The following is a 72,089-nucleotide window of genomic DNA, read 5'->3' on the forward strand; positions in this document are numbered from 1 at the left end:
GTTGTTCGTGTGGATACCAGTAGTTATTTTGTGAAAAAATACAATTTTTTGTGGAAATAAAATAAAATTTATTACAATGAGGCAGGTCATATACGGAGATTGGACAACTTATGGACAGGAGCCCATAAACAATTCGCAGTGTTGTGCACTTCCAAAGGTGCATCAAACTTCAAAAGTGCAAAACATTCTGGTCGTCCTCGGGGTTTGAATGCTCGTGAATGCAGCCGCATTGTACGGAAAGTGAAAGTTAACCCTCAAATTACATCAACTGAAAAAGCTGCTAAAGTCAATTTAGAATTTGGGAAATCAGTTCCCCCTATGACGGTAAGAAGAGTACTCAATGAAGCTGAATATAACGCACGTATTACGAGGCCCAAGCCAATAATTTAGCCAGTTAACTAGAAAAGACGTTTGGAATATGCCTTTGAGTACGGTAGCAAGCCAAATGCTTTTTGGAATGATGTACTCTTTTCTGACGAGATTAAGTTTAACGTTTTCATACAAAAGTATGGAGAAAACCAAATACAGCAATTAAAAAAAAAATAACGGCGGTGGAGGAGTGATGGTATGGGGGTGCATGTCTGCTATGGGCGTGTCGAGCTTGTTTTTATCGACGGAATTATGGACAAAAAAGTTTATATCAACATTTTGAAAGAAAACCTGAAAAAAGTGCTGAAAAGTTGAACTTAACAAGCATGTTGACGTTTCAGCACGACAATGACCCGAAACATACGACGCACGTGCGTATGTGGTTGGCATATAACACTGCACGTGTGCTTCCACACCCACCACAATCCCCGGATCTCAATTCAATTGAGCATTTATTGGAAGAGTTGGATTGACGCGTAAAAAAGCGTGTGATATCTAATAAAGCTCAACTCAAACTAGCATTGATAGAGGAATGGCAAAACATTGGAGAAGAAACGACCACAAATTTAGTGCATTCTATGCCAAGGCGTTTGGATGCTGTTAGTAGTTGTTAATACTAACTTAAATTAATGTTAATTACTCTGTTTAAAGATTTAATATGTGGTGCAAATACTTTTGTGCTGGAAGAATTAGATGTATTGTTATTCAATATAGTTTTCTTTCTTTAAATCTGGACAACTTATTTTAAATTAAACTAACTGCGTTTAATAGTATATGTATATAAGCCATTTCCAAAGCTTAAAAGTGCGGCATTGTATTTCCTTTTGTTTGAGTTTAACTATTTAATATGAACATTTTTTTAATCCGTTTGCGAATTTGTATTTCAAGAGAATTTGCAAGCTATGTTCGTTTCTATTATTTTTTTAAACAATTTTTAATCAGCTATAAAGAATAATTGTATCTTTCATCGAATTTAATTTTGTCATTTTTTATTTTAGATTAAAAAAAATCTATTTGAGCAAAAAGTAGTTGATTTTGCTTGACATAGTTTTAGTTTCTAAAACTCGACTTATCGATAAACTAGAACTCAATTGAGTTCTTACTTATTTCTTCTTCAAGTTCTCAAGCGTTAGAACTCGGATTTAGATCTCAGTTTGATATAGAACTTCGATTTATTGGATCTTCAAATTTGGGGGGACATTATACAGTTGTGTTCATAAAAATAGCAGTGCTGGTCACATTTTATAAGATTGTCAAGTATTTAAATAACGGAAATTCTTACCAAAAAAATTACCATATTGCTTGCATCTAACGGTCTATCGTTTTCATGTTAGAGACTTTTAGCTTGAAGTCATACCCTACTCTTCTCGGTGAACACACATTATTTCAAACTCTCTGGGTATAGAGTGTTCATAAAAATAGCAGTGCTTTTGATTTTATAATTAAAAAGTGTTAAAAATTAAATTTTTTTATTTTTCGTTAAGTGAATATTTTACTATATAAAGTTTTAAGTATTTGCAACATACTAGCATATAAAAAATTAATAAATATTAGCTCAAAAATAAACAATGGGGCGGTCGAGACAACGCACCGAAGAAATTCGTAAAGTTATTCGAAAACTGCGTTTGGAGAGAAAAACCTACCAAAATATTCAAGACATCCTAGGCTGCTCAGCAAAAATAGTCAGTAACGTCTTAAAATGGCAAAATAAACCGAAAACGCGAGTCCCAAAAAAGAAGGCTACTGAAATAACTGACAGAAAAAATTGTTCAGTTAGCAAAACAGAACCCTTCCATAGGCTCTAGGAAAACAATAAATGGACTTCAACTGTCTGTTAGCGCTGTAATATTACGAAGACGTCTTTTATAAGCGAAGTTACCAGCCCAAGTTCACGCAAGGTATCATTCTTGATGAAAAGGTATGTGGCAAAGAGAATGGAGTTTGTTAAAGCGCATAGAGATTGGGCAAAAGTGAAATGGAGGAATGTTCTGTGGAGCGATGAAAGCAAAGTCGTCCTTTTTGGATCCAATGGTCGTCGAGGATATGTGAGAATACCCTAAAATGCAGCATACGATCCACGGTACACTATAAAAACAGTGAAGCATGGTGAAGGAAAAGTTATGATATGGGCTTGATTTTCATATTACGGGGTCAGGCCTATTTATCGCATTGGTGTTATAAGAGATGGAACCGAGTATGTAAAAATTCTCGAGTATGTTATGTTACCCAATGATGAAGAGGAAATGCCGTTGGTTTGGGTATACCCAAAGCATACTTCAAAAAAGGCAAAATCATGGTTTGCGCAGAAGAAGTCATCCGTTATGTAGTAGAATTCGAAAGAATTGTGGGAAGCAGTGCGTGATTCGTGGAACGCAATACCAGTCGAGAGGTGTCATGTTTTAGTGGACTCGATGCCACTTAGATGCGAAGCATCATAAAAAACAATAGTAATGCAACAATGTACTAATTGTACGCTAAAATTATTTGTATACTTTTATATAAGGTATTACAGTTTTTCTTACTTCTTACGTAATAGATTCAGTACTTCGTCGTGCACTGCTATATTTATGAACAGCCATATATTTAAAAAGGGGTTTTTCGCGGTGACAAAGCTAACTGTAAAAAATCGATAATACTTATTTTTTGTTATTAAGAATAAAATATTTTAATTTGTTATTAAAAGTTTAATGAAATATATTATTATATTTTAAATTATGTCGGGAAATAACATTCAATCTAAATTAATCAATATTACTATGGAGAACATGACCAGATAAAAGTGTAGATAAATCTGATTATAGAAGACCGTTTGATATTATGTGCCTCTGATTATTTAATAATATTAAACTTTTAGCAATATTACCCGTTTTTTTGTGGCATTCTATAAATAGTATAGTAAATTTCTCATGAAAAGAAATCGGCAGTTTTCAGATGTATCAAAAAATTGGTACAACTGAAAGAGAACTGTCAGAATAAATAATATTATTTAATAATTAATTGAAGGAGGGGGGTTTGTTCGTAGACTGCTACATTGACATGTGGTGTTGAAGCGAGCTTAAAGTGTGGAGAAGTTGGTTTTACATATAATGCGTTATGGTCTATTTATTTGTGTACAAAAAATATAGTTTTGTTTTAATCAAATTAAGATAAAAATCACATGGAGTAGCATATTCTTATATGTTGCTAAACTATTCAGCATTTCATTGTTTAACACAAATCAAACTATCTCACTTGCACTGCATAAGAAACATCAAAACACCATTAGCATTTTAGAAATTGCTGTTAAATTTAATCATTTTTAAATCTTCTTGTGCAGAGGAAACACTAAAAACATTTATTTAATCCAAACTGAGATAAATTTTTGGTGGAAACATAGCAAAGCTTAATTATCTTTTCTATTGTTTTCCCTTGCAAAATAAGCCCAGTTAGTCCATTTTCATTAACAAACAGATTAATTTTTTTCCCCAATGGATAACACATGCTTCCAAATGTACAACTACTCAACGAACACTGGCATCGAGATACAAATGCAATATCAATCGTACCAACATTTGAAAATGAAATCACATAGGATCCATCCGTAGTAAGATTATACTTTAACTTTTATCGGTAGTATTCATACTACGAATATTGTTTTTGTTATCCGTGTAAAATCCTACTATAAAATTGATTTTTCGTCTCGACAAAAAATGTTTGGCTGAATTTACTGAACATAAGATTTTTTCAATTTTTGTAACGATATTTATTCGAGTAGGATTTTCAGTGCAACACGAATTTAATATGTACAAAGTACATGTGTACAATTATCAAAAAAGAATTATTTTAAATAACACAAATCTTAAACGGAATCCAATAAAAAAATCTTACTTACTTACTTAGGTTCTCATATTTGTTAAGTACGTTTGGAACCCCTTAATCGGCATTGGGCCTCTACTACGCGCACGTGCCATCGTGTACGTTTTCCAGAGATGTGTTTCAGCTCCCTCCAGCTCTTGCCTAGTGACGCTGATTCCGTCTCGACTGTCCTGCGCCATGTGCTTCTCCATCGTCCAGCTCTTCTTCCGTCTTGTGTAAGCGGATTCCACTGCATTGCTTGGCCTGCAATGCAGTCATTCGAAGCGTATGTCCAATCCATTTCCACTTACGTCTTCGTGTTATAGATTCTATAGGTTCCTGGCCTGTCCTTCTATGAAGGACCTCATTTTTTATGCGGTTTGGCCAGAAAATCCTTAGGATGTTACGAAAACATTTATTCACAAATATTTGCAGCTTTCTTATTATGGCTGAAGTAATCTTCCAATCTCCCATAAAGAAGTACAGATTCAACATTTGTCGTAGCTTTATTCTTAAGTTGATAGAGTTATTCCCCCAAATTTTTGACAGCATAGCGAACTCCTCTTGCATTTGCGATGCTGCAGATGACGTCTTGTTCGGTTCCGCCTTCGATGGAGACGATACTTCCAAGGTACTGAAAGCTCTTCACTTTTTCCACCAGTTGCGAGGAAATATTTATTTGAGAGGGTGGTCGGGTTCTGATCTTTTCGTTTTGCTGGGATTAATTTTCAGCCTCTCTACACTTGTTGTCATTCCATTTAGATCCACGATCCTATGAGAGAGTAAGCAAACATCGTCCGCGTAATCTAAGTGCTTTAACTATGATGTCAAAGTCCATTGGATCTCTCCGCTACCTGACAGAGCCGAGCGCAGTACATCGCTTATCACCAACAAAAACAATATTGGCAACAAAATACAGCCCTGTCTGACTCCGCTTCAGGTTTCAAAATCATCTGACAACCTACAATCGTGTAGAACGTGACACTTGGATCCATCATATATTGCTTTAAAAATAGCAATTAGTATTACTGGGCTGCCTCTCCTCCGCAACCGCTCCAACGACAAATGACAGTTTTTTTTTTTTTTAAATTTGTTCGTAAGATGCCAGAATTTTGAGTCAGAACTATCTATGGGGTTCTACAAAAATTGCAAAAAACACGTTGAGATCTAAATTTCCTGGAACTTAAAAATGAATTTAAACCGTGTTCTACATACATACAAGATTAGATGTAAAGAAATGCCCGAGCCCTACATTTTTTAAAATAGTGTTCTATAGATAAACCGAGAATTATTAGATCGAATTTTTACTTTATTTTAGAACATTGTAAAAAAAATTGGCTGTAAGCCTCTTTACAAAATGTATTTATTGAATATCAGAACAAGCTATTTAATGCAGATGATACAAATTAGTATAATTGTTTGATTAAGTATACAAATTATTTATCGTATGGGCTATCCATCCGACGTTGTTTGTTAAAAATCCAAATATCTCTCGCTCTCCTAAAATAACATAAATAGTTAGGATAAAGTCCAATTTAAAGTACTCATAAAAATTGTAAGAACTTTTATTCTAATCGATTCTTTCCATAAAGTCATTATTTAATGAACCCGGAATTTAACATTCTTATTTACAGCAACCTCTTTACAGCAATGTATCGTTAATTACTTAGTGAGTCAGTGCATGATGAGTAAATACATATTTTTACTTCAACAGAATTAATATTTTTGAATAAACACCCCAGAAACTAAATGCTTACAATATTCGATGGATTTAAAATAAATTTCCGCAAAAACACACATTCTAAGAGCAAATATTATATTCCTCGGGTATTTCTTTGGAGTTTGCATAATTTCCAAAAACCCCATTAAATATTTTTCTAATGTTCTTAAAATGTTTAATATTTTGAATGTCTTCAAGTTAAATTTTCAAAATCGAGATTTTTTAACAATCTATTTCTGTGCCATGTCTAAACACATTTGTACTTTCTCGAGCTAAAAATAAACTATAAAGTTGTGGTTTTCAATAATATGATCTTATCTCGCAGCGGAACAGGTTGGTTAATGTACCTACTACATATAGAAACAAAAATATTTAGAAATAAAAATAAAATATAATTACCGTCAAAAAATTAATGTAAATGAATTATATGAGCTTTTTGGTTGATATTTATATTTGTTTTGCTTTTACTGCAGGCGCTAAGTGATCTTATGATTAAATCAGTTACAAAGCATGCTTTCTGACAAGAGGTACACTGAGTGCGATAAATTGAGGAATAAAAGAATGATTTAGTCAAGAAAACACTTCAGCAGCTGACAATATTAAGAGCACTTTCAGGGATGTACGGATGGATAGGCGCTATGCAAACCAAAGGTTTTTTTTATTAATCAGAGGGAGCCGCAATAACGATTTGTTGTTATAAATTGAACTTATATTGCTTTTGAAAATAGACAAATTGTGATGGATACGATAGAACTGTGGTGTAAATCAAAATATAAGTCACCCATTTTTGCTGAGAAGATATTAGAAAACTGTAATGACTATTACCCGTGGTATGATGGTTAGTGCAGTGGACTGGGTCATGATACAATTAATGCTGCATCTGAACTCGTTTCTGATATCCAATGGAATAAATCAAAACAACAATGCACAGGTGCTGTTCTGGTTGATTTGGAAAAGGCCTTTGACACCGTATGGTTAGAGGGTCTTTACCTAAAACTGAGCAGGCTTGGCATAATCAAACCATTTTTGTATAAACTTTATGATATGCTTAACGGTAGAAGGTTTGTTGTCAATAGTGGCAATGTAACATCTACCACAACATTCTTATTTAAAAATGGTCTTCAACAGGGAGCGGTGAATTCGCCGATTCTCTTCAGCATTTACACCCGTGATCTGATAGGTAGTCTTACAAAGGCAATTGCGTACGCCGACGATCTAATTGCGTACAGAACGGCCCGAAAGGGTGAGGTTATTAGAATCATTTTGCGGCGTGATTTCGACAACATTCAGTGACATTGCGACGACTGGAAACTGAAAATAAATGTCCAGAAGTTGGAGACAATTCTGTTCCGGGATCCGTTGGCTAGGGCCACCAGCAATACTTATAAGAACTGGCGCAAGATGGCCATCGTTGATCTTCACGGGCAGCGATTGCGATTAACGAGCAAAAGTGAAGTGAAGTACCTCGGTATCTGGTTAGATCAGTATTTATATTTCGACAGACATATAAATGCTGCTCTGACCAGGGCCAGAGAAGCCTTTGCTCTGGCGAAATGGATGTTTTACAGCACTCGGCTTGGCCCCAGAGTGAATGTAGTTTGCTACATGGCCCTCATACGGCCGATGATCGTTTATGGTTGTCCTGTGTGGTTCAACGTTGCCCCTTCCCAGATGAAGAAGTTTCGGGTGTTCGAACGACAGTGTTTACGACGCTGTACCGGCTTATATCGAACAGCCGAATCTTCTTACCTGCATTACTATTCCAACGAGGTCCTATACAACGGGGCTCGAATCAACAGAATTGACAATTTCGTGATAAAACTCGTTCGAGGTCACAGAGACATTCCTCTTTTAAGATAGATGTGGTCTGATACAGGATAGATTGGCAGTTCCGCTAATCTACCACGTCAGACGACGAACCGGACAGGCGGCTCCTGTACAATCGGGACGTCATGGCACAAGGCGGAGCAGAGCTCCTTTGGTTCAGTAAGGATGTGTCCGAACGGGACCGAACTGATAGGGTGAAGCAGGAGAACCAGTTTTGTTGGCTTGAATCGGCACTTGATATTGGGTAGTCTGTATGTGGTTTTAAGCTTTGGTTGGCTTACATACTTGTTTTTAGTTTTAGGGTTTAGTTTTAAGTAAAATAGGCATAGTTTAAGTTTAATTTTAAGGACCTTATTTTATGTAGTTTTTAAGTAAAAATAAAAAAGATATTGAAATTAGTTTTTTTTTTTATTTAAATAATAAAATGAATTACAGTGGAAAATAGATCTTAGGACCGAAAGGCATTAGAATTAAATATTATTTTTTAACTTAAGAGTGTCCGTATGGGACCAGTAAGTTAGTTTTAAGTTATGGGCAATTAGGCTGGTTTTATGAATTTTTGCCTAGCTTTAAGATAGTTTCAAGGATTAATGAATAAAAAATAATAAAAAAAAAAGTGCATTGGACTCTCATGCCAGAGTTCTTGGGTTCGATTCCTGCTAATTCCATCTAAAGTATTTTCAGAGGTACTACCTCTTGCGAGGAATTGACAAATCCTGCAAGAATAATTCTTGTCATGAAAAGTGCTTTCACAAACTAGCCTTTCGGATTCGGCTTTAAACTGAAGTTCCAGTCTATCCCTGACAGCATTATTTGCAACCAGGAATGGTTTAGAGTTGTAAGACACTAAGCTCTAGTTCTCAACGGACTGCTGCGCCACCCAATTTATTTATTTTTTAATGACTATGGGGATGTAAGTGTCAAGTATTCAAGGCGCTTTACTTTTACCAGAAATTTTGCTAACTCATCCGCCTGGCTTAAAAACTATTTTAACGCCACTGCTCATAAAGCATTATGCGTGCATCTCATTTCAAGAACAAAGTTCTGATAGGCAAAAAAAGGTAATTTCTAAAAAGATTGTCATTGTGATCCATATAACATATGAATATCTATCATTGCAATCTGCGAGTCTGATTCGGAACCTGAGCTGAATTCATAATCGAAAAAAAACAAAATTTGAATTTTCTTACAATGGAACATTCTGTGATGCAATGAAAACAAAGTGCAATAACAAAAATGACTTATATGGGATAAATAGAGGCTAAACAAATTATATCATCAGATCTAAATATATTGCCTTTACATTTAAAAAGGATTGTTTTATTTACTATTCTAAAAATATAAAATTTGTAATTGTATGTACATACATATGTGTAGACAATTTGAATGTATCAGAGTTTTATCGTGAGTTGTAATTTCTAAATCATGTTATTGAAATAGTCATTTTCAAAATGATGTTAATTGGATTATTTTTATAGAATTTTAATAAAATTTTAAAAATAAAGCAGCAAATAAAGTTTTCCTTTTTATCTTACATGCAGCTTTATTTGAGAATACCTCAAGCCACGTGGCATGCTTTCCTTTTATCTCAATAGCGAGTTATTACACTTAACGCCACCTTAAGTTATGACACTAGTTTAGGAGCTTATATTCAATCTGATAAATGATAAGAAGAAGGTTATGTTGGTTTTATTCCGAGTATACGCCTCCTAATACCCGTAGCGTGATGGTTAGTGCGTTGGACTGTCATGCAAGGGGTCTATGCCATCTTAAGTCTTTTCACGGGTACTGCATCTTGCGAGGAATGGACAAATTCTTCAAGAGTAACTCTTGTCATGAAAAAGTGCTTTCTAAAATTAGCCGTTCCAATTCGGCATATAAACTGTAGGTCCCCTCCATTCCTGACAACATTACTCGCACACAGGAATGGTTGAGAGTTGTTAGTCACTAGGATTTACCTGGCAATACTGATAAGTGCAAAAATGTGATCCATCGTTCAAAAGCCCGACCGAAAACCAGATTAAAACTTGCTTAGACGATTAGTGTTCTCGATCCACTTTCGTACATAATTAAAGTCAGAATCTTCCTTATAGAGTTAAGAATAGAAATTTTTCAGTAGTTTTCCGCAAGATTTGAATCTCCTTTCTTGAAAATGGCAAAAATACTCTGCGTTATTGAAGGTTTTTTTGGCACATTAGCATCATTATATAACCTGTTAAAGTACTCCAGAAGATAGTTTTTAAATTGATCAGTGCTGTTTTTTATAACTCGACGGAATCCCGTCTATGGCTGGAGCTTTGTTATTCTAAGAAAGCGATTTTTGCACTATCCCATCTAAAATACCACACTAAACAAGATGTTTTAAAACAAGTGTATTACTCATTGATGGAATCTAGGATACGATATGGTAAACTTGCTTGAGGAAATGCAGCTAAAACTCACATCAAAATTCAAAAACTCATTATAAAAGAAATCAACAACAACTAGTGACAAACGTATGACACACTTTTTAAGCCACTACAAGTTGAAGATATTTTTAAGATCAAAACCATAATAGAATACATTGATGACCACCGATTCAAGCAACCAATTCAACACCAACTCAACACCAGAAGACGGGCACAAGAAATGTTACAGATACCAAGAAACTACAACAACTACGGAAGACGTAAAGTTCAACACACCGTACCGAGTACAATCAACTGACTAACAAGAGAAATTGTCATGATTCAAAACTTTAAAAAACGAAAAAAAAAGAACTTAAAAAAATATTTCATTAATTGTACAAATTAAAATTTGTATATATTGTAATCGATACTTAATCGATACTGCAAAAGTGGATCAACTTATCTTCAGGGACATTTCATCTGCCCATCCTACATCTTAAATTTGACTTTTTGTGAAATTTCGACAAAAAAAACTTATTTTATTTCAAAATAAAATACTTCAGAATGCAGTCATAATTTCGCGGAATAATAAGTTTAACTCAACAAAAATTGCTCCAAAATGAAAACAAACGTCCTGGGAAATTCGAAAATTATTTTAGTTGCATAGCCAGGACCGTAAATCAGTACTACAAAATTGTGCATCGGAGCCCTTCCATAGTTCATAACATAATTTCACGATTTAAAAGGATTCATAATGTGAGCAGAATAATACCAAAAAAAAAGAAGTTGGAGGCGTGAAAAGGTACTTATAAAGCTCAAATCCCTTCTTATCTTCAAAACCTCTAAATATATTCAGTCTTATCACAGGCCCCGTCGTAATAGATTCGTAGTACGAACCGCGAACAAAATATCATTGCTCCGGTCGTACTAAAAAAATTTGCTACGAAATTCGGAGTTGGTGAAAAGTGCACTAGCCCCGAATGAATAGGAAGTTTGGCAGTTTTTCTACGAATAGTTATTTTGATCGGAGTTCAATTGAAACGAAAAAAAAAAAATGTTAGCGTACGAAGATAAATAAAATAAAAATAAAATATATGAAAATAATCATGTTAGTTTTACTATTGTTTTAATGCGAAGGTGTTAACATATATTATTTTTGGAGGACAAATAAAGATATCACAAATAAAATTCAGTTCCAAAGGCTTTATAAAATGCTTCAAGAAAAACCTGAAACTGATCAAGGATTTTCCAAAATCCCTAAGGAGGAAGTGAATTCCTTTTGGGAAGCAGTAAAAACAGAGTTAAATAGCCTACGCCCACCTTCTTTGTAAGGAGTGGAATGTTTAAAATGTTTTACCAACACTTGACAAAATATAAGTTTTGAAATATGCTAAAACCTTGTGTCTTCTTCAAAACTTCGACGCCTTGAGGAAACCAATAAATCGAAAGGATGGGGAACTATTAAACATTAAGTGTCTGATTATGTGTAATTTGTTAAATTATAGAATTGCTTTTGTTTTTAATATCAATTTACTGTTTAGTGGATTAAATTGTAATTTTGGCATGTTTAAAATTAAAACCTGTTAAATTCATATAAAATGGTTATAACGTTTTACACTCTTTTAATTTTATTTTATTAATAGTTTATTTTCATTCCATTCTATATGTACAATTTTAATAATGTTAACAAAAATATTTATTTAGAAAAAAAATAGTAGGTATATTCTATAGTTGAAAACTAGAGGCGAATGAACCATATCAGGGAATTTAAAGCATATCTATAAAACAAATGAATATTTGGGGTACTTTGTTACATAAAAAAAGCAAACAGTTTTTAAAAAACAATAATTATTAAATGAAGTAAAACAAAAATTGAAAAGAAGAGTAAATACAAAGCTAACAAGTTATGCTATACTTAAAAACAGATTTTTGACCATCGAACTGTTCATTTTAAATAGCCATTTTTTAACTGATTTCAAAAATAAATTAGGATATTGAAGTTTTTTAAGTTTCAAAAGGTAATTGATTAAAAAGTTTAGGTGCTGTTGCAGTGTAAAAATTTTGAGAATTGCGTTGTATTACTCATTGGAATATTAACTTAAAATGGAGTATTAATTCTTAAGCTATGTGTATTTCAGTTTCTAAGTAGCTTACTGTATCCATTTCTCAACGAAATAAACTTTAGGAACTTTATATACATAAAGGTTTTTCAAGTGCAAGATACGATGATCTTGAAATAAAGGCCTACTAATTATTAACCTTGATTTCTTACAAATGATTCGGACAATATGTACCTGCGATGTAATTATGGGATCAAGCGTGTTTTGATATGCACCTCCCCAACTAGTTATTCCATATTGTACCTTAGAATGAACTAGCCCAAAATATATTGTTGTTAATAGATTTGTTGTACAAGTTGGTTTTAATAAGAACATATTACGTGTTAAGGACATTGAGTATTTTTTTAATTCCACAGTATGTTGTTTCCAATTTAAATTTTTGTCATTTGTAACTATTAAATATTTAAAACTATTAACGAATTCGATTTCAAAACAATCATCAATTTAAATTTTTGTCAATTGTAAGGTTACTCCTATAAATATTTAAAACTATAAACGAATTCGATTTCAAAACAATCATTGGAACAAGGTATCATATGTTCAAAGCTGGATTTTTCAAAAGAATGTGTAGCTAAGCTAAGTTTCTTACATGTCCCTGAATGGAAGATAACATTACAGTCCAAGATTGTAGCTGTTTTGTTTTAAATTGTAGAATTTTACTTAAAATTACCTCATGCCTATAAAACCATTGTCTTTGTACATTTAAATCTTTTTGTAAAATAGCGATCAATTCAAATAGCGAATTGCTAGCATACGTCAGAGCCATATCATAGCGAACGCTGTTATTTTACTAATTGATGATTGTTTGAAGACAGAGTTTATGTATATCAAAAACAATATTGGGCCTAGCACAGATCCTTGAGGAACACGGTAGTAAGCTCAGTCATCGACTTTGCACTCAGTCATCGACTTTGCACTCGCCAGATCGGGTCACTTGCTTAACAATGTGCTCTGTGTGTTATAAATGCCTAAATCCCATAAATACGAAAATGTACCTATCGTGTGGGATATGCGGTTTACAATCACATAGTGAATGTTGTGTATTATCTAGTGAACTGATACAATCAATCATAGATACAGACGGCATTTTTTATAAGTGCGATAAATGTGTAAATAGTCGAATTGACTTGTGCATACAAAAAATAAATGATCTCTTTGCACTCTTGCAAGAGAGTTTAAGCGTGTTCAGTAAATTTGTTCAACCTTTGGACTCCCAATCCCAATGCATTGATCCAAATGCTAACCTAAATGCAAGCCGGAACATTCGCAGTACTACTCGAATTCAACGTAAGCCTAGGGTGGATGAAGCTCCAAAGCATAAAACTGAAAAAAAAGTCAACAAAAATACTGCTTCATCATCTTCTTTATCTCGTCTTTCGTCTTCAAACAACAAAAGCTCTCCCGCCAACTCTCGCTTTGGTATTGCTGCGGCGAGCACATCTAATACAAAAAATGCAAACAATGCTCGGTTGTCATCAACGTTTCCAAATCTTAATACTCGTAATAATGAATCCATCATTAAGAAGAAGAAAATTAATATGCTTATGGGTGATAACGTTAATGCAGTTGCTGTTCATGCTACTAACAACAATGATGCTGCCGATGGTGTTATTGTTGTTTCTCATGATGATACCGATTGTGTTGTTTTCGTTTCTGAGGCTGAGGTGCATGCCGTTGATGCGCATGTTAATTCTAAAGGTGCCGCAGGTGTTCTATCGTTTGCTGATGTTTTTGATGGTGGTTCTGCTGCTGTTGCTAATATTGCTGATGATGTTGTTGCTGTGGTTCCTGATGCTGCTGATGCGGTTGCCGATCGTGTTGCTGCTGATGATGTTGCTTTGGTTCCCGATGCTGCTGTTGCTGTTGCTGATTATTCTGTTGCCGATTGTGCTGTTGCTGTTTCTGATGTTGTTGTGCATGCCGTTAATGCGCATGTTAATTCTAAAGATGCCGCAGAGGTCATATCTTTTGCTGATGCTGTTAATGGTGGTTTTACTGCCGCTGCTGCTGCTAATACAAATTCAACTTTACCATCTAATCTTGCCTCTGGAAGTAGACTTGCTGCTACAAAAGGTGTCCGTAAAACGAAAAAAGTTATTTCGGGCACAAGCGTACAAAATACGGAATTTGTTGTCTACAACAAGTTGAAATGGTTTCACTTGTCAAAATTTACGCCGTCCACGACGACTGAATCCATTACTAAATACTTATCGACCAACTTGAATGTGAATGAATCCGTTTTTAAATGCTTCAAGCTAATAAAGAAAGGAAATGAAGAAAATCTTAAATTCATTTCATTTAAAATTGGAATTCCTGTAGAATATGTACAATCTGTGTTCAGTTCTTCTTTTTGGCAATATGGAATTAAGATTCGTGAATTTGATTTCATTCCAAAAAACCTGTCAGGGATGGAGAATCAAAGAGCTATCCACTAAGTCAAGCTTCTCCATCAAATGCTGCAAATACTAATTCTTTGAAGATTTATTATCACAATGCCAGTGGAATTCGAACAAAAGTGCCTGCTTTATTTCTTGCGTCAAGTCATGTTGATTATGACATCATTATTATTGTTGAAACATGGCTATGGAGCGGAATTCTAGACACAGAGATATTTGACAACTCATACATGGTCTTCCGAAAGGACCGCTGTAACTCTGCAGAGGATCGTGGAGGTGGTGTAATAGCTGCTGTCCGCTCTTGTATATCGTGCAAAATAGTGACTCTCCCCATCACAGATGTTGAACAAATTTGTTTTTCAATTAATCTTGAGCCAGGTATTTTTATGTACTTTATAATTAGTTATATTCCGCCCAAAAGTAGTATTGAAATTTACGAAAAGCACTTGGCAAATATTGATTATGTGAATAACTTAAGTAACAACTTGCAAAAAATGTGTGTAATTGGCGATTTTAATTTAGGAGATGTAAATTGGTCGTACTCCGTTGCGGATAGTATGCTTATACCTAGTAATTTAAAAAGAGATATTGAAATTTCCTTTATTGATCACTTGTATGCTCTCAATTTATATCAAGTAAATAGAATTGTTAATGATTTATTCAAAATTTTAGATTTAGTATTTATTCATCATGATGAATTTAAGGCATCAGTTAATCAAATAGTTCCTTTATCATTGTTAAACAATTCGATACATCATAAAGAACTATATATTGAATTACAATTTTACAGTTATTTAAGAAAAGTAGATCACAATGTCAATTCATTTCATTTTTCAAAAACCGATTTCATTGGACTCAATAATTACCTTGAAAATGTTGACTGGAATACCGAGTTTCTTAATTTAAACTTAATGAATACTTTTAATCATTTCTTGTGCATCTTAACTAATGCTTTTTATTTATTTGTGCCTTGTAGAACCAAAAAGAATGGATCCAAACCCCCTTGGTATAACAAAAAATTAGCTCATCTTAAAAATCTAAAAAATAAATCTTTCGCCAATTTTAAAAAATCAAATAGTACGGACGACAAAAATATTTTCTGTAAATTTCGTAAAGATTTTATGGTGCTTAGTAAATTCTCACACAGAAATTATATCTTGAATCTGGAGCTTGATTTAAAGAGCGATCCTAAACGTTTCTGGTCGTTTATAAACTCTAAGCGAAAATCTCTTGGAATCCCAAATTCTATGAATTTCAATAGCGATGAATCTACTGATGTTCATAAAACTCTGGAGCTTTTTGCTCAGTTTTTTGAATCGGTGTATTCTAATGTCAATCCAAACTTTCCTCAACCTCCTCGGAACGGCCCTAAGGTTGATATTGGATCTATACATTTGGAATACTCTGATGTTTTAAGCGCACTTAACTCTCTTAAGCCAAATTCGAATCCAGGTGTTGATGGCATCCCTGCCTTAATATTAAAAAGATGTTCTAAGTCTCTTTGTGCACCGTTGCTTACAATTTTTGAACTCTCTTTGTCATCTGGGATATTTTTAGATGAATGGAAATCTTCTTTCCTAATCCCCATTTTTAAATCGGGTTCTAAAAATAATATTGAAAACTATAGGGGGATTTGCAAGTTGTCCGCAATTCCGAAGCTTTTTGAAAGTTTAGTAAAAAACAAACTTGATTTTCTTGTGAAAGAACATATAAATAGTGCTCAACATGGGTTCCTTTCGGGTAGGTCAACCATAACAAACTTGACATGTTTCTCATCGTTTGTTGTTGATGCTATCGAAATTAGAGGTCAAGTTGATGCTATATATACTGATTTCAGCAAAGCTTTTGATTCGGTAAACCACAGCATACTGCTGCTTAAACTAGATGCTTTTGGAATCCATTCAGTCTTACTGAAATGGATTTCTTCATTTCTAACTGGCAGGGTTCAAAAAGTAAAGATTCAGGAATATACTTCAAGATCAATCAAGTGTACGTCTGGTGTTCCTCAGGGTAGTCACCTTGGCCCATTGTTATTTATATTATTCATTGATGATATTGTCAACTATGTCAACTTTAGCAAATGTCTTATATATGCTGATGATCTCAAATTATTTTCAAAAGTAACTTGTGCAGATGACTGTCTCAAGCTGCAAAAGGATCTGGATAATTTATCTCACTGGTGTAACTTAAACGGTTTAAATCTAAATATAAAAAAGTGCTTCATAATTTCCATCTCTCGAAAAATTCTTACTTATGAGTTTATCTATTCTCTTGATTCCAAGCCTCTTCAGAGAACATTAAAAGTGAAAGATTTGGGGGTTCTTTTTGATTCTAAATTTTCATTCTCTCTTCATGTTGATGCGATTGTTGCTAAAGCTAACTCAATGGTAGGGCTCATTAAAAGGAATTCCGTTGATTTTTCCGACCCATACACCCTTGTATCATTATATACTTCCCTGGTCAGGCCAAATCTGGAATACGCGGATGTTATCTGGAATCCTTGTCAACAAAATTTATCTGATAGAATACAGAGAGTTCAGAATCGCTTTACAAGATATGTATTTTACAAAATGCGTTGGAATTTCTATCCTTGTTCCCAAGCTAGGCAAAGCTTTTTAGGATTGCAATCTCTGAGAGCCAGAAGAACAACTCACGATATTGTTTTTGTGCGGGATATTCTTTGCTGCCACATAAGATGTCCAGAATTACTCTCATTTATATGTATATATGCTCCAACGAGGCCTTTGAGGGAAAGATCTCTTCTTTTTGAGACCAGACATAGAACGAACTACGGAAGTAATGAACCAATTTCAAGGTCAATTAGAGAGTTCAATAAAATTTATGATTATGTTGACTTATATCTCTCCAGAGAAAAATTTAAGAATGTATTATACTATTTATTCTTAAGATATTAATTATTTGTTATTTATTGTTAAGTACATTTATAATATTTATTTTTGACTGAAATGTAATCTGTTAAGCTTTAAGCTTGTAGATGAAATAAATAAATAAATAAATAAACAATAAACATCGCTAAATATTCCATCGATTCTAACTCTTTCATGTCTTGCGGATAAATAGGAAGCAAACCAATCGAAGACCTGACCTCTAAATCCAGCTTTATAAATAAACAATGCTAGAACACTCTTATTGTTGTTAAAACTTTCACTCACATCACTGCAAAACTTTGATATGGCATGGTCAGTACCCCTACCTTCACGAAAACCAAATTGGTCGTTGCTGAAAAAAAAAACACCATAAATGATCCTTTATGAGTTTTTCAAAAAGTTTGGAGAAAATAACAAATAAACTAATAACAACCAACAAAATATTTGATGGGTTTGTTAAAGCAAAATAGAACAGGTAAAATTCAAAACAAGCTCGAAAATGTAACCGTTTTTTGCACTTTCTTGACATTTTTATCAATAATGCATTCGGCCCTAGAAGTTGAAAGCTTGGATTTATCATAAGGACAACATCGCAGAAACAGCCAATAAATCAAAAATCTGCTATGTTCAACGCTTGGTATTATTTTCATTATTATTATTATTATTTTTTTATCAGTTTTCAGGACGGCCATAAAGTCAACATTTCAGGGTTATCCATTACTTACGGGACACCCAGTATGTAGAAGGCAATTCGCTTAAGCAGGCAATTGGTTCTACAGTTGTACTGAAAATTAATGTTTTAGTGAAATTGAGTGATTACAAAAATTGTATTTATTTATAAAAATATAATTTTGCAACTTCTTTCATCCAGAGATTCTATTTTGATAAAAAATGCGAATCTAGTAAACAAATGTCTAACTCAATAAACAACTGCTAATCAAGGACTGATTAGGTTTCGTAAGATTACTGTATACAAAATTTAGGAAATTATATTTGACTCAATGATTCATAAGAAAGGGAGCTTGGCCGAGGTGTCTAATTAGAGAGGTATATCCGTTCTAAATGCTTCATATAAAATATTTACGCTGATCTTGCAAAAACGTTTTAATAAATGGATAGAAGACATCAAACTCTTAAAAAAGTTTCAAGCAGGCTTTAGGACAGGTTATTCGAAGGTTGACCACATTTTTACCCTTAAAAGTATCGCAGAAACATTCCTTAATAAGAACAAGAGGCTATATACGTTTTTCGTTGACTTCAAATCTGCATTTGATATGATCGATAGACATGCGCTTATCTACAAGCTTTATAGTACCGGAATGTCATGAAAGTTCGGGAGAGTTATTCAGAATCTATATGCCGATACAATTGCTAAGGTCCATACCATAATGGAGAAGAGTTGTCGAAAGGGTTTAAAACACAATCGGGAGTCAGACAAGGCTGTACATTGAGTCCGAGTCTGTTCGCCTTGTTTATTGAAGATCTCACAGACCTCTTTCCAGGTGGCATAGACTTGGCTGGACAAATAATAAAATCATTGCTGTTTGCGATTTGGCAGCATCACCTGAATCATCGCAGTTAATGATAAACCGGCTCTATCAATATTGTCAGCTTTGGAGTTTAATGGTGAATCTTAATAAGTCCAAAAATTTGAGGTGGCTGTAACTAAGCGAAAGAAAAATGGTCATTGAAGTTGTCACGGAATTCAAATACCTTGGAGTTCACTTAACGAAAAATTTGAGCATGGAAATTCATCTAAGAGAGAAACTAGTTAAAACTAGCAAAAGGTGCAATTAGTGCAACTAGGAAAGGATGTTTTTCTAACAAAATATAGCACATAGCAGCAAGTTCAAGATATTTGAAGCGGTATCTGAGTCTGTCATGTTTTACGCGGCACAAACTTGGGGAACGAAACAATACGAAACAGTTAAGAAACATCTCCGATACTATATAAAGCGAATTTTAAGACTGCTATCAAATACACCCAACTATGTTATTATGTTGGAATCAGGATTATCACCTATGTTCATACGAACCCTAAAAATGCAAGTTGATTACACCTTGAGAGTTATGAAGATGAACAATAATATGCTACCAAATATAGTAGCGCTTCAAGTAATACGAACCAAAACAAGTTGGTGTGCTGATTGGAAAAATTTGACAAGAGAATGTGAAATGGAACTTAACATTTTGTGTTATAACCAGGATGATTTAAAAGCTTTTTTATACCAGCTCATTTCCGCAGTGGATATAAAACAACGAGAGAAATACTTAATTGACGACACTGGATCTATATACAGGCAGCTCTTCTGTCAACTAAATCACAACTTGGAAAAGAGGAATTATTTTAGGGACGATAATAGCATTGTTGAAATTTTAATGATGGTTAAATTAAGAGGTGAAGTTATGCAGCTGAATTGTATACCTCATAGAGATGACTTGCCAATTATACGAGTATGCTCATTGTGCAATTTAAAGGAAAGGGAGGATGTTTTACACTTTGTTTGGAAGATGTCCAGTTCTTAAAGAAATAAAAAGGAATGCTTTTGGTAGCGAAATACTGACGCAAAATCAAGTTATACTCTTGCTTAACAATAAATAAATAAAAAAATTGGGTGGCGCAACAGTCCGTTTGAGAACTAGGGCCTAGTGACTGACAACTCTCAACCATTCCTGTGTACGAGTACTGTTGTCAGGGATGGAAGGGACCTACAGTTGTAAGCCGAATCCGAACGGCAAATATAAGAAAGCACTTTTCATGACAAGAATTACTCCTGGAGAATTTGTCAATTCCTCGCAAGAGGCAGTACACGTGAAAAGAACTTTAGTTGGCATAGGCAGGGATCGAAACCAAGACCTCTCGCATGACAGTTCATCGAACTAACCATCATGCCACGGGTACTTTCTTAACAATATGGAAATTAAAAAATTATATAAATTCTGGGGGCTAGCTCTTCTCTATAGAAGTAAAACTATAAATAAATTTTTTTAAATAAATTGTTGAACTATGTTATCTTTTTTATGATTTGTCAACTAAGCAGACGGCAGTAAAGCCATGCTTTTTCTATTTGACGTAATGTTTATAAATAATTACCACGAAAAAAATGCAAAATTGAAACGCTGATTTTTGGTGGCCCACTTCAAAAACAAACTTAAGTTTTAACCAAAACACTAAGATCTATTAAACATTAACTTTAACCAATAAAGCTAGTCAGAATTGTTTTTATCCAAAAAGAATCTCGGTTAAAATAAATTCCTTAACATCATTTCTTAAAAATAATTTAGTTAATAATTTTTTTTAAAACAAGTAATTTTTACAGTAAATATACATAAACATATATGTAAACAATAGTAGTACGCATTATGATACAACCAGTTTGTTAACTTCAACTAAAAATCAATTATTTTGTATTAGCTGACCTACATATTTTCACAAAAACCCTTTAATATTGACATAAACTTACTCTACAAACAAGCTTATTTGCAGAAGCTAAATAAGCTATGTGAGGTAAATCTAATTCATGTTTATGTTACCATTCCTTTTAGCTAACAATAACAACTTACCTATCTCTATCTCCTCCATCGTGCCATTTCCCTTGCTTGGTCTTGGTCTTAACTGCATTGTAACTTCTAACTTCACTTTGCAAGCTTAACAATAATAATAAAGAAAAAATACAAGAAATGTAATGAATTTTGAATAAAATTTTCTCTCTCTCTCTTCTCTAGGTTTCCTTCCAATCGCCACCAACAACAGTTTAGCAGCCACCACATCGCCCCCGGTTTATTATCGTCTCGTCGCGTCGCTGCCGTTCGTCGTCGTCGTCGTAGTCATCGTCGTCATAGCCATCGACTTAAAGCATCTCGATCGGTTTCTCGAGATCGTCGTCGTTGTCGTCTTAGTTTTAACAATCGACAGACAAAGCAACGCACAAGCTGTTTAGCTCTGGACTGTTCATGGTATTCGAACTCTTAAAACGTCATCATTCAACATTTACTTCACACCGCAGTATATTTTCTTAGAGGATAGCAGCACCTAGCAGCTAGCACCGAGCTCTCGAGCACCGAGGCCGACATCAGCAAAAGAAACAAGCAACATCAAGATCGAGATCGAGACCAAGTGGAAGTGAGCTTGTTGGAAACGACATAAGCTGGCACAACATTAGTTTTGAGTTGGCTACCAACGCGAGCGGGTCTTCTCTAGGCAAACGAGACACGTACATAAAAATATATTATATATTTTGTGTTCCCCTTTTCTTTCGCTATACCTACGTATTTTAAAACTTTTTTTTTATTTATTTTTATTTTTTTTGAAAATTGTCTTCTCAAGATAAATTCATTTAAAAAATGTGTTACACAACATACAAAAAATATATCTTATTATGAAATATTTCTTGTGAATCGAAGGATCTTTCGTATCTGCGAAGCAAAGAGATTGTTCTTATCCTTTAAGGTGCTTTTGTGATTTAAAATTAATGTTCATATAAATGCAATGCAATGTATAAATGCAAAAATCAGTGTCATTATATTATTGAAACAAAATATTAAATCAGTTTATACTAAAATTGAATTGAAAATAAAATAGTGTCCATTTAAAAATAAAAATGTGTATATACAAAGCGTAAAGGATACGTTTGCTTTTCGAATTTTCTTTCGTTTCACAAAAAATATTGAGGACTCATCCAATACAATATGCGGATATACGTTAGCTTCGAAAGATAACTACAAATTTGCGAAAGAGCTTCTTTTTTGTATTTCTTGAGAAAAAAGACTTATGACTTACATTTCGCGATCTCTTCTCTTACAGATATTTTAATCTCTATTTTTAAGGATAATACGAACGAACTGTTAACCACCACCCAGTTTATTAAACAAAAAAGAAAAAGAATAATAATAAAACGTTTCATAAATTAAAGCTTCATGACAAAAAAGGAATAAACTCGAATTATTAATTTTTTTATAATCGCCCCCCTCCACAACAAAACACAAATATCGAACATTTCGTAATATTCTTTTATTTCCTGTTACGGATTAATAGTATTAAATAACCGAATCTCAAAATGATGATGGAGAATGGGCTCTCCATGGAATATGGAGATGGATACATGGAGCAGGAGGAAGAATGGGAACGTGAAGGACTTTTAGATCCTGCGTGGGAGAAGCAACAGAAAAAGGTGAGTCGTCAATTTGATTTGAATTTTTTTTTTCAACATTTTCTTAAAAATCAAAATCTATGGTTTTTTATTTTCTTAAAATAAACTGTGATGTTTTAAAAATGGACGAATGTATTTATAGGACATCTCATCTTGTTTTTCTGAATTTAGTTTGCTCTTGTATATACATATGTACGTACGAGTATGTAGATATATAGTATATGATTTTTTAGATCTACCTCTTTTTTTTCTAGTGTGTGCTAAATTTATAATAAAAATACATTTTTCTTTTCACACACATTTTTGTTCTACTTGAGATTTTTATTTTCTCTCTCTCCCGTTTCTAAAGATAAACATCAAATGAGTATTAATTTCGTCAAGTTTTTCTTTTCAAAAAATAAGAAAATCATCATTTTCTTTTTTAAATGCAACAAAAACAAGTATTAAGTAATAATAATTTAAGCCAACAAATTTCAGTCAAATATTTTATTTTTTTCATCTTAAATTTTATTTTAAAAATAAACTTTTGGCAGAGGGAATATTAATATCGTTAATCGCTATATTATACTATGAGTGTATACAGTAGTGTCTAAATGCTTTTTGCGAAAGACCTAAAAGATGATTAAATGAGGCAGTTGACGAAGAGATATTTTGTTTACTACGTGTGTACCTATTGTAGGATTTGTTAGTTAAATAGAATTGTTGTAATTCAGGATTGTGTAGGAAATTGAGTATGACCTTTGGTTCTTTCGACAGTACTGATGTTCATTTTTTAAATTAATGCCAATTTACCTGCGTTAGGCAATATAAAAGACAGTTACAAATTTTGCTTCGGTAATTGATCACATTTTTTTTAAACTGTTGACGAAGCCGGAACGTCACAGCTTTAATTTTGGCAAAAATTGAAAAGACTTGAAACTTTTGGTTTTATCAATTCAGTAGTTATCCATAAGAGCGCGGGAGATTAGTATTGTAAAACCAGTATTGTTATTTATAATAAAATACGACAGTTCAAAATCTTTCACTTCACGAGATACTCATTTAGCGTCAAAAGGACTGTCGTAAGAGCCTGGGAAGAAGCGAAGTCTTCTATTTGGTTATGACGGTGATAGATTTCTTGCAATTGCTTTAGGATTTTATTATTTGAAAACCCAAATACCTTCACCTTATTAGAAATATGGGAAATAGTAAAAAAAAAACAAAAAATCAAACTCATATACTATAAAATATAAAGAGGCAATCAGAAGGTCCAAACAATCAATTAAATTTATAATTGAGATCGAAGTAGCAGTTATCTCTTAGTAGCGTACAAAAAGTCCACAAAATCCGCCTCTTGGCTTTTGTCCACAAGCACAAGAAGGTGCGAATAATGGGATATGCAAATATGTTCATATTGGAATAAGTATTTTGGAATAATATTAACACGTGACACATTATTTTAGAGTTACTACATCTAGTTTTACATTTAATGAAATAAAAATAATGTCCATATCACTGGAATTAAATTAACTGACAAAAAATCTATATTGAACACAGTGGATAGAATGTACAATTAATTCTTTAAAAAAAAAAACAAAACATTTATTTTTGTTTTTAGCCTAAAAGCTGTAAAAAAAAATTTAAAAACACTTGGGCGTATTGCAATTTTTAGAGTTAATATTTGAATTTAGCTTTATTTCCAAAAAAGTCGAATCTCCTCTCTCTCTAATAACCGACCGATAAGTTCCTATTTTGCAAGGTCATGGAAACGCTCAAGAAATATTTTGAAAATCGAAAGCTTCTAAATGACCAAGAGTACGGTTTTCGCAGCAATATGTCCATTGGTGATCTCATGGTTCATCTCACCGAATAGTGGAGCAAATCTTTACATCATTTTGGAGAAAGTAAAGTTATTGTACTTGATATTTAAAAAGCATTCGATAGGGCTTGGCATCAGGCTATCTTATCGAAAATGCCTGCTTTCGGTTTTCAAAAATCTCTCTTTAATTTTATTAGTAATAACATTTCGGATCGTTCGATACTTGGAGTATCGGATGGGTTCAAGTGTGAAAAATACAAAATACATGCTGGTGTGCCCAAGGATCTCTTCTATCTCCAACACTCTTTCTTATTTTTATTAATGATCTCCTGTCTCCAACTTCTAATCCAATATATTGTTTCGCTGACGATAGTACTCTTAGCTTTTCATATTCGTTTTTAGATTCACATCCCTCTTCTTTGGATGTGGAACTGCAACAAAAAAAAATCCGACCTAAACAGCATTGTACAATGGGGAATAAAAACCCGTGTAGAATTAAATGCTTCAAAAATCCAATGCTATCTTGTCTCGTTAAAGCGAGATATCCTCTGATTTACCAGACCTGCATATGTACGTCCAAAGCTTGAGTATAACTCCCATCTCTGGGCTGGTGCTCCTGCAACTTACTTAAGCATCTTGGACAGTATTGAACGTAGAGCATTTAGATTGATTGGTGATAATACCATTATAGGATCATTTACCTTGCTTGAAAATCGTCGTAAAGTTTCTTGTCTCACCTTTTCTAACCGTTATAGGCATGTTCGTTAGTATACCCTCGAGCCCAACTTTGAAAGTACTGTCAAGTACAGAGATTCGTTGTTTCGCCGTAATACGCGAATGTGGAACGCCTTACCACACTCAGTCTTTCCCAGCCATTGAAATGTTCAAAACCAAAAAATTATTGTGTACTGATAATATAAACAAAATATATGTTTGAACTATGGAAGGAAAGGAAGAAATTTACAGTAGGTACAATTGCCCAGGTCTCCCTGGAGGTTATGAGATATTTGTTTTCAAAATTGTTCAAATAAAAACCATCCTAAAAGAGTTTCAGCAATCAAAAATTAAACTAAAATTTGTAAAACTTTAAATTTTTCGCGTTGACGTACTTTTACAACGGATTAGCGAATTGTGACAATTTTGAGAACAAACTTATTTGTATACTTTAATATTCAAAATCTGTTCACCTGACACATGTTTGTTAAGTACCTAAACGACAAAAAAAGTTACACGATTTATGGAATGGGTCAAATTTTACCCAACACCAGAAGCCGAGCATTTCATTTCCGGTGACGTGACGCTCAAATCTACAGTAAAGTATACATATTCCCATTTCCTCCTTCCCTGAAAAAAACAAACACGCGCTTTGGAGCTGTAAATGTATGTTTAATTGAAATTTCTTTCATTTGCGTTAGCTAATCTTTTATTGATTTTTTTTGTTCGTTTACTTTCTTTGATTATATAATATTTAAACAATCAGAAAAATATTTTATGCATTTCCTTGCGTACACCTATATTTCATAAGATATTGAAAAATAATTGGGTTAAAATTGCCATAAAACTATCAGCAACTTTAATCGGGATATGCTTAAAGTTTATTACTAAAAAATAACTAAAGGAAGTATAGACAATATTAGACATAAGATGTGTTCATCTATGTTTGCATAAGTTATCAGTGCCAATGGAACATTTTTTTAATTTATAAATATTGCTTTTGTAATGTAATCAATTTAAATCTGAATTGAATTTGAATTCAATTCTTTATAGACATGGATGAGATTAAAATTGGATTTTTACAAGTTTGACAGTAAAATAAACTCGCTGCCTCAAACACAGAAAAAAATATAAGTTCTCAGATATTGTTGGCAACATTTCGAAATTTGACATCGAAAACTGAGACTTGTCGATGGGGAATACTATTCTGGATTTTCAATTTGCTAAGATCAAATTTTTCTACATGCCTGGTGCTGGAATATTAAAGAAAACGAGATGACAGCTTGCGTATTTTCAACTCATTCTCATACGTTGATTTTTCTCTTCAATTCTTTTTTATGTTTTAAATTTTCTGAAACTTTCGATACTGTGGGTGGGTCTATCCATGTAGCTGGTATTTCATTGAAAATTCAATTTTATCCTTAGATCCACTAATTTAATCAGAGTCAATTTGAAAAAAAGACTTACCCTTGAATCGAAATTTCAAGAAAGTTGTATGCGTTTTAATTTTTAAATAAAAGTGTCTTTTTTTAAATTGTTCTCGCTAAGATCATACTTGACAATAATGTTTTGTTTACGTACAAATGTTTGTATTCTGCAACACACCTATGTACACATGTAAATATTAATTAAACAACAGCTTTACATACACTATACAAAAAAGCACGTGAATTGATATCAAAATACTAATATTTTAACAAATTGGTGTAATTAAAAATTTCAAAAATAAATACAGGAAGGAATTTAAACAAAAAATCTTAATATTTTTTGATTATTTATGTTAATTGCTTGAATCTAAATAGATTCAAAATAGCAGAAGGCTCTGATAACTCAACAAAGTTTTAAAAAGTTGCCTCCATTCTTGAATAATTGAATATGCAATGTCGAAAAGGGCACATCTCTAATAATTTTAAATGTTCAGGAATTGAAAAAACTGGTTATTTTTCAAACTAGTGCATACATTTTATTTTTTTTTAGCTACATTCCATGATGGTTATAGTAGAATTAATACCAGAGATGTGCTGTTTTCGATATTAATGGGTGTAGACAAGCATTTACGTAACATTGGTATAAGAAACGTATTTGACAAAATATCCGACATGTGCCTTTTTTGAAATTGCATATTCAATTATTTCTAATATATTTTCAACACAATTGAACAAGTCAGAAACCACCACCACAAAGTCAAGTTTTTGCAAATAGAGGGTTGTATTAATCCTTCGAGAGTTGGATAAATCCACAAAAAAGTGAAAATAGTTTCGAAATTACATATTTAAATCAAAGATATATTAATTTAGGTTTTAACAAATAATAGAAATACAATTTTTTTCTATTTTATTTTAAGTTTATACTTAGTCTTTTTGCGAATAGTTGTTTTGAAAGAAACACTTATGCCCAGCCTTGAATTGCTCATATGTAGTGTCCTAATTAAATAAGCCCTTATTTATTTATAAATTAAAAATGATTTGCCAACCTACCAAATTTAACAAAACTCTAACTCGTGAACACCACACTAGTTACTCAAATACCTACCATGTTAAATGTTAGTTTTACTTTAAACAAACCATTTGCCCATTTGTTAATAATGGATATTTAGAAACTTATTTGATTTTAATTTAAATGCCACTTAAATAAATTTTCTATATTGGATATGACCTCCATAAAATTAGCAACAAATAAGATTAAGTTCAATCATCGTAATTTCTGCTATTTGCACTCAAGCGAAACAATTTATGTTGATTTCGTGCTCTACCACAAGATTTCTTTTAATTTTTATATTGTTTTTATTTTGGCAAAATAAATTCTTTGCGGTCAATGAATCAGAAATAGTTATCAGTTGTTCTTTCTGAGGAAGAGTTAGATACTTAAGTTTGTGGCTTTGCTTATATATACTCGTATTGTCCGATATGTTGAAAAGCTCGTTCTTAAATACCGTAATTGAGCGAACATGGGCAACGCTTTTATTTATTGCATAGATAGTAAATAAATAATGTTTTTGATATATTGTACATAAAACTTGAAGCTTCATAACTAAACAGGATGACTTAACTGCATCGCAAATAGAAGGAGTCTTGGAAAGCATAGTTATTTTTATTTATAATGACTTAACTTTCAGGTGCCTTCGCACTAGGTTATTAGATTAGAAGGCCTTACGGCTTCGGCATATAGAAGGCATTTTGACGCGTGTCATACATAGATATGATTTTATTAAGTAACATGGAGCGCGTTGATGGCGTTGACAAAAAATACAACTTCAGTCCTGATTCTAATTTAAATAAAAAGATTCTGTTCATATAAAAATTAGAGTTCGAAATAAACCCTAAACGCGGTGTTGAAATAACCCTAACGCCACCGCTCCGCTTTAATTATGCCGAATTATTTAGTAAATTGACTTCTATAAAATAATCTTGTTAAAAAATAACACAAAAGGATTGTTGAGAAAAAAAACTATATTATTATCAGTAAATATCCAATCTCCACGTTGTTGGTCAACGTCGTTTGTTTCATCAATTTTTCAAACGAACTTGAAGTTTTGGCATCCGTGTCGTCAAGACGTTTCGTTTTACTTCTGAGTAAATTATGAGCAGGTTCGAAGTATGTATCTAAAAAACATAATTATGTATAAAGTAAATTTTAAATTATTCCAATTGATATAACTTTTTTTTGAAAATTGACTGCGAAGTTGGTCAAACAAATTCTTCTTTACTATCAAGTGTAAAAATATCAGCCGAAGCTCTTATGTCGGTCGTCGAAAACTGCCCAACATATGACTTTTAGAAACCAATCATTGACCATAAGATGCTTCTTGATTAGATACATTTTTTTAAATGATTTATGCCTAAAATTATGGACAAATTTGAGTCAAAACAAAAAATGTTGGCACGATTTGGTGGCAACAGAAACTACTTTTATTAACTCTTCAGTGAAACACAATTGTCTGTGTAAAGGAGTTATAAAATCCTTTGAAATAAATTTTATAAATATAATTGTAGCTATATTTATAATTCAATTTACTATACTCACATTAGTTTCTTAATTTTAGGATTTTTATAAATTCTATTAGGTTATCTAGGTTATACAATTAAAGTTTTTAAGGTTCTATGCGTGCCCAAATTATGGATGAAAATGGTACAATAAAAAAAGGTAAAAATGGATGCCAATTTATATGTCGGAGACTTCCGGTATAGTTGCCTTAGCTTGATGATTCTGATGATGAACGTACTGACTACACGCCGATAATTTCATGCAAAAATATGCTATTTTTGTTTGCAGAAATCATGTCACTTTTAATGTATATTTGTCTTTGCACTGCGGCTTTAAGATCTATTGTACTCCTATGATATATCTATTGTAAAGAAATGGATAAAATTGCAATTATAAAATAGGCGCCCATGTTCCGAATTTCGATCTAAATTCATGTACCATGAATTGAAATCACTTTTCAATTTCACGTGAAATGAAATTGCATGTTCTTCAATTCGATCGATTTTGAAATTGCTTCGAACTGTCAGAACTGAAAGATCATCCATTTTTATTTTGTTTATGAAGTAAAATATTTGCCTTTTTAAAGATGGATGCAATATTATTGGCAATATTTGAAAAAAGGAAGCAGTATTCAAGAGAAAAAATAAGAAGACGAATTTTGGGATATCAAATATATTGGATTTACCTGACAGAATGTATGTAAGTGTGTGAAAATTATGTAGAATTGTTCTGATAAAAAAGTAAATTCTTGATTTCCTTCCTTTAAGCTTTCATTGTAATTTTAGATTAATGTTCTAAGGGAAATAAAACCCTCAAACCCTGACAACATTATTTGCCCACAGGAATGGTTTACAGTTACATGTGACTGGGCTCTAGTTCTCAACTGAATATTGTCCCACCTATTTTTTTATTTTACTCTCAATTGAACTTGTTATATTTGCCAACTTTAACTGTCATTGAAACTTTTTATAGACCTTCTACATTTGTTATACTCCATTTTGAGACATTCAAAATGTTACATCAGTTATTTTTGATAGAAAATAAAAGCTTATGACTACGAAATGTGAATTTATATAGTTTTTCGTTAAATTAACAAAAAATATTTTATGATTTTTTTCAACATTAAAATAATATTATAACATAACATATGTAATTAAAATGTTCAATGATGAGTTTCACTGAAAGCTGCCAGACTGGCGCCTTCAATCCCGATTAATAAAGAACAAGGCAAATCAATGACATATACAAAAATACATGGTCAACATAAAATGTCAAAATATATTCGTCCCTGAAAATAAAGACAGTTCTATAAATGTTTTTTTTTTTCTTGTGTGATATTCTCTTATGCAAACATAAAAGAACTTTGAAAGCATAATTTTATTACGAAAACCCAAACGAAGACTTTGGAAGCAATCGAATCGAAATTGTTTTGAAAAATGAGTACCATGTCCAGTCCACACGAAGACAACTGACAGGAAAGAATACTTAAAATTAAACATGTAAATACAAACATACTACTTTCTACCTCAGATGCATATACAGACGCCAACGCGAGAATGTCAAAGTCGTTATTATACAATAATAATGCAATTTTCAACACTTTCCATGAGCTGAATCGAATGTTGGCCTTAATCTTGTTGACAAAAATATTTTTTCCACAAACCTGTGAAAAATAAATGATCTAAAATTGATATTTTTTATTTTCTCAAATTGAGAATATGTTTTATTTTTGAATTTGATGTGACAGAACATGGAATTTTCGTGCAATTAAGCTCAAGTATATAGAGAACATAAAACAAAAACCTAATGTTTTATTTTTTTTATTTATAAACTCAGGGGGATTCAGTCACCTACTTTCGTTCCATTGCCATCATTTTGGCACGCCTTCAGCAGTGTTTCGGTATATGATCAGATCATAGCTTATAGCTTTTAACAACCACCCAACAAAATTCTCCTTTATAGTTTTTAATTTCTCGTCGATATTACAAATCGCGCAAGTCTAGAAGAACATTCTTGGAGAAAGAGACGAATGAATACCTGTTTTCAAAATAAAGAGAATCTATTTGAAAAATAATCTAAATTTAAATATCGCACGCTTTTTGTATACTTTGTGGACTTTCTGACAGTTTAAATATTTTTTTTTTTGGTTTTTCCGAAGCGTAGGAATTATTTCATCAACCCCACCCTAATCAGTTTGTTTCTTTTTTCTTCATATATTTTTATGATATTTGCAAAGAAATAGTCTTCTACCAAAAATTCGATGACCTAAATTTAGAATAGAATTATTTGTGTCATAGTTCTTCAATGTCGAAAAACATGTATGGTATTTGAATTTTTTATAATACTATTTTGCGTATAAAGATCGACCTTCTAATTAGTCTTCGGTTAACCTGCTGCTGATGATGATGGCTTTTCAAAAATAAAAATTAAATCTTAAAATCAAAACAAAAAGTGTTTTCGAACGAAAAACCAAAAAAAAATAAAATTAAAAAAAACAACAACAACTTAAAAAGCGTCAAATTACATTCGCCCCAAAAATGGATAGTCATTTTTAGCTCCTGAGAGAGACTAGACGAAATCACCATCAACCAATACGATCGCATATTGAAAACAATGTATGAACTCACGAGATAGGTGTTAGGTGTTATTTTGAAAGAAATAACGAATGGTTTGCGCATGCGCACAAAAGTGTATGTTTTTTTTTTAAATTTCGCTGTCGATGAATTTCTATTTTATTTTGATTTCGCCGACACTCTGTGGTATCACTTTTGTTTTTGAATCGTTCAGGAACATCCTAAAGATGTAGTGTGTGAATTAAAAAAAAAAACTGATGTTGGTGGCTATTTGGTATAGAAAATGGTCTATAAATAAATAGATTTTGTTATACAGCTTGGTATTTAGAACATAATAAAACAATTACATGTATAAAAAATGATTTGAAGGCTAAAGTTCAAAAAATAATGATATGCATATTTTTAAAAGTAGAATGTCCTCTTTGGTGTTAATACTTATTTATTACATCGAATAACGAAAATGAAGGTGGCAGGCCAGATAGAGCTCAATTATATATATTTTTTTTTTATTATTTTTTAAGGGGACCTGGGAAGAAAAACCCACTCCAATTTGTTTGCTTTTCTTATTTTCTCAGCTATGTATTGTACAAGTCTGTAGATCTTAAAACCTTGTCTCTAATTCTTTTTTAAATTCATTTCATTATTCCACCCTAAAAATGTTCGATTTTAACTTCTTTTTAGCAAATCTTTAAGAATTAGATCTTATCTATTGAAATTATTTACAAAAATAAGACAAAATTTAATAGAATTTATTAATTCCAGATATCGTATTCTAGAATATCTCAAAACTTCTAACATCTAAAAATGTAATTCTTAAGAAAAGTAATTCAGTTTGAATTTGATTTACATGAAAAATCAGATCTAACATTTATTTTACTTTAATATACATTTATATAGTAGTAGTTAGCGCTCTTGATACTCGGGGACCCGTTACATAGCCGTTTTATTTACTTTTATTGTGTTACGTTTATAATTAAAGAAAACTTTTAAACATGATTTGATTATGTAACTTAAACCAATCATTTTTAATATGTTGTAAGTGAAGGTTAAATCTCCATTACCACCTTTCAGAAAGAAGTGACACGCCTTAAAATCTACATTTACATGCAATACTCAAACCAAAATGATGTCCCTCGTTTAGACGACAGGGCCAATTTTTCCAATAGAAGCACTTTAAATTTAATCAATAATTAATTTTTCCCAACCTTCCGAACGAAATGGACATATTTAAGAAATAATCGAAATAATTAACTTAACAACTTGGCTAATAAATGAAATTGCTTTTATTCTTTCTTGTTGATTCTCATAAGAATATATATTTGCCTAAAATATTCATCATTATACTCGTTATACACAAACTAAACTATTGTTTTAATATACTATTTTCCAAATATCTCATATTGTTATTAAAATTAAAACATAAGTAATTCAACTAGTTAAACATTATTATTAAAGAACATACAAATTGCTTAGTCTAAAGAAAATTGTTTTTCTTTTGATGACTATTTTGTGAAAATTGTTCCAGCGTGAGAGTCGGAAAAGGGAGACACACCACCTTAGTGCTGTTTATTATAAAGATAGTTTGGTTATTTTGTATTGTATTGCAATGTACAATTTGGAGAAACATTAATACAAATTTGCGAGCACAGAAGGGGCTCTGCTTAGGTATTTAGTTAGATTTTAAAGTATATTTTTAAATATTATATTCGAGACTAACATTATAAGTTTAATAAATTTTCAATGATGATAAGTAGCAGATGGCGTGAGCAGTATCATGCTTCATGTTGGGAAGGATTAAGGAACGGATCCGGGGAAGGGTTATGGGCTTCTCTGATAGCTTCAGCCTCTGTTGTTCCGCGGGCTGGCGGTTACGTAAAAGGTGTCGAAGCTTTCGTTTGTCGATATACCAAGTGGGGCTTCCGTTATGTACAGCACATCTATGTATCGATTGTCTGGTGTTGAGTTGCCTGTAATTAATTAACAAGCTCGAAAAACCTTACGTTCAAAAACTTCAATCTTCTCTTCATGTAGGTGGGACTTATTGTATACCATATAGGGACAAAGTAGGTTAGAATAGAACGAATAAGTTGTTTGTAAACCAAGAGCTTCGTCCGGGTTTGAAGACCGCCTCTTTTGCGTGAGAGGGGCGTAAGAGAGAAAAAACAACGTTTGCGTTTCGAAGGTTGTATTTAGCGTGTTGGTTGAATTTGAATCTCTCAGAGAAATGGATTCCAATATATTGCACGCTTTGTTTAGGTCTTACTACAGTATTGTCAGGAAGAGTCAAGGATAACAGATTAAATTTTGTTGCTAGACCATTCTTTGAGGCTGTTCTGAAACACGTTAGTTTTGTATTTGTTTTGGAGGGGTTGATCTTAATTCCTCATTGGAGGATTCTAAAGGGAGACTCACTAACGAAATAGTTAATATAAGATGATAATGAGAATCAACGAGAATGCAACTGTGTAAATAAAAATAAAATTTTAAAATCAATCAATTAAGAAATATGTAAAGCAATAATAAAAAATAAATTGTATACTTTCTCTGGATGTTTTGTCTATTTGTGAAGGAATTACACATTGAAAAGTGAAATAGATAAAAGAAAATACAAATTCAAAATCTTATAACATTATTTTGTCGCCATCAATTTGTTATTTCCCTTTGTTATATGCAAGTTAATGATTCATATATACCATACTGATTCATATATACCATACTGATTCAATAGAAGCAATTATCGGGTAACCGATGATTTTTGGGATACCAAGAAACATGACTACGTTTCGAGTACTCATAAGTGTTTTCTCTATTCTTGTTTTATTAGATACTAGCTTTTACCCGCGACTTCGTTTGCATTAGATAGTTTTTTTTGGATAGAAGTATGAAAAAACCTGAGCTGTACTTTTGTGTACGTATGTTTGAATTGTGCTGAGATGAAATGAGACCTTACTTAGTGTGATTGTCATAAGTTAGGTTAGGTTAATGCATTTTAAGAATAAGATAGGTTAGGTTAAGTTAAAGTGGCTGCAGATTCAGAATCCACACACTTACGCCAAAAGAAAAGGCCCATCATGATACGACATGAATCTAGAGAATTGCTTCTTACTAGTCGAACCATTTAGAGCTTTTTATAAAGCGAAGAAGATATTTGATATCCTTTTTAGCTAGTTAACTGGTATTATCAAAAGAGTAGTCTCCCAAATGAAGTTTGCGTCTTAGTGAAAGAGCATGTCAAGTGCAGAGAAGGTGAGAAATTGTTTCCTCTTCTTCCTCGTCCATACAGCTAATGCAGAAAAGAAGATAGGTTACTGCAATACATTTTTATATACGATGTTTTTTGCTTTTCCTTCCTTGACCAAAACGTAAAGATTTTGTGATTTTGAGACTCGTGAGCACGCTACATATAATTGTCCATGGGAAAAATAGTTTTTTTTGTCCAAATTTACAACTGCAATTTTCAGCGTTTGCCCCTGAGCTTTATTTATTGTTATTGCAAATGCTGCTTTCATGTTTATGATAAGTTAAACATATTCAACAACTTATTCAATGTTGTTTTCCCGTAGTACCAATTTTATCCATATATTATTCAAATCTTTGTTAATTTAGAAGTGAAAGCGATCAGATTCCCCGCAAATGTATTTTTTTCCATGGGAATGCGTTGTTTTCCCGAGATCAAAAGTACCTCTTGTCCTTTCTTAAGTCTCAAACAATTTTCTTACCAAATTTCATTTAAATCTGTTCAGTAGTTAAGCGTAAAAGCGATCGGCGCAACTGAATTTTCCCATAAGAAAGCGTCATTTTCCCCGGGGTAAAAAGTACCTATGTCCTTTCTCGGGTATCAAAATATCTCCATACCAAATTTCTTGCAAATAGGTTCAGTAGTTTAGGCGTGATTGAGTAACAGACAGACGGAATCACTTTGGCATTTATAATATTATTATGAATTTACTTAAAAAGTGTGCCAATTTAATTGTTTAAATGCTATGAACTTGATTTAATCTTAAGGAGACATATTTTGACACTTTATCGTTTTATGTCGCTCGCTCTGAACAATAAAAAATATCTGCCTTACTTTCTTGTCTCTTCTTTAACTTAAAAATCAGTTCTTTTCATTATTTAGTTAAATATAAAATAATAGAGATGAGTACTTGGTGAACATTTTTTACCTATTTGGTAAGTTTTAACCTAATTTCTTCACGTGCCACACAATTTTTGCTTTAAAAATGTATTACAAAATTCCTTCGGAAATGAAATTAGATTAAAAAATAGGGGACAATATCCAACTTCGCAAGTTATAACTATATTTTAAGAGAAATGACAAATGAAGGCCCATATTGATTTTACTTGAATTATTTGGAGACCTTACTTAATTTGTTAAACTCATCCATACATACATAAACCTACCCCCAAATTTTGCAAATTCTTTTTACTTTCTTTTGTCATTATATTTCAATAAACTTATTTAAGTCTGACGGAAGGCGAATTGTTTGTAGAAAGCTCATTATAAAATGGTGGATGTAATGTCATCTTTTAGGGGTCTATGGCTGCAAACGGAAAGGAAACTTTAGAATTCATTGAAACAAGTATAGAAAAATTGTTGTTCTGCAAATTCTTCAAAAAATAGGGATCAGAAAAATTGAATTTACTAGAAATATTTTTGAATGTACAAAAATAATATAACCGAATATTGCTTAAATAGGCAAAAGTTAACTAATTTTGATGTTTGGCAGTCCTAAAAAAATTTCTACAAATTTGTCGCATCTAAAAAGGTTTTTAAGGTTTTTTTACAAAAGTTACCAATATTTTTTAATTGTGCAGTTAAGTTTTAACAAACCTCTCCAAAAAATCTATTTAACAGCTGACGCTAAATAGCATCCTCCAGAGAATTCTTGAAAATGTTGGTGGACATTTAGGAGAATATTATACTTTTCTGTTAACTGTGATTCGAACGACTTAAAAAAATAAAATTCCTCAAAACTTTAGATTTCATCGGTGATCTGTAATCCGAAAGCACAAAATATTAACTATTGACTGTTACCTTGATACTCCATTTAAACTAAGCCCCAATTTCGTTTAACCCCTTTTCTTTTAATGATTTCATATAGGAAACTTTCATGCTCCTATTTGAATGAAACTTATACTCAATTAAAGAAAAAAAAAGAAGAAAAGACCAAATCAAATCCTTTTTTAGAAACGTGATTGGTATATAGAAAAGTGCAGTTGAGAAGAACTTGAGACAACTTTATAATCTCGTGTTGATATGTCGATTGTCGAGGTCGTATTACCGGCTTTTTACATTTTTTATTTATTTATCCACTTACTGTGGTCTTTGCTTGATCAGGTTTTTATTTTTATTATAATTTTCCCGTTTTAATTTGAAATAAATAGAGACACAAAACAGTATAGTAGTTGTATGTATTTATAAAGAAAATCACTTACTAAGCAACTTAATGTTAAAGATTATTGTGGAAATACACCTGTGTACATATATATAGATATTTATAAAGCAACTAACAAAGTCAGCTAAGACAAATTAAACAAGAAACAAAACTGTCCAACTAAATGTGTTCTTAGGATTTTCTTAAAGTGAAGTTTGAATGGAATACGGCTATGTTTTACTTGTTTTTGTGAATGCTAGTTTTTCTGCTTTCTTATACAGTACAGTTTACTTGATTATACCTTATGCGCTGATTTTATTGATAATGAGAATGAGAATTGGAAAACCTCATTTATGAAATTTGTCCTGTTAAAGGTTCTGTTATATATTTAAAGTCGATTTTTTCAAAAGTCTTTTAATAAGTTCATACAAAAATGATATTGAAAAGTTTTCAGGTGCTTACTTTACTTTACTTCACTTTAGTTGGCACTTCAGTGCAACGTGCTCCTGGGCCTCAAGTAATAGATCCCGTCAGCTTACTCGATCTCTAGCTTGCTTCTTCAGTCACTCCATGGGAGATGAGCTCTGCTTCTGGTTCCATCAGGCTTAGCGTTTAATATTATACAGTCTGAAGCTTCGATTTGTATTCGCTTTACATTTACTAGCCATCTTTATCGTTGAACACGTAGTTTTTAACCAGTGGAAAGTCCCTTTATAGCTCGTATAGTTCGTTAGGGCCTTATTACTCAATTGCTTACTTATACCAAAGAAACAGCGATTAGCAAGAGTAATTCTACGTTTGATTTCAGCGCTGATGTTATTTGTAGAGTTAACTGCAATACCCAGACAGATACATTAATGTACCCCCTCAAAGTTAGATACAGCAAACGTTCAGCCTAACGAAGGCAAGAACCCCCCCCCCATTCCGACAAGCTAGGAAGTGCTTATGCTAGCATGCCACGCCTTTGTGACCTGAACATCCTTCTTACATGTTGCCAGAATCAGCCTGCTGCACCTGTAAGTAAGGGGTTGTAATGGTGGTAAGGGAAGCAAGGTTTAAAGGCACTCTAACCGCTTATCCGACCATGTGCTATGTGAGTGTGTTTTAAGGATAATAGCACCCCTACCATATCAGGGAATATGAAACTTACTGTCGAGAGTCCTTTTGCCGACAACACCTCGGTTCCGTTACAGGTGGCGCCCAACGTGGGGCCCGATTCGTCTTTCATTATTACTGGTTCGAAGTTTAAATTCTTGTTTCGAAAAAAAAATTTGAGATAATTTTCTATTCTTTTATTACAAAAATTTGACAACATTTATTTGATGATTATTTTTGCATTGATGGCTACGATGAATATCGAAAGTAAATACATCGTTTTGTCCTCGTAAATCACAAGTCCCATTTTGTTCGCTTCAGACTCGATAACGGAAAAGGCACCCGTTACTGCTCGTTTGGTTCTTCCCGTAGAGTCAATGTCATCTGCATATCCAAGACATTGTGTGGATTTTTAAAAGATGGTGTCATTGGTGTTGATTTTGATGTTTTGCATCACTCTCTCAAGAACAATATTAAATCAGGTACAAGACAACGCATCGCTCTGTCTATGCTATGCCAACAAAAACTTAGTGATAAAAGAAAGAAACGTACATAAATAAAATCCATAGTTCATCAAAATGTCCAATAGTTTAAGACTGAGGATTTTTCAAAATAAATTGTTCCCTGTTTTATGGTCTCATCAAACAAAATAAGAAAAAAACACATTTGTCGAATGTCCTTTTCTTCACATAAAATTCATCACTTACTTTTCTGTGTAAAAGTGCTTAGGTAAGATTAGGTTAAAGTAGCTGTCCTTCTCCATGTAGGAGTAGAAGGCCCATTGTGATACCGAATGAATGTTGAGGCTTTCTCCTAAGCTCAATTAAACCACTTTGTGTCCCTCGCGAAACGTGAGATACTGATTATGTTAACATGATTGATATCGTTTGGATAGTTAAAGAAAAATTCTAGCGTTACTTATATGCGATCTGCATAGAGATAGTAAGCATCTTGATAACTTTAAACCCAAAGTAAGCCAGATGTTTGCCTTCTTCATAGCCTCTTGCATAAGCAATAGTTTACATGTAACGATTGGTATGCCAGCATTAGCCAAACGTGCTAGAATGGGTTGTACTGCACCATTTCTGTCGAGTTCATCTGCCATATCTCTATAGCCCGGCACCCAGCAAATGTGAATATTAAACTGTTATGCCATCTTAATAAGAGATGATCGACAGTTATGGACTGTTATAGAGGTTGTAGGGACAGAGTCTAGAGATTTTATAGTGACCTGACTATATGAGAAAGACGTTAATATCACGTTTTCTTTAAGCCAGGACAAGACTTCTTTCATTACCAAGAGTTCCGCCTGGAACACTCTACAATGAATGGGAAGCCGGAATGAGAGACTTAATTTCAGTCAATCAAAGTATACACACCTCCACCAATCCCTTGATTTGTTTTTGATCCATCTATGTAAAAGTGCACTGATTCGTCTTCTAAGAATTTAATGGGCCCTACTCTGTAATGCGTTTCGAAAGCCAATCCGATTCGAATCTGATATTCGATTCATTTATGAATTCGCACTCTGTATAATGTTCGAATCGAATAAAACATTCATCTAGTACTTTTTCTATTTTAGAATAGGTTGCAAAGTCTCGAAGTATTTCTTATGAGATTTTTCAAACCAAGAATACAAAAAATATCAAAACAAATTACAAAGAAGACGAATAAAAAATGAGAATAATGACTTTTTTACACTTCACTGATTTGCAATTGTCAAGTCGATTTTTTTATAGTCATTTCGTTTTTCAAATTTCAAATTGCTTTTGTTTGATATGCTCATTTTTCGCTAATTTGGAATTTGGATTCCCTGTAATGGAATTTATTTGCTTACATTTTGAATAAAATTATTATTTCCTTACTTATATTTTATCTACATATTTCACACAACTTAACACAATTTTCTTTTTGTGTGCTTTAAAAACGATCTTCGAATTACAATTCGTTACCTCTCTTGGTGTAGAAACAAGATTTTCGTTTTCGAACGCTAATGACATTCGAAAACGCATTGACAGGTAGAAAAAAGCCGAATGTGGATTTGTCATTCCTTAAGTACTAGATTTCTTATCCGCATTAGAAATAGAGATTACAAAATATTGGGTTTCGAAAATATTTGCTTTCGAAATACAATACAGAGTAGGGCCCCTGTCCTCCCAAAAAGATTTGCAGTTTTAAAAATGCTTAAAATAGTGCCAACCTTACTTGACACTCATTGCTTTTTTAATTTGTTTTTGTTCTTCTGAATGTGATAGAAGTAGGATTTGAAATAAGATCAATAAAATAATATTCACACAATTGATATTCGCGCAAATATCTTGATTTTTATCTGATGATTGACAAAAAATAATTTGAATTATATTATTGATCACTTAATTCGTTGTTTACTCTTAACCTACATGCATACATATGTGTATACATCGATTTAATACAAATTTATCAAAATAAAATTTAAAAAAAACTGACGTAATATTACCATTCTTATTGAATGAATCTCACCTGGCACCAATCAATGTTGATGATGATGATGAATCATACATCACACCGCGAAGCCTATTGTTAACTAAATGAATCAACTTTTACTTGACATTCAAATGCATTGCCAATTAATTGAACTTAATTTTAAAAGTTCAACGTTTACATTATTAAGCTACAAAGAAAATAACTTGAAGCGTGAGTATTTAGTGCCAAAAATTATTTTAACACGGGAAATTTCGAAGACAAAAATGAAAGATTTAATTACTGTAGCCAAGATGGCTACTGTCATTTATACTTAGTACATTATAAAATGGATGAACATTTTTTGAATTTTAGTTGTTGTTCTATAAAAGGGAAAAGCCCTTTAAAAAGTTAGGTAGATTCCATTCGTTTTTTGTAAGCGTCTGGTAGCTATTCAGAAACGACATATTTGTAGGAAAATAACTATCAAATTTTTCTAGTGACAGCTTTTTAGCTATCGATTTGACTATCACCTTACACAGATCAAAATCGATTATTTTGACTGTCAACAATTAACAATCACCTTAGCCCATTCTAACCCAGTATTTTTATCAGAATCCAGCAATCTTTAAGTATAAAAAAAATCTCAAAAAACTATTTTCTTGTTAAACTGTCATTAAAATACTTATTAAATTGAAGGCTAGGGGGCATAAGTGTCGTTTTGCATTTTAAACACCATCCCTGAACTAGTAAAATGACATTAGGTGCATTCACTTAGCTAGCGGCTACGCAGTCAAAGCGTTCTGATTGGCTAAATGCAACAAACAAACTCAGTTGAAATTTCTCCTCCGACAAAGCTGTTGCAGAAAAAGACTTTATCTTAAAATGTCAGACTGCACTGAAACGAAGAGGTAATATATCTCTTTTATTTTCCACACTTTTTATTCGTGGTTTTTATCTTCAAAAAAATAATATGTTGAAAAATAAGTGTTGAAAAGTTGACACTTTTCGTCTAATGTCATTTCTCGAAATTATTAGTCATTCAACTTTGAAAGAAAACAAACAAATTTGTAAAATTTTTGGGAATCTAATGGCTGAAACACAAACACGCTTCAGCTTCGGCTTCGCCTGACGTTTACAAGTTCAGCCATAGGAATTCAATGCATGCTATCACAATGGAGCTTCGACCTCACGCTTCGTTTGACAATCGTAAGGAAAATAACGTAATGTGACTCCAAACGGAAGCTCTAGTTCAATTATCTGAACATTTGCTTTGTCTGACAGCTCATCAGCTGTAAAAAATGTCAACAAACAAAATATTTGCTCTTTGGAGGGATGAAATAATAGAAATGTCATTCAAAGCAACCTCGAAGCAGGCCTAACGTAACGCAGACGAAGCCGAAGCTGAAGCGTGTATGTGTTTCAGCCATTAATCACATAAACTTTATTCTAAAATTAGTTTTTTTTTTAAGAATACAAATATTTCAGATCGTTTTATTGATTTTGAGATTTGACACTTTGCTTCTGAAGCGACGATAATATGTCAGACCAAGTATTTGAGTTTTCATTTTTGATTGATTGGCTAGACTCGATAAAAATGAAAACCCTAATGATGATGAAGATAACAATTCAAGTGATAAAGGTTTTAATCGCGTGAAGAAATACCTGCAAAAACCAACTATCCACTGTCTCGAATTGAAAATAAAAACAAGAAAAGAATTACATTAAACGAATTAAAGAGATGTGGCGGTTGTATAAAAACATCTTATGCTTCATTTAGCTCCCATGAATCGTGTTCAATGAGGCAGTGAATAATTACCAGTTTTAACACGTGACAATACTTCAGATATACCCAGCTCCTGGTTCTTTGCAATTGTTTTTGTATCTATCTATCAATTATTGGAGTTCTTAGGAAAGTATGAACAAGAACTTACGTGTGGAACGCCTACATAAACAGAAGCTATTAATCATTTTATCGAACCTAGAGGAGGGATCCCATTACCAATGATTCCTAACCAAACCATTCATCTATTTTTTTTTTCGTCTTTCAAATGTCAAGGAACTTAAAGAGGACTATGTGGACCATTACTGTAAGTGAACACACTTAAAGACAAAAAGTGGTTATTCCAGCTCTTTCGGTTAGGTTTGGTTCGGTGTTCGGTTCGTTGTGCGGTGCAGTTAGAGTAGGTTTTCTACTTTTTCTGCTTGTATTTCTTACTTATTCAACTCTATCAACTTTGGAAGTGGAAGCTGGAAACTGGGAGTACCAAGTATGTAGTTGTTCTGTGATACGTTTGTCAATATCACTTTTTACCCCCACCTTTTGCCTTTTGGTAGACCTCGTTTATATTTATATTTTCAGTAGGTATTACGGTAAATGAGAAGAAGAAAAAAAAAACAGGTTCATTTATAACTGGGTGCATTGTCTTCGACTTTTTGTCTGCTTGCCGCGTGCCATAGCCATGATGATGTGACGACTTAAGAGATGTGCACAACGACGACGACGATACAGAAATATCCAAAGATAAACACGGCATCTTCGTCTTCGGCCTGGGAATGCGTACCAGCTGATTTCATTTTGCATGGATTTTTTTTGCCGCCATAACAGTGGGCACTAAAAAGGAAAAATTGGTTAAAAAAAACTAGAATCTGAAATGTGACCAACGCTTATAACCTCAAGAACTAGGCCCTGATTTTGTAGACTGTGTTTTATCTAGATATTAGAGACGTTGAACAAATTTCTATTTTTTGTAGTTTTTTTAAACCTTTTTTTATGAAAAACAAGTCTTTTAATTCGTTGATAGAAAAGTTTAGTTTACTGAATAAGTTAAGAGTGACAGTTTAGTAAAAGGGTGTTTTCAAATTCCTATAAGAAATCTTTAACTTAACTGAAACTAAAAACTAACCTAATCAATGGAATCAAATAATTAGATGATGATGATAAGAAAAAGGTTAGTAAAAAGTTGCACAGAAAAAGTAAAATGATAGGTATAACTGTTAATGCTGCAATCGATATACAAAATTAGTTGAGAGACAGCTTATTGTGGGGACTGACTCGTCTTCTAGGAATGCCCCTTCCTCCCAAGATCTGGAAGGTATAGAAATATGGAATTTTCTGTCGAATACTTAGGAAGTAGGAACGTTGGACTTTATTTAGTTACATTAAAATTGGTCTGATTACAGATGTGTATAACCAATGCGTTATTTGGGGTTATAGGAACCATATTATTACTCTTGGAATCTTATGTATAAAGTTTAAGCAAATTTAAAAAATAAAAACTGAATAGGTAATCAAAATTTTATTTTTATCATGAATAATATTTGAAAAATCGTTTACGTCTGGCGAATAGCAGTAGCAGAATATATATTTTCACGAGAATTTTGAGCAGAATATGGCCGTTTAAAATTACCCTTGTTTTGTTGGAAAATCTATCAATAGTATAGTAGGATTTTACACGAATAACAAAAACAATATCCGTAGTATGAATACTACCGATAAAAGTTTAAGTAGAATATTACTACGGATGGAGTTTTGACAATTATACGAGTCTCGAATAGATTTTATGCAATTTCGTTCTAAACTGTTGGTACGATTGATATTGCATGCGTATCTCGATGGCAGTAGTTATGCATTTGGAATAATGTGTTTTCCATTGGGGAAAAAATCAATCTATTACTGTAGATATTATTTAGTTTTGTAAAAGAAAATGGGCTTAGAACAATAGAAAAGATAATTAAGTTTTGCTATGTTTCGACCAAAGGTTTATCTGAGTTTAGATTGAATTAATCTTTTTGGTGTTTCTACCGCACAAGAAGATTTAAAAACGATTAAGTTTGACACAACTTTCGAATGAAAATGGTGTTTCGATGTTTCTTATGAAGTGAAAGTGAGATAGTTTGATTCGTGTTAAACAATAATGAACTTAATAGTTCAGCAACATATAAGAATGTGATTTTTTTTTTAAATTTGATTAAAACAAAACTATATTTTTTGTACACAAATATGCAAAAAAAGACCATAGTGCATTATCTGTAAAACCAACTCCTCCACACAGGTGTTTCTTCAGAAATTTAGACTTGATTTTGATCCCCGGAATCGAGCTCATTTCAACTCGATTCAGGTATAGAAAGCTTCAAGCCCTCTTCAACACCACATGTTAATGAAGTAGTCTACGAAAAAAACCCTTCTTGAAGTTTTTGTTTTATGTCAAAGCTGCAAATGTTTAATTAACTTTTTTTTAAAGAATCTCAATTTCCAGATGTTTTCTTAAAATTTCTTCTTGAAAATTGTCCATTTTATTAGTTTCAGCTAGTTTTTTTGCTGAAGATAATTTTAACTTTTTTTAATTTTTCACAAAATTTTCTTCTATTTCTGTTTTTTTTTATTATTATTCTGACAGATTTTCTTTTAGTTATACCACTTTTTTACTACAAAAATCTGGCTACTGCCGATGCATTTTCTTGGGAACTACTATACTATTTATAGAATTCCAAAAAACACGGTTATTGTGTTAATCTCACGCTTTGCAAATTGAATAAATTAATAAATGTACTTTTGTTTTCAAATCCTTAACACCGAATTCCTAAATCGAAAATTCCTACTATATAGTTTGCAACCCTGCTGTAAGATTGTGAAAAGTAAAATGAAACATTATTTCACTATTTTAAGAAATTCTGTGAGCCCTAGGTATTCAATAAGAGCTTCGCGTCTTAAGCAACTTGTTTTTATTTTGTTGCGGTTTACGCCTACAGCAATTCGAAATTATTATTTTTTCAGTTGAAATTAAATTTTTTTAATTCGATTTATGTTATAAATTCAATTTGAAATACGTTCTCTCTTTTTTAAAACACAATAATTAAAGTATATACCTATACCTACTCAAAAATAAAAAACTAACATTTTACTTAGTTGAATGCGAAGTTTTAAATACATTCACATGAATTTTAATTAAAAATTTCATTTTTGTAATATTTTAAAATTTTGCAACCCTACTGTTTTTATACGAAGAACCGTTCAAAGAAAAATTAAAATCATGTGTTCCAGGTACTACTATTGCTGCTTTGTGTTGTTTCAGCTTCTTTGTGAAATCATAAAACTTGTTTTGAGGAAAAGAGGAGTTTCCTTTCTTTTAATTCAAAGAATTAAAATAAAATGCTCCAGATACTAAATGAGTGACATGTATTTGCATTCGAATTGAATTTCACAGGTACGCTCTGCGATATTATATTTTATAATATAATATTTTCTTTCCGGTTATGATGTCCATACACCTACCTACCTATGCTGAATTTATGTTTAAAGAGCCAAGTTAAAGTACCTACATCTTCTTGTGAATAGAATGTATAGAAAGTGGTAGAAGTGCCACCTTGCAAATTTGTAAGTGCATTAATTTTTAAAACTTCAATAGGCTTTTTTGATGCGTTCTTCCATTTAAATAAAATTTATTTCAGATGAATGAATAAGCATGCAACATTAAAAATTAAAGAAGATCTTAGATCAATACTGTGTCCACTTAGGATCTCTTTTTGAGATTTAAAAATGATATTTAACCATAGTATTTTTATAGGGCGATTTTTTAAAAGCTATAGGAAAATTTTTCAAAAAAAAAACATACAATTCAGAAAAGTGCATGAGATCTTTATTTGAATCGATAGTACGGTCTATATAATTTAATGTTTGAAGATTATTTCATGCAAATATTGACCTTGACTGTGCCTATCTAGTCTATCCGCTTAGTCCAATTTTGGCATACTCTTTTCAATATTTCGGCCGGTATCTCACGAATTAATGGTTTAATGTTGTCTTCCAATGCGTCAATTGAAGCGGGTTTGTCTGTATGGACATGAACTTTAACATAGCCCAACATAAAATTGTCTAAAGGCTTTAAATCGCACGATCTAGGCGATTGACCTGTCTCGAACGTGAAATAAAATATAAACCGAACTCGCCTCTCCATGAGCTGTGTGGCATTTGGTTGAAACCCCATGTCATGGAAGTCAAGCTCTTGGATTTTGAGCAAAAAAAGTTGGATATCACCTAGCGGTAGCGCTCACCATTTACAGTTAAGTTAGGCTTCGCATCATCTTTGAAGAAGTACGGTCCAATGGCCAACTTTTTCTGGATGCATTGGTAGCTCTTGCAATGCTTCTGGCTGATATTCACTCCAAAATCGACAATTCTGCTTATTTAAGTACCCATTGAGCCAAAAATGAGCTTCGTTGCTGACTGACCAAAAAATGGAAGAAGCGCGCAATGAACAGAGCAATCATTTTGATAACAAAATTCAATAATTTTCAAGGCTTGTTCGATTGTAAGACGATTCATGGTTAAATTATAGACCAACTGATGATGCTTGGCAGAAAAAAAAAACACAAAACGTGCGTTAGCTGTTTAAACCAGTTTTGCCAAAAATGTAATAGCTAAAAAAACACCCTTTATGAGGCTATTTAGGTTATAACAAATCATTTAGACCTACTTCTGTACTAACTTACTAACTAACACAAGCTTGTCCCAACAACACAATTTTTCCACCGGTTTTGGAAGTGTTTCACGCCGACTCAAAAGTGCTTTAGTTTTGCGAATTGTGTCTGTTATTGACTTGTATTATGTTTTTATCTATAATGCCCATAACGCTGAGGTAACTAGGGTCTACCATTCGCTCTTGTGTTGTCATCCTTCTAGTGAGTTAATTTGGGTGGCTAGATACCTATTAGCGTCTTAGCAAAAAGTAGACCATTTTAAGTATTTTCGCTTCAGAAGATATACGTTCGTTTTTGTAGTGTTTTTGAAACTCTCCGTTTAAGACAAGCCAAGTGCAGACTCGCAGTATCTTCCTCTCAAAGCTGTTTCCTGGCTATTTTTAAAATGGTATACCAAAGGGGAAACCTGTAACCAATGACAAGTCTCAGCAGTTGCTTATACATCAGACCTTGGTCTGTTGACTAAGTTCATTATTCTTCTTCATCAATGGATGGACACGATAAAAAGCCCAGATGACTTTCTTGGGAAATTTCTGGGCATGCGAGTTAAACTTAAGCAGCTCGTGGAAATTAATTCCTAGGTCCTCTTGGCCGACAGTGACGTTCCGTGTGGGAGTTTCAATTTTTAGATTCTGTAGTTAGTCGCTCCTTAGGGAACCTCTACGGTCGACAGTTGGCAGCCTTCTGAAGCAAATAAGTTACGACTTCGAAGCATTGATTTTAATACCCCACTTATGGTAAAAATCAAAGAGACAATTAGAATTTCTCCAATTATACGTACAATTTTCTGGAAGAAAAAAAAGAGAAAATAATTCTTAATAGTGCAATTGGAAAGCCAAGCTTGTGAAGTTTATGGATAAGGACTTTAATCCATAAGCTATCAAATGCTTTCTCAACATCCAGAAAACACCCAACGGTGACACAATGGCTATTAAGGGCTGAGCAATGGATGCAGCGTCAAGTGTTTTTCTCGGAAACCAAACTGCATGTCAGGAATTTTGCTGTTTTCACAGCAGAGTTTCCTGAGTATATGTTCATTCAAAAGTTGATACGGGCCTGTGGTTGGAGACGTAACTGCGATCTCCTTTCTTGTTAATTTCCACGATCTTAACAGTTTTCCATATTTGAGGAAAGTAGTCATTGTTGAGACAGTTGTTGAAGACGGTTGTCAGGAACACAACGCTGCTTGTGGGAGCTTCTTTAGGATGAAGTTATAAACGCCATCCAGCCCTGTTGACTTCTCTGGTTTTTTCTTGAGAGCTCTGTCATTGTGGTGCTGGATGGTGTTTCGGAACATTATTGTTAACACATTTTAATTGCAAGTTTTTCACCATTTTTACAATGAATTTCAACAATTTATATGAGTCGTTGGAGCGGGCATCGTTCCATTTTTAGTAATGGTGTAAGTTTTACTTCATAATTTTAAAATAAGCTATCTAAAAGTTACATCTCCCATTGAAAAACCCTTTATAATTTTGAGGAAGCGAAAGATATATATAAATCCTTTAATTTTTCGTAGAAAAACATTTAATAAAAAACTCAAACTGACCGTCTTTTTTTTGGTTTTGATCTTTATTTTATGAACAGATCTGTTCCAAAGAGTTATTTTTGAGATCTTTTATGCAGCTCCCGTCCCAACGGCTTGTTTTCTTCTCAATTAATGATGACATGAATGCTTATAATAAGAGAATTACATAACAAGTTTAAAGATATCCATTACATTCAAAGTTGCAGTCCTCTTGTTTATATATGGATGCAGCTAGTAAAAATAAAAAAACATCAACAACTTGATGTCTTCTAAAATCATACATACTGCAATCAAGAAGCGTAACTCCCACAAGTTTTTTTATTTTTGTTTTAACCTTTTAAAAATAAGCTTCATACTTCCAGAGTAAGAAATTGCAGCATTGTTAAATTAAAAGCAATTTTGGTCAAGACGAAACTAGATACGTATCAAGACGTTAGACTTTATTTCAACCTTTGTTTCACTCTATTCAGTCAAATTTTAAATTTTGAATTTTGTAAGACGTGCTAATGATAAACTTACTTTTCAGACATTCACTGCATGGTGTAACAGTCATCTGCGAAAAGCTGGTACAGGCATTGATAATATTGACGAAGACTTCCGTAATGGTCTGAAGTTGATGCTTCTGTTGGAAGTTATTTCCGGTGAAACCTTGCCCAAGCCAGATCGTGGCAAAATGCGATTCCACAAAATTGCTAATGTTAACAAAGCCCTCGATTTCATCGCTTCCAAAGGTGTCCGATTGGTATCAATCGGTGCTGAAGAAATTGTTGATGGAAATCTTAAAATGACATTAGGTATGATTTGGACAATCATCTTACGATTTGCCATTCAAGACATATCTGTGGAAGAAATGACTGCCAAGGAAGGCTTGTTGCTATGGTGTCAACGAAAGACCGCACCATACAAAAATGTCAACGTACAGAACTTCCATTTGTCATTCAAGGTAAGTGTAATGATTTTAATATAAATTTCTTAATAACTAATTTTGAATTTTAATTTTTTATTTTTTCGCGAAAAGGACGGTCTAGCTTTCTGTGCTCTGATTCATCGTCATAGGCCAGATTTGATCGATTACGCCAAACTTTCCAAAGACAATCCACTAGAGAACTTGAACACCGCATTCGATGTAGCTGAAAAGTATTTGGATATTCCACGCATGTTAGATCCCGATGGTATGTTAATTTGTTTTGAAATTGTATTTATCATTATTTATTAAGTTGATTATCAAAAAAAATCAAAAGTTTTGTTCAAAAATCAATTATTTTACATTTTTAATTATATTTAATCCGAATTGTATTAGCACAAACTATAAAAACGCAATGTTATCATAGTTCTGTTTTGAAAAGCAAATGATTTTCTGACTTTCTTAAGTTTAAACCTTAAACCATAACATTTTTGTTTCTTATACTCATAAAGTTAAAATATTTTATAAGTCAGATCATTCAAATAATATTGTTAATGAGACTATAAACAAATTTTAAAATTCTACATTCCAATAAAATGTTATTATTTCAAAAACTTTCTTCCTTGATATTTGGACAAAACCGATTTTTTTCTACAAATGTATTAATTATAAATTTTCCATAAGCGAAACAAATTTTAAAAATTAAGTTTCATAGCATAAGTATAAACAATAGAATTTTATTATAATAAAAAAAACACTGTGAATATAGATTTAATCAACACTCCAAAACCGGATGAGCGTGCCATTATGACATACGTATCCTGCTATTATCACGCCTTCCAGGGAGCTCAACAGGTTGGAAATATGAAGCATGTACCCGAACCTACACGAGCATACACCTACAATATCCCGAATAATTACAATGTGACTAAACTTCACAAGATACACATTTATACATCAAATATTGTTCTTGAAGTTTTGAGTTTTGTTTTTTGGAAACCCGCGATAATTTCTTATTTGTTTTTTTTTGTATCCATTAACTTTAAATAATATTAGCTGAACATATGAAACCTTTTATTTTGTATACTTACATATATAATTGAGCATGAAGTATACATATATGTATATACGCAGTTAAGATGCTTAAATTGAAGTTGTCTCAAGCGATATTAATTGAGATTCTCAATGCTTACGCGCTGATTTTTAATGAAGGTCATTTCGGAATTTGATACTGAATTTTTAATTTTATCTAAGGGATGTTAATTTAACTAAGAATGTATTTTATGTATGTTTGAAACGTTCCAACTTCTCTTTTGATCATAGTTTATAATGGGAGTTTTTGAAAGTTTGTTTCTACAGCTGGAACAATGTTTTCTATTAACCCAATCGGTTACTGACTTCAACTTTATTTACTTAAAATCTGAATTGATTGACTATTCAGGTTTTGTATATAAACAATTTTTAATTAAAGCTCAAACCTAAATGAAAAAAGTCAAAAACAATCAACGAATTCACGAATTTTCTATAATAGTGGAATAATTTGGTGGGCTTCCAAGAAGTAATCTTTCTGTAATAATAAAAACATAAAATACAATTCTAAGGTCTATAAAAGAAAGAAACAAACTCCATATTTCTTAAGACAAGAAGATACTTACTTGAAAGTCTTAAAGTTATACACAAAGTTGTATTTATATATTTTAGAAGTACTTCTATCACTGAAATCGAACTCTTATTTTTTTTTTCTTTCGAATCGACTTTAAAACGTTCCGAAAAACAAAATAAAAACATAAAACATTTGTTTTATATACAAATTATACAAGATCAGATTCATCAACAAAACATAATAACATTGAACAATACAGTGTCCAACAAATTCCATATCAGTTCCTGAGATGTCTAGCATTTTATGTTGTTTTTCTTTTTTAACTAAATTGTTTTACCCTTACCTGGATTTGATTATAAACATATTAACAAAAATAATACGAATTAAATAAAAGCCTCAGATTGCATGGCTATGATAATATGTGCTGTGTAACATCATAATGTTTGTAAAAAATATTGTGTTTTTATGTTTTCATATTTACAAATTTAATGAAGAAACAATATCTTGTTGTGTTGCTTGCTCAATGACTAACCAAATCGATATTTTTTGCCTTTTTATTGCTATCTAACAGACCTGCAGAATACTGCGATGCCGGATGAAAGGGCAGTCATGACTTATGTCTCTTCATACTACCATTGTTTTAGTGGCGCCCAAAAGGTCGGTTTAATTTTGAAAATATTTTTCTTTAAAAAATTTTCTATAATACTTTGGGATGTCCGTTCTTATTTTTTACAATACTGGAAATTATATCCTTTTAATTACTTTATATACAAAATATTCAAATATGTATTTCAAATAAATACATATCATTGTTCAATGTTCAAGAGGAGTTGAACATGCATCAAGTTATAAAAATTTTGCAAAAAGTCTATAAAAAGCAAATTTACTTTCGTTCTTTTCTTCAATTCTAAAGACTTGCATTTTGGATCAAGAAGTTAAAATTTGAAATTTGTCCACACTACTGTGTTAGTTAAATAATAACGGACGCCCCAAAAACATGAACTTTTTTAACATTGCTATTTTTTTGTATAAACCTGTTTGTTTCCAAAAGCTAAGCATTTGTTGTGTTTTTTGTTGCCAAATCCCATTTACTTAATTAAATTATGATTTTTCAATATAAATTTTAATTATTAAAACAGGCTGAAACTGCTGCTAATCGTATTTGCAAAGTACTCAAGGTTAACCAAGAAAATGAACGTCTTATGGAAGAGTATGAACGTCTCGCAAGCGATGTAAGTTTGATATATAACAACACTGCGCCATTCAATTTTTCTTAAAGGAATTTGTCCGTAGCTTTTGGAATGGATTCGCCGTACAATGCCATGGCTAAACTCTCGTCAAGCTGATAATTCTTTGGCTGGCGTTCAGAAAAAACTCGAAGAATACCGTACCTACCGTCGCAAACATAAGCCACCGCGTGTTGAACAAAAAGCTAAACTCGAAACCAATTTCAATACGTTGCAAACAAAATTGCGCTTATCGAATCGTCCTGCCTACTTGCCAACAGAGGGTAAAACTGTCGCTGATATTTCCAATTCATGGAAGGGCTTGGAATTGGCTGAGAAAGCGTTCGAAGATTGGCTTCTAGCTGAAACTATGCGTTTAGAACGATTGGAACACTTGGCCCAGAAGTTCAAGCACAAGGTAATTTCAAAGAACTATACATTTAATATCATAATTTTTTGCTGATTAAGTTTTTCTTAATTTTAATGATTCTAATGCACTACAGGCTGACACGCACGAAGACTGGACTCGTGGCAAAGAAGAAATGCTTCAATCACAAGACTTCCGTCAATGTAAGCTGAACGACTTGAAAGCATTGAAGAAGAAGCACGAAGCTTTCGAATCCGATTTAGCAGCTCATCAAGATCGTGTAGAACAGATTGCAGCTATTGCACAAGAATTGAAGTGAGTTTTTTTTTGTTACACTGATGTAACATCTCCTACTTGTTGCTAAACCATATTTTTTCTGATAATGTAATTATTTCATGCTTTCTAATGGCAACAAATAAAACAGTGTAAGGTAGCTAGTTTTAATTGGGATAGTGTTGTGTGAAGAAATCATAGAACATTTTGTTCAATCATCGTGTTTTTGATGCATTTCATAATCATTCGTATTTTTAAATCATAAAATCATACTTGTTGTGTCTATGTTGTAAATATGTTTCTTAAATTTCTACAAAGAATTACTTTATATTGGTTTTAGAACTTTCTTTCACCTTAATACCCCCAGCCCGCACTTTTATTTAAATTAAAAAATTCCACACTAAAAAAGTGAGTGAAAGTAGTCCCTAATTACTATCTTAAAAGTGTGACTACAAAGGCGAGCACCGTTCTAAGGATTCTTTGCTTAATATTCCGGTTTGAGAAAAATCCTCTTATTTGATTGTTAATACTAAATTGATTGAGCTTAGAAGATTTTTTTAAAATTAAATTCCTTCTGGTTCGATTAGTACAGTTTAAAATTAAATAGAACGAACACAATTAAAAACGCAATCACTTTTCCAAATGATGAATCAATTTGTTTTGTTTTGTTTTGTTTTGGGAAACCGTCACTTATTTCAAAACTCACAACACTTTTGATCTAATTGGCACTGCATAATACACATTCTTTTATTTTGACCGAATGATTTATCACAATACTTTCAACTTGTTTCTTTTTTAATGATGTTCATCGTAAAATTGACTTTTATATACAGCAGTCGACTTTTTTTCCTAAGTCTAATTATACAATCCCCCAATTATGAAAATCATTTCGGGCCCTAGCAAAAGCGCTGTTCTCTTTACTGACACAGACCTATTGTTTTTTATGCAAAGGCATTTGATAGAGTTTTGCAGCAAGCTCTCTTATCGAAAAAGCGTGCATTTGGTTTTGATGAATCCCTTCTTCGTTGGGTAAAAAATTACCTTCAGACCGTTCAATTCAAGTAGTCTTGGACGGTTTCAAATTGGATATCCACAAAATAAACGCGGGTGTGCCTCAGGGCACCTTTATGTCTCCGACACTTTTCCTTATTTTTGTAAATGATCTTTTTGACAGTACCCTCAGCTTCTCATATGCGTTTTTAGATTCTCATCCTTGTTCTTAGGATGTGGACTACCAACGTATGATAAGCTCATTAAATTCTGATCTTGAAACATTGTTCATTGGGGAATCAAAAACCGGGTGAATTTAATGCTTCGAAAACTCAATGCTGTCTACTGTCACAAAAGCGTAACCTTCCCCCAATGCCACTATCCATGAGTGGTACTTGCATCGAGGAGACCGAACAGCTTTTAGTCCCTGGTCTTTGCATTACAAACCACTTGTTGTGGAGTGATCACATATTTGACATCGCCAAAAATGCTGCTAAGTGTTTTTAGGTTTTCTCCGAAGATGCAAGAAGTTTTTTACACCTACTGATCTGGCTATAAAGCCTATATTCGTCCGAAACTCGCGTACAATTCCCATATCTGGGCAGGTGCTCCTATAATAGTTGAGTCTCCTAGACATAATTTAAAAGAGAGCTCTTAAAATGATAGGAGACAGTTGTCTAACTGAAACTTTTGTATCTCTCGAGCACCGTCGTAAGGTTTCATGCCTGTCATTATTTTATGGCTACTTTCATAAACAATGCTCTAATGAAAGAGCCAGTTGCATTTCTCCCCTTAAACAATTCAACCGTAATATCCGTTCTTCTAGGAATGCTCAGCAGTTTACCCTTAAACCCAATTTCTGATGTTTTGTAAAGTACAAAGAATGTGGAATGCTTTACCAGACTCAATGTTTCCCACTCATTACAATGTGCAGACATTCAAAACCAATGTGCACCGGTATCTACTCTCTAATCCTATCCTCCCTTCCTAATTGCTCGCTGTGATTAATCATGATAAGGGTATTCATTTCCCCTTGAGTGCGCGTATAATATATACAAAAAAAAGTTACGTACTTCGAACAGCTTTGTAAAGCTTGTATAATAAATATTCGCAGAAAAAAACAATAATTGACCTTGGAGTCGATTTTTCAGGAGGAGCAATATTAGACAATGATGAAAAAGTTTTTGTTAACGTCTACAACAGTCTTAATGTCATCTCATGTTTTATAAAGTATTCATTTGCATATGCTTTATTTTATTCCATTTTTAACTTTCTTTTTTATTTTAATTATTTTTTTTTTTTATTTTAAATAAATGTACTCACTATTAATTAATTTTTCAGTACTCTCGAATACCACGACTGCATCTCCGTGAATTCGCGCTGCCAACGCATCTGCGATCAATGGGATCGTTTAGGTGCTCTTACTCAACGTCGTCGCCAGGCCTTAGATGAAGCCGAACGCATTCTCGAAAAAATCGATATCCTTCACTTGGAGTTTGCCAAACGCGCTGCACCATTTAACAACTGGTTAGACGGAACCCGTGAAGATCTCGTGGACATGTTTATCGTACACACAATGGAAGAAATTCAAGGATTGATACAAGCTCACGATCAATTTAAGGCTACTCTCGGTGAAGCTGATAAGGAATACAATCTTATTGTAAACCTCGTACGTGAAGTCGAATCAATTGTTAAACAACACCAAATCCCTGGTGGTTTGGAAAATCCATACACTACTCTTACCGCTAACGACTTGAATCGTAAGTGGGGCGATGTTCGTCAATTGGTGCCTCAGCGTGACCAAACTCTGGCCAACGAGTTGCGTAAGCAACAAAACAATGAAATGTTGCGTCGTCAATTCGCTGAAAAAGCCAACACCGTCGGACCTTGGATCGAACGTCAAATGGATGCTGTTACAGCCATTGGTATGGGTCTGCAAGGATCGCTGGAAGATCAATTGCACCGACTCAAGGAATACGAACAAGCTGTGTATGCCTATAAGTCTAACATTGAAGAATTGGAGAAAATTCACCAAGCCGTTCAAGAGTCGATGATCTTTGAAAACCGTTACACCAACTACACAATGGAAACGTTACGCGTTGGTTGGGAACAATTGTTGACATCAATCAATAGAAATATCAACGAAGTAGAGAACCAAATTTTGACACGTGACTCAAAGGGTATTACACAAGAGCAGCTCAATGAATTCCGTTCAAGCTTCAATCACTTTGATAAGAATCGCACAGGTCGCTTGACTCCTGAAGAATTCAAATCTTGCCTTGTTTCATTAGGCTATTCTATCGGTAAGGATCGTCAAGGTGAACTCGACTTCCAAAGAATCTTAGCTATTGTGGATCCAAACTCGACGGGTTATGTTCACTTTGATGCGTTCCTAGATTTCATGACAAGGGAGAGCACAGACACCGATACTGCAGAACAAGTCATCGATTCATTCAGAATTCTTGCATCAGACAAGGTTAGTTTCTTCTTACTTTTGATTTTTATTTAATAATTGATCAGGTATTAATATCTCAAAATTTTAAAATTGACAAATGAAGAGCCTGATTATTTTATTTCCATTTTTACTTTCATCATTAATAATCGTTAATTTCTTTCAGCCATACATATTACCCGATGAACTCCGCCGAGAATTGCCACCAGATCAAGCTGAATACTGTATTCAAAGAATGCCACCATACAAAGGACCCAACGGCGTACCCGGAGCTCTCGACTACATGTCCTTCAGTACAGCCCTCTATGGCGAAACGGACTTGTAATTTGAAACTCAACTATTAAAACAGAAATTATTACACTTAAAACTAAATTATTATAAAACAAAAGTAAAACCCAAACAAGAAACAAATAAATAATATAACTGTACCTACGAAACAAAAAAAGGAAGAAAATAAAACATATGTGTTGTCAATATTTCTACTTACACCACAGAAAAAATGCACAAGGGAAGACCGAGACCACCGAAGTTCTTAATTGGTCGGAGATACTATTTCGATTTCTTACAATAATTATTTTTCATAAAAAGCTTTTCCATTAAACGCTGATTGGCAGTTTTCGGCTCATCGTGCAAATACTTACAACAATTTGCATGAATCAGCTTGAAAAAATTCATATACAAGGCTTTAAATGCCGACAAAAATCTCACAAGAATTTATCTTATTTTGTTATTTATAACTTTATATATATATATACTATACATACAATACATAACTTATTTTTATTATTTTGAGATTTAATAACTAATATATATAATAGATATATATATATATACATATATTTTTAATTTTAATTATTTTGTTATAAAAAATTATTTTATTTAACATAAGAAAAAAAAAGCCAGCCACTATTTAAAAAAAAAAAAAATTATGTGAGAGCGTTAATATATCAAGCTTGTAAAAATTTAAACAAGCAATTAAAAAGTTTAAGATAAACGTTTGTTAAACTAAAATTTCGTATAATTTCCGATGAGCATTAACAGAAAATACAACGATAACAACTTGTATTTTAGAAGAAACTAATTTTTATTCTAAAACAAAAATAAAAACAACTGGTCGGATAGGCATGGATTTGAGAGAGATGTCCTTGCCTAGCCGCTTTTTGTTTTTGTTTAATATATGTAATAAATTGTTTTCATTCACGAACGAATATCATGAGAACAAAATTTAATTTAAATTATGAAACAACAATGAAACACCAAACTTTAAACGAATAATATACAAAATAAATAAATAAAAACACCTACAAACAACGGAGCTCTTATTAAATTCAATTCACTCTTACTTGATAATTTAATTTTTCTAGAAACAAGACGCCAATTTATTTTTTTGTTTAATGTATTTTAAATTTAAAAAATAAAATGTACTGGAAAATTAAGAACAAATAAAAATAAAATGAGAAGAAAGAAAAAAAAAACAATGCTTGTGACAATAAAAATATATGCCCCTTTATTTGTTGATTTACAATTGAAGTTTTTGTTTGTTACTCAGCAAAGAAGTATTAAAGTTGTCAAAGATTTTTGTTCGAATTTTGCTTATTTCAGGAAAGCAGAATAGATAGTAATTGAATATAAATGTTGTGCTCTGTAAGTTGCTCTTGAAAGTTTAGGAGGCAGGCGTTTTTTTTGAAAATACTATTATTTCCGCTGGTCTTCCACATTTTTATAAATGATCTTTTGTCTGGAACTTCTAACCCACTCATCTGATGGCAGTACCCTCAATAATATAAGTTTTAAGATTCTCATCCTTGTTCTTTGGTTGTGGAATACCAATTTGTTCTTCGCAGCATTGGTCAATGTAGAATCAAAAACCATGAGAAATTTAATATTTAGATAGCTCAATGCAGTCTAGTGTCGCATAAGCTTAACCCTCCCTCAATGCCAATATCCGTGGATGGTACTTGCATCAAGGAGACTGAATAGCTTACTGTTCTAGTTCAGTGCATTACAAACCACTTGTGGAATGATCACACATATGACATTGCCAAAAATATTTCTAGATTTAGTTTAGATTTTCTCTGACGATGCAAGGAGTTTGTTTACCCCTTTTGATATGGCTATAATTTACAAAGCTTTTATTCGTCCAAAACTCGAGTATAATTCTCATATTCAGATATAGGGAGCATTTCAAAGACGCTGCAATGAAGTTCAGAAGTATAAACGAAGTTGAATAATATAAATCAAATTAGAAAAAAAATTCACCACATCATTCCAATTTATCTGTACTGTTGTCATTAGCAACGTGACTTTGAAAAACAGCAAGACCTCTTAAATGCATTAGAACCAACAAATGTATTGCTGCTAGGAGAATTCAATGGAAGAATAGGCTTTTCACAAAATAATTTCAGTAGTGGAATCGACACATCAAAAATTGCTTACCATCGAAAGTCAAAGGATGAGGTGTATGATTCAAAGGGAGACAAAATTCTTCAATTAGCAGATGCTTTTAACTGTGGTGTATTAAATGGAAGCTGTGAAGGTGATCGTAGAGGAGAATTTACTTTTATTCGTGGTTCAGCATGCTCATTAACAGGTTATTGTCTTTTTTTTCTGGGGATTGGTCTCGTGTTTAAAAGATTTAAGAGTAGCAGTTAAAGGGTTTTCAGATCATATGCCATTAGAGGTAACGTTCAAAGTAAGATCATCTTCGAGTGAAGCTGCTTTGCCTGTGCCAGAGCTTCGTCCAAAACTTATATGGAGAGACGACTTCCGACCGATATTTCAGCGAAATCTAGAAAAAGAGCTTCATTATAATGTAACCGACAGCAGTTTAAGGAGTCCAGATGTAGAAACCCTAATTAATATAATCAAAAAAGCAATACCACAAACAACATCAAGAAGAAAAGTTTTAGAACAGAAGCAAAAATGATTCGACAGTGAATTTTTGACAGCATGATGGTTTGACAGGTGATGTTCCAGGAAGTTTTCGAAGATCAATCATTTTCCCACTACATAAGAAGGGAGACCCTGAAGATCCGACTAATATCAGAGGCATTTCATTTCTCAACGCAGCGGCAAAGTTATTTGCAGCAATACTACTCAACCGGTTAAGCGATTGGGTCGAAAACGAGCAGATTTTGCATGAATTTCAGACAGGTTTCAGGAAAAACTATTCAACGATAGACCAAACTTTTTCTTTGGTAAATATTGGTGACATTTATAAAAAGAGAGGGAAAAAGCTGTATGCCTTTTTTGTAGATTTCTGGGCAGCTTTCGACTCAATTCCCAGAGAAGCACTTTTCTACAAACTCTACGGATACGGAATCTCTACAAAAATGATATCGGTCATCGGAGCAATCTAGAAAGAAAACGGGTAGGTTGGCACAACATAAGGGACTTCATTTGCAGTCAACTTCATTCCTTGAACGTAAATTTTGACCAAGGCGACTAGTTAGTTTTTCAAGTGTCATGAATTTAAAATTCAGAACTTTACTTCACAAACCTCTACTTCAAATTCATAGTACAAAAACCTCAGGCAAGCTACAAGTCCATCCCGATTTGTATATTGTATTTTAAAGAAATATTACTTATTTCTCTTTTAAGTTTACAAGGAACCTTTTTACAGGAAGCATTAAATGAAGTTGTGCAGAAAATTAATAAATCATTGAGTAATAAAGTTCAGCTTTAAGTTGAATTAAAAAACATGATCAATTGTCATTTTGACGTAAGTTGACTTGACTTGATAGTTAAGCGCCCAATACACGATACAATCTATCGTACCGACTTGAGTTGTACCGATATCGAAAGTGAGCACACACACATACGACTAGCTCACGATTTGATCAACTGTCAAAATAGTTCCTCATTTTCATCTTCTATTCTTTGTTTAGAGTTTTATTTTGAGAATATGGCAAAAATTAAATCATGAGTGACTTAAATAGAAGAAACAAAGTTATATTAATATGTGCCAGGGTTATATTAAGCGAGAAACTTGAAAAAAGGAGAAAAAGAAAGTGGGCCAAGGAGTGGCTCCTAGGAAGATCATTACATTCGGACATTTATCTGGTTAACAAACTTAAGTTAACTGAGCCCGAAGATTATAATTCTCTTAATATTTTGTTGCTATAATCTGGAATGGAAACCATTTTCTCCTACTAACTTGCTACCAGTCAAAACAAAAACATCGGTTTCACGGTCGTCACATACGTTACAAACGGTACGATTCTCATCAAAGCAGTCGTATGCAACCTCTCGTTTTCGCTCGATAGCATTCGACCATGCGATTTCAGTACAGCGGATACTTTGTTTTATACACACTATACAATCATCGCATGCAATTCAACTTTTGTACGATAATCGGTACAATAATTGTATCGTGTATTGGGCGCTTTATGTCGGCTGAACCTGCCCAATGTTGCAAGGGTATGGGATGGTAAATTCCTCTTAGACGAGTGTGAAACGTCAATGGGCTTTAAACAAGGCTGTGTTCTTAGTACTCTATTTTTTGTTTCGTACATAAACGACATTATCGATAGTGTAAAAAGGGGAAATGTTATGAGTGGAAAAAACATCCCTGGCTTAATGTTTGCAGATGATTTAGTCTTCCTATCGGAGACTATAAACGGTTTGCAGCTAATGATAAACCGACTCGAACGCTTCTGCGATACCTGGAATTTATCGGTTAATCTTTCCAAGTCGAAAATTATGATTATGAGAAGGTGGATGGCAGGTTTTCGACGAGTGAATAGACGTTTGAGGAGGAACCAATAGAGATTGTTAAAGAATACAAGTACCTAATCTAAACCTAAATAAGCATCTTCAATACAAACTTTCTGAGCTATGTATTCTATGTGGAGAAGTTGTATTGAAATGAAAAACATATCACATGGAGCAAAGTATCAAATCTTTCGTACAGCTGCATTATCAATTCCCTTCTACGAAGCCCGAGTTTGGGGATATATTAACTTTGAGGCTGTGGAAAAATGTCTTGGTTTTTTTATACGGAATACTTTCAAGCTGCTTGGAAGTTCACCAAATTATATGTTATACTTAGAAACCGGTATAGCACCGATACGCTAAAAATTCATTTCGATTATGTGACAAGAGTAATGGCGATGGGAGAAGAAAGGATTCCAAGACTGGTTCTCATGCAGCTCATACATTCTGGGGGAACTTGCGTTACTGAGTGGAACAAATTGGCCAACCAATCTTCAGCGCGCGAAGATGTTTTTCACTTTGTGGGAATCTGTCCAATACTGAAGAAATTTCGAAGGTGTTTTTTTGCAGTGGAGATTCTTGGTCTAGACGGGACCCTCTAGTTGGGTATATTACGAAAGCTTTTCGTTACAGAAACCAAATTATGCAAGGAAATTTTTAACTAATAATGATAGATGTATTTTTTTAATAATTTAATGTTTTACGCTTTTTATTTTTGTAAATGTACAAATTAAATTAAAATGTCACTCTGGTAGGCGGCCTTCGGGCAAACCATAAAAGACTTTGTTATATCAAAACACTGAAATGTAAATTTGTATATATTTATGAAGTAAGAGCTCTAAAAATAAGGACGGCGGCAGCGCGCCATAAGGTCCCATGCCTTTTATTGTTTTATCGTTATTTTTTATAAACAATGCTGTAGAATCAGTTTACCACTGAGCCCAATTTCGGACGTTCTGTTAAGTATAGGGATTATCCTTTAACCAAACTACTCAAAATGACAATATTCAACATTAGTTAATTCAATGCAGCAATTCCCATTGTGGAAATAATTTACCTTTTTAAGACCAAACATTTTAGCTTTCTACAATTTGGAGCAATATTAAGTAGGTTTAAATCTAAGAGCGTTGCTTTAAGAAAAAAAAACATTACCAGACTATGTAAGGCTTATAAAATGAAGTTCTTTTGAAAAGCAGATATTCTGCTATTTATTATACCTTTAAACAAATAGAAAATAAGAACGGTATTCACGTAGGTAGTACCCCTAGTATGATGGTCATGACGTGAGACTGTCATGCTAGAGGTCTTGGATTCTTGCCTTTTCCAGTGGCATATGAAGCCTTTTTTCACAGGTGCTGCGAAGTTTTGGGAGGAAACAACAAATCCTCCAATAACTCATGTCATGAAAAATGCTTTCTCAAATTTGCCATTGAATACGAGGCATAAAAACTGTAGGTCCCCTAAATCCCTGACATGACTGCAACACAGGAATGGTTGAAAGTTTTAAGTAAGGACTGATACGCAACCCAATTTATTTTTTATTCACGTTTCACAATCATGGTTTTAGTGTTGTATCGATGTAATTGTAATTTGTTTGTTTTTTGAAACAGACATTTTTATTTATTTTTTTTATTTATTTTTTACAAATGATATATAAAGTACTTTATCATTGTAGATCGACTTTTAATAAAAGTAAGCTTCAGTGATGGTTTTTGTTCCAAAATTATTGAACGTCATAAAAATATAACATATTCATGTATTTGAATGACATTTTTACTCCTTATTTACATCTAGGTAGATAACTTAGCAGTAAAAAAAAACTTATTTAAGGAATCGGTGTCCTAAGAGGGTTGTAACTCTTATCTTTTATGTATTTATGTTATTGGTTTGTTTTAAGAAGTTATATAATAAATATTTATGAGTCTGTTCATTTTAATGCCTACTTCCTGTCCGCAAAACGCATTTATTTATTTGATCTATTTTAAGTATATTCGCCTAACGCCACCCAAAATGGGATACCATCATATTGCAAAATATTTCTCTTTAAACTTAAGTAAGGATAATAATTGTTGGACACCTACATTGTGTCGTAATTTTATTAAGTTGGTGAATACTTGAGAATAAAGCTAGTGGGGTCCAGGATAGAGCAAGGCTTTTATAAAAAAAAATGCGGCAGTAATCAGAAGATGAGTTTTGTTTTGTCTCTACACAGGAATTTTCAAGCACATAAATCTGCTTAAACGCAACATTTAGCAAGTAATTTAGTATGAATATTTCGAACAACCCGAGCTTTAAGTTTTCAAAAGAAAACGTAAACTTAATACTCATTATTTAAAGAAAATAATTGTGGTCTTATTTATAAAAAAAAACTCTTATACATTCAGGCGTATACTTACTTTTTTGGTTGTAAAATTGACTTATTAACATATATTCGTGTGATTGAAATCATTAACTCCATTTAAACTCTGTATAGCATGAAATTATCACTGAACCTATTTCAAATTATACACGCTGATGGTAACCCTAGCCCACATACTTGGTCAATTATTACACTCATTTAAATATAATTTCTTCGCATGGTTGCAGTGGGAAAGCTGAAAGGGCGCTTAATCAACAATTTGACGACAACGACAACGACGACGACGTTGATGATGCGATGAACCGCACAATACTTATAGTTTTTATACCCATAAAGTTGAAGACTCCTATATGGAGTATATTGCCGGCGCAGCAGTCAATGTATCTATTTATTTAGATTGATATTGGTTGAAGTAGTGGAGCTGACAGCGCACAACAGTGGTTCAAGTTGTAAGATACAAAATATAAAATGAATAGAATATTTCAGTAGGAATTTTAATAATGTTTTAATATTGGGATGGCTCGGGTAATGGGACTTATGTCAATAATGCTGTATCAAGAGGTATCAAGAGATAATACTGGAATAAATCAGTGAGTAGGTATATAATATAATGCGATAACTTAACATGAGCATTCACATAAAACTCATAAACCTTACACACATTGGCAACCAATAACACTGGTAGACAAGGTTTACTTGCATGGCATTGAAATTGCACTTTTTCAATGGGTTTTGGCATTCTTAATTTAAATCTTACTTCAAAATTAATGTATCTTGTCCAAGGGCGGATCCAAACATAATTTGCATCTTAACCTAACATTTACACAGGCCTGAAGTGACAACTTTAGTTATACAGTTATATAAAGGTATGGTCAATTTTTTTAATTTGGAGACTCACTACGTTTGAAAGTATTCCAAGATTCCAACAGTTTTCTAAATAGGTATGTCAAGTGCATTTCACGCAGAAATGTAGGAAATTGTTTAAAAATGTAGCTTTTTTTCAAAAACAATATAAACTTTTCTTGTTTCCATTTCTAATATTGCGTAGAACGTAGATATGAAACGTTCATTATATTTTTCAATTAGCCATTAGTTTAACAAATATGTCACTTTTGCTGGTTTTGGGACATTTATATTATTGAAATTTTCTTTAAATCTCAGTTTTAGAGCATTCAAAGCAAAGTCACTTCAAAAAGTAGATTTAATTTTTTAAGATCTTAAAAGTTTTTGTATTCAATAAAAAATCAATTTTGAAAGAAATAAAATAAACGACTGGGTCGCTAGAATTTGCAAATGTCTTCCAAAAAGTCGATTTATAAACATTTATTAATTTTTAAGATCTAAAAATGTATCTGCAAAATAAGTTTTTCTCAAAAATTTAAATGCCATTTTATTTCTTTTAAAAAACTAGATTAACTTATTTTTCTACATATACAATTTTAAATTTTTGTGTGCAATTGTAATGTGCTTATAAATTTATATTTTACATGGTGATCGTTACTGAGATATCGAGTTTTATAAACCAAAATCAACATTTGTTTTAAATATAAAAAATAACTTTTTTATGAAGGGTACTTTTCTGGATCAATACCCAAATATTGTTTTCTTGTAAAAAGAAGCCAAATTAAGGAAACAATTTAAAAAGTTTCAAATTTTCGTATTAAAAAAAATGAAAAAAGGCATCTTTCGACTTTTCTACCATCGTAATGTCATGTTTGAATAAAAGCTCGAGTTTGAAATTTAGTACGAGTTACAAATTTTTGAGACGTAATTGAAGGGGAGGTTCAGCATTTAAAGGAAACTTATTATCAATTTGACGATCTCTTATTCAAGGTTTCTTTTTAGGTACCTAAATATTTGCTCTTCTTCTTAGAAACAAATTTTATGAAAATAATTTACAGCATTACCAAAGTTTTTCCAAATTCTAAATTGAGTGCAACAAAAATTTTAGTTGTTTTTGACAGCAAACCACTTTTTGGAGAATGCCGTTAAATTACAAACAAATCTTAAGGTGAAATCTTTATTTATACAACTTAACTGCACAACCTTTTTGGCTCATATGACCCCTCCCCCTGGATCGTCCAGTCTTTCACCAGTCCTCTGTTAAAAGTAATAAACGGTGATTTTTTAAGAGCTTGAGAACTTTAAAAAAAAAACGCATAAAATTTGCAAAATCTCATCGATTCTTTATTTGAAACGTTAGATTGGTCCATGACATTTACTTTTTGAAGATAATTTCATTTAAATGTTGACCGCGGCTGCGTCTTAGGTGGTCCATTCGGAAAGTCCAATTTTGGGTAACTTTTTCGAGCATTTCGGCCGGAATAGCCCGAATTTCTTCGGAAATGTTGTCTTCCAAAGCTGGAATAGTTGCTGGCTTATTTGTGTAGACTTAAGATTTGACGTAGCCCCACAAAAAATAGTCTAAAGGCGTCAAATCGCATGATCTTGGTGGCCAACTTACTGGTCCATTCCTTGAGATGAATTGTTCTCCGAAGTTTTCCCTCAAAATGGCCATAGAATCGCGAGCTGTGTGGCATGTAGCGCCATCTTGTTGAAACCACATGTCAACCAAGTTCAGTTCTTCCATTTTTGGCAACAAAAAGTTTGTTAGCATTGAACGATAGCGATCGCCATTCACCGTAACGTTGCGTCCAACAGCATCTTTGAAAAAATACGGTCCAATGATTCCACCAGCGTACAAACCACACCAAACAGTGCATTTTTCGGGATGCATGGGCAGTTCTTGAACGGCTTCTGGTTGCTCTTCACTCCAAATGCGGCAATTTTGCTTATTTACGTAGCCATTCAACCAGAAATGAGCCTCATCGCTGAATAAAATTTGTCGATAAAAAAGCGGATTTTCTGCCAACTTTTCTAGGGCCCATTCACTGAAAATTCGACGTTGTGGCAGATCGTTCGGCTTCAGTTCTTGCACGAGCTGTATTTTATACGGTTTTACACCAAGATATTTGCGTAAAATCTTCCATGTGGTCGAATAACACAAACCCAATTGCTGCGAACGGCGACGAATCGACATTTCACGGTCTTCAGCAACACTCTCAGAAACAGACGCAATATTCTCTTCTGTACGCACTGTACGCATTCGTGTGGTTGGTTTAATGTCCAATAAAGTAAACTGAGTGCGAAACTTGGTCACAATCGCATTAATTGTTTGCTCACTTGGTCGATTATGTAGACCATAAATCGGACGTAAAGCGCGAAACACATTTCGAACCGAACACTGATTTTGGTAATAAAATTCAATGATTTGCAAGCGTTGCTCGTTAGTAAGTCTATTCATGATGAAATGTCAAAGCATATTGAGCATCTTTCTCTTTGACACCATGTCTGAAATCCCGTGTGATCTGTCAAATACTAATGCATGAAAATCCTAACCTCAAAAAAATCACCCTTACCCTCAGGGAAGTATATAATAATATTATGCCAATGAAAAAATATTATGATGTATTCTTTATAAAAGCAATATGTTTTTAAAATTCTGAATTTCAACATGCTGTAAATAGGCAGACAAATAAAAATAGTTTTGATAATGTAAAAAAGTGCGCACTTGAGCTACAGTATTTTGTACATACAGTATTTTGAAATACAGTATTTTGAAGTACAGTATTTTGAGATAGAGTATTTTAAATACAGTATTATAATACACTCAGGATTTCGAACCAAACCCGATAAAACTGCAGACAGATGCATAAACGGCTTTCAAGAAAATCGAGTAACTGGTTTTTTTACCACAGCAATTAAAAAAAAAAGAGGCTGGATGCGACAAACACTGATAACTTCCCATCCCGCCTGTCGATTTTCCTTCCTTAAAACTTTAAATAAATTTTCACAACAATATTTTGTGTGAGATAAATTGCTTATTTTTGTAGGTTTCCATTTTTTCTAAAAAAAGATGTAAGTTGAATTTTTATAAAAAAAATAACTACAAATTACCAAAAATATTAAGAGTATTATGAAGTAGTTTGATTTCAAAATCTATTTATTTTATTGAATTTATTTCAGGTCCCTAGGGTCTAAGTAAAAGGTTTGAGACAGATGTCTGGGCGTGCGCGTGTACGTATGTTCGGACGTCCGTACTCCGTTCGTACGGGAAGCTTTTTCGTCGTCCATAGCTCATGTACCAGCAGAGACTTTTTTTATTTTTGTCGGTTCTCATGTTTTGTAAAAAAAAGTTGTCAGTTGATTTTTTATAAAATAACAACTACAAATTACCAACAATATTTTGAGTATAATAAAGAAGTTTGACTTCAAAATCTCTTTATTTTAACGAGAAATATCTGAGGCAACAGTCACGCCAGCGACCAAACTGATATAATTTAGGAAAAAAATTCATTTAACGGTTTTTTAAAATCAAAATAACTGAAAAAAGAAATTACCACCTCAAATATTTTTTACGAACAAACAATTAAAGATTTTGGGGCATATTTATAGATGTTTAATTAACTATTACTAAGTTGTTACTAAGCAAGTCTAGAGTTTAAGCTATTTATAAATAAATTTAAACCTAAGTTTAGAGCCAAACCTGTGGTTAACATAGGAAATGCTGTATTTAAGTAGTTATTATCACAGCCAAATGTTATATTTGATTTTTGTTTGTAAAACCCCAGTTTAAAATTTAAAGTATTCTACTACAATTATACTTCAAATGACAGGTCAAAGCACCGAATACTGATATATTTGCAAACTTGTTATTTTGTGCTGTGATTCCTTAAATTGAATGTATATGGGTAAAATAATAATATTATAAAATAAATGTGACTGTTTCTTTAGCCTCCTACATATATCCTATAAACGTGAGTGTTCCTTTATCCTTTATCCTTTTTTTTTCTTTACCTCCTGTTTCCTTATCGTCCTGTTTGAAACATCTATGAATATACCCTATTAGGAAAATTGACTATGAATAAGAGCTGTGTTTATTTAATCAACAAGCCTTAAACTATAGATCAAGAAATCACGACTTTAGTAATTGTCTATGAATACGCGCCATTGTGTTCTATATTCTGTAAAATTTTTATAAAAATACGACTGTCAGTTTTTTTTTTTATAAAAATTAAAATCTTCAAAAAATATTAAGCAAAATTGGTAAAAATTGTTATTCGATTCTCCATATCTCGTCAAACATTCAAGAAATGCTACTAAAATTGGTAAGAATTGGTTTTCGACTTGAAATCTCGTTAACAGAAATAAATGTTAAAATCAAATTATTTCATCACATGCAAAATATTGTTGGTAATTTCAAGTGAACATCGGGTGCCTAGTACCTCAACTGGAGATTGGGTTCCAGCCCCAGTGGAAAGTTGTTGGGGGCAGCAAACGAGAGAGGAGGGGAGAGGTGTTTCCACTAAGGCACCTCTCCTTATCCAGGCGGCAGCGGACGAATTCTCGAGATAGAATCAACGGTGGCGTCTACAGTTCCAGTAAGGTCGAACTAATTAGTGAAAACCTTATAGGGCTTCTTCGGCATATTCGGAGCCCAGGCCTATAAGGAGCGGTTTATCCGGCTCCCCTTCCTTGGAGTTATACTAAGGATCTGGCCCTCCAGGTTGGGGGTTGTGCCGTCGGGGTGACTTCCTGGCCACGTAAAAACATCATAGTTTCGAAGCAACAACAAGCCTCGGATACAGACGGATTCACTGTTGACAACCCACGCAAACGAAATAAGGACAACGAACTTCGGATATGTACGTGGAATGTTAGGTCCCTTAACAGACCACGTGCAGCCGAACAATTAGCGGAAGCCCTAAACTGCTGCAAGGCAGATATTACAGCCATCCAAGAAGTGCGATGGGATGGACCGGGCAAACACAAACTAAAAGACTGCAAAATCTACTACGGTGACTGCTACCGAGAACAAAGACAGCGTCTATTTGGGTGTGGATTTGTTGTTGGAACTAGGCTAAGGCAAAAAGTTTTGAGTTTCAACAGTGTGAGCGAGCGCATTACGACAATCCGCATCAAGGCTAAATTCGCCAACATATGTTAGCCTAATATGCGCGCATGCCCCAACAGAGGAGAAAGATGAAGACACCAAAGACATATTCTTCGAGCTCTTAGACAAGACATATGAGCAGTGCCCTGGCTATGACATTAAAATTGTCTTAGGAGATTTTAATGCCAAGCTAGGAAGAGAAGACATCTTTGGTGGCATAATCGGGAGATACAGCCTGCACGACACTACCTCCGACAACGGATTCAGGCTGGTCGATTTCGCTGCGGGGCGAGACGTTCTGGTAGCTAGTACGCAGTTCACGCATCTTAATATCCACAAGAGGACATGGAAATCTCCTGATCAATCAACCGTCAACCAGATTGACCACATTGCGATCGACGCACGACACTTCTCCAGTATCCAGGATATCCGAACATTCCGAGAGGCCAACATTGACTCGGACCACTACCTCGTTGTAGCCAAGGTACGGCTACGGATATCCCGATCCAAGCCAAAACAAGGAAGTACTGTGAGAAGATTCGACGTTAGACGGCTACAATCGCAAGAGACTGCCATGTCCTTTTCCGATCGAGTCTCTAATAACCTCCTAAGGAGTCCTATGCTTCCTGCATTAAGCATTGAAAACCAGTGGCAACATTGCCTTGCAGCCATCAGAGATGCCGCCTCTGAAGTGCTGGGTTTCACACGGCCACCACAGCGAAACCCCTGGTTTGACGACGAATGCCGGCAAGCTCACGCAGCAAAACAAGAGGCATACAAAACGGCGCTGCACAAAAGGACGAGAGCTGCTCGCGAGCTCTACGAGCAGAAGAGGAGAGAGGAACACCGACTTCTTAGACGGAAAAAAAGAGAGCATGAGAAGTGCGCGATCGAGGAGATAGAGGGATGTCACAACAGGAATGAGGTTCGTAAATTTTACCAAAAGGTAAAAAAACCTCCCAAGGGTACCAGCCACGAACCGAAGCCTGTAAAGACGATCAAGGGAACATCGTAGTAGAACCACAGTCGATGCTGAGAATATGGAAAGATCACTTCTCCAAATTATATAATGGCGATGACGAACCGAATTCCGCTGTAAGGGAGATAGAACCACTCAACCTCGGCGACGCAGATCAACAATTCCGCCTACCCGACCTTGACGAAGTGAAGATAGCTATATCTAAACTTAAGTCAAACAAAGCTGCTGGAGCTGACGGCATCACCGCCGAACTATTCAAAGCAGCAGGCGATGACTTGGTAGGGAGCATGCACCAACTCATCTGCAAAATTTGGTCGGAAGAAAGCATGCCCGATGAGTGGAATCTCACCATAGTGTGCCCGATACATAAGAAAGGAGACCCTCTAAACTGCGCCAACTACAGAGGCATTAGTCTCCTTAACATTGCGTATAAGATCCTCTCTGCCGTAGTATGTGAACGTCTCAAGTCATTCGTCAACAACCTGATTGGTCCTTATCAGTGTGGCTTCAGACCAGGAAAGTCCACTATCGACCAAATATTCACACTACGGCAGATCTTGGAAAAAACCCAGGAGCTTCAAATCGATACCCACCATCTCTTTATCGATTTTAAAGCCGCGTATGACAGCATCTATAGGGAAGAGCTCTACCGAACAATGTCTAGTTTTGGCATCCCTGTCAAACTTATCCGTTTGTGCAGAATGACGATGGAGAATGCACGCTGCTCTATCAAGGTCGGAAAAGATCTTACCGATGCATTTTTAGAAGGTTTTAGACAAGGCGATGCACTGTCATGCGACTTCTTCAACATCGTTCTGGAAAGAATTGTGCAAAACTCAACCGTCAACACTAGAGGCACAATCTTCCAAAGATCCATCCAATTACTCGGATACGCAGATGATATTGACATAATTGGAAGATCAAAGCGTGATGTCAGTGGAGCGTTTTTGAGCATTGCGACGGAAGCGAAGAAGATGGGTTTAGTGGTCAATGAGGGCAAGACCAAGTATATGCTGTCATCAAAAAAGGACACTGAACGACGACGTACCATGGACAGCTATAACTTTGAGGTAGTTAAGGACTTTGTCTACCTAGGCACCGCTATTAATGCAGACAACGACACCAGCGCTGAAATCAAACGAAGAATAACTCTTGCAAATCGCTGCTTCTTTGGACTTAGAAGGCAATTTAGAAGTAAAGTCCTCTCTCGAGCATGTAAAATCACCATCTATAAGACACTCAATATACCGGTTCTCATTTATGGCGCTGAGGCCTGGACCCTGTCAAAGAAAGATGAGAGCGTCTTAGGATGCTTCGAGAGAAAAATTCTTCGGGTGATTTTTGGTCCCGTACGCATAGATGGAGAATGGAGGAGAAGATATAACGACGAACTGTACGGGCTGTACAGCGACACTGACCTAGTTAACAGAATTAAAGTCCAACGGCTTAGATGGCTAGGTCATGTAGAGCGGATGGACATCAACGCTCCAGCCCGGAAGGTCTTCGAATCCAATCCCGAGGGACGGCGCAGTAGAGGAAGACCGCGACTCAGGTGGCGCACCCAGGTGGGAGAGGACCTCAACCAACTTG

General features: G+C 33.4%; 1 protein-coding gene across 6 annotated transcripts; it reads left to right on the forward strand.

Annotated features, from left to right (window-relative positions):
- Positions 1-21,300: 21,300 nt before the first annotated feature.
- Positions 21,301-58,020, forward strand: LOC129948407 (alpha-actinin, sarcomeric). Of its 6 annotated transcripts, none has more exons than XM_056059410.1 (10): positions 21,301-21,755; positions 22,346-22,712; positions 49,207-49,623; positions 49,699-49,852; positions 51,759-51,844; positions 52,327-52,419; positions 52,481-52,831; positions 52,917-53,095; positions 55,385-56,519; positions 56,662-58,020. In XM_056059410.1, exons 2-10 carry the CDS (start codon positions 22,599-22,601, stop codon positions 56,818-56,820), a joined length of 2,688 nt encoding a protein of 895 aa, XP_055915385.1. In that variant the 5' UTR covers positions 21,301-21,755; positions 22,346-22,598; the 3' UTR covers positions 56,821-58,020. The 6 variants fall into 6 exon arrangements, with proteins under 6 accessions (XP_055915385.1, XP_055915381.1, XP_055915382.1 ...); XM_056059406.1 differs by lacking the exon at positions 51,759-51,844 and adding an exon at positions 50,354-50,508 and having other exon boundaries at positions 21,307-21,810; XM_056059407.1 differs by lacking the exon at positions 51,759-51,844 and adding an exon at positions 50,354-50,508 and having other exon boundaries at positions 21,307-21,810; positions 22,369-22,712.
- The last annotated feature ends 14,069 nt before the right edge of the window (positions 58,021-72,089 follow it).

The sequence above is a fragment of the Eupeodes corollae genome, chromosome 2, assembly GCF_945859685.1.
Source record: "Eupeodes corollae chromosome 2, idEupCoro1.1, whole genome shotgun sequence".
Taxonomy (NCBI): domain Eukaryota; kingdom Metazoa; phylum Arthropoda; class Insecta; order Diptera; family Syrphidae; genus Eupeodes; species Eupeodes corollae.

Excerpts from the sequence above, each read along its gene's own strand:
- LOC129948407 (XM_056059406.1), top strand. The coding sequence starts at position 22,599 with ATGATGATGGAGAATGGGCTCTCCATGGAATATGGAGATGGATACATG. Across the intron at positions 22,713-49,206 it reads GGGAGAAGCAACAGAAAAAG|ACATTCACTGCATGGTGTAA; the intron begins GTGAGTCGTCAA and ends CTTACTTTTCAG. Across the intron at positions 56,520-56,661 it reads GAATTCTTGCATCAGACAAG|CCATACATATTACCCGATGA; the intron begins GTTAGTTTCTTC and ends AATTTCTTTCAG.